The sequence below is a fragment of the Sorghum bicolor genome, chromosome 8 (genome assembly GCF_000003195.3).
Source record: "Sorghum bicolor cultivar BTx623 chromosome 8, Sorghum_bicolor_NCBIv3, whole genome shotgun sequence".
NCBI lineage: Eukaryota > Viridiplantae > Streptophyta > Magnoliopsida > Poales > Poaceae > Sorghum > Sorghum bicolor.
This window is the reverse complement of record NC_012877.2, coordinates 3,978,742-4,045,418: the sequence shown is the minus strand read 5'-3', so window position 1 is coordinate 4,045,418 and position 66,677 is coordinate 3,978,742. Positions and strand designations below refer to the sequence as shown.

Genomic DNA, 66,677 nt, shown 5'->3' with positions numbered 1-66,677 from the left:
CATCTCCCGGTCCAGAAGGCTGTGTTACGCCCGTCCCCGAGCACGGTGTACGTCGAGGCGCTGAAGAAAGCTCGCACTTCGCGGGAGGATGTGATGGGAAGGCTAGACCACGCCCTGGTTTGATCTACCTTCTGCAGCCAAAGCCATCTTGCTTGTAGGGCGATGGAGGTTAGCCGTAGGTCCGGGATGCCCAAACCCCCTAGGTCCGTTGGACGGCAGACTGTGTCCCACGCAACCATGCACTTCCCCCTTACGGATCCCTCCTTCCCCGTCCAAAGAAACCTTCGGCAGATGCTGCTGATTTCGTCTATCGCCCATGGTGGGAGGCCGTCAGCAATGATTGTGTAAATGGGGATGGCGGAGAGGACGGACTTGATCCAGATGAGCCTGCTGCTCCTTGCCATGAGCGGCCCGTGGCAGCTCGGCAGTCTTCTCTCGATGCCGTCAATGGTTGATTGAATCCGCGCCCTTGGAATCTTCTTTGTACTTAGCGGCAGCCCGAGGTAGGTGATGGGGAAGTCGGCCCTGCGACATCCCAACACCTCCTGAAGCTGTGGCAGATTGTCGTCCGGCAAGTGGATCGGTGTGATGGAGCATTTGGCAAGGTTGGTCTGCAACCCGGAGGCTTCCCCAAAAATTCTTAGGATTTCTTTGACTACCGTCGCCTCCGCGACGTCCGGTTGCATGAAGATGATGACATCGTCTGCGTACAGGCTGCAGTGGTGCCTGATTCCGGGCACTGTAATGGGCTTCAGCAACCTCTCTGCTGCAGCCGTGGCTACTAGCCTCGCGAACACCTCCATGGCGATTATGAACAGCATCGGCGAGAGCGAATCACCCTGGCGGACACCTCTCCTATGTTTGATGGCGTTGCCTGGCCGACCGTTGAGGATTATGCGAGAGGTGGCCGTGGATAGCAGCGTGGTTACCCACCGTCTCCAATGGGCGCCGAAGCCGAACGCCTGTAGGGCGTCTAGGAGGAATGACCATGCCACCGTGTCGAAGGCTTTGGAGATGTCGAGCTTCAGCAGCGTCATTGGTGTCTTGTTTTTCCTGAGGTAGACCGCCGCCCTTTGGACGAACTTGAAGTTGTCGTGGATTGTCCTTCCACGGATGAAGGCGTTCTGATTCGGCGAAATTAAGTTTTTTAGCAATGGGGCTAGCCGAGATGCAAGTAGTTTGGACACCAGCTTCACGAAACTGTGTATCATCGAAATCGGCCGGTAATCCCCAGGAACCGCGGCGTCTGGCATTTTTGGCAGCAAGACGATCAGAGCGTTGTTCAACCGGTTGAACGCCCGACTGTCACCGAAGATTACCGCGTTAATGGCAGCCAGGACGTCCACTTTAATATGCGACCACGAGGATTTGTAGAACAGTCCGGTAAACCCGTCCGGTCCTGGAGCCCTATCAGAAGGCATATCACGCACGGCCACTTCAACCTCCTCCTCAGAGAAGGGCAGGTCAAGTGCGGACAGGTCCAATGACGGTATCCCGATCGCCTGGAAGTCCATCGTAAAGCCTCCTGCACCATCTTGTCCGAACACGCTTCTGAAGTGGTCGAGGATAGCCGCCTCCATTTGTTCATGGGAGGAGCAAGCGTCGCCGCTGGCGTTTCTAAGCCGGCTGATCCCATTCCTGCGTTTTCTGCCCCGCGCCAGCATGTGGAAGTACTTTGTGTTAGTGTCCCCGTCTGCGAGGAAACGAACTCTTGCTCTCTGGCGTGCCATGGTCCGCTCGAGGGAGGCAAGGCCAAGGACCTTGAGCTTGAGGTCCTTGCGCAGCTGGTGCTCACTGTCTGAAAGCGCCCGGCGCTCTGCGGCTTGGTCCAGGCGAAGGATGATGGACCGTGCCATCAGTAGCTGGTCCCTAATGTTTCCGATTCTGGACGCCGCCCAGCTTTGCAGCTCTCTTTTTAAATTCCTGAACAGCTCATCGAGTCGGCGCAACGGATCGGTTGTGCTTGCCGCACACGTCCATCCCCGGACTACGGCCTCCTGATACCCTGGCATTTTGGGCCAGAAGGACTCGAAGTGGAAGCGCCTCATGTGATGGATGCATAGCTGCGTTTGCAGTAGCAGCGGACAATGGTCGGAGGCATCCGAGGAGAGAGCCTGAAGATGGCAGTCCGGGTGCATAGCCTCCCAGTCCAAGGAAACGAGCGCCCGGTCCAGCCTCACCAAGGTGGGCGACCGTCGTTCGTTACTCCAAGTATAGCGTCGTCCGTGCATGTGGATGTCCACCAACTCCAGCTCGGACACCGTCTGCCGGAACCGATTGAGGTTGCGTCTGTTGATTGTGCCATTGCTCTTGTCTTCCTCATTCAGGATAAGGTTGAAGTCCCCAATGACCGCCCATGGTCCGGTGCACGCATCTCTGATGGCTGACAGCTCCTCTAGGAATAGAAGCTTGTCACCGTCATCCTGAGGCCCGTAAACGACTGTGAGCCACCAAGGTGGACTCACAGCGTCCGTTCCTGTGTGCACCTTCACTGTGACAGAGAAGCATCCAACATGGACGTCGTCCAGGTGAACATCCGGCTGCTGCCCCGCGACCAAGATACCACCACAAGTCTCCACCACAGGCATATCGATCGACAAGAATTGAAGTGAAAGGGTTCTGAACTTCTGATGTTCCAACTAACCGATATGCCTGTCTGATTCCCAAAACCGACCGACCTAACAATCATTTGGGCAAGATGAAAGTGTGTACTTACGGCGACTGCATGCTGTGTTAAGCTAGCGTGTGTCGGTCCCCATCTGTGTCTGGACCATCGATCAGCTCATCACTGAAAAAAAGATGATCGATTGATCGGCTCCTGTTGCATGCGGCGCCGGACAGCTACTTAAGCCTTGTGGGCCGGGGTTTCCAGTCCAATCCTACCTAATAAATGGCCGATCGGTAGCACATCAGATTTTTAATTAATGTGATGTTTCAGCATCACGCAGAACAATTAAAAGAGTATATATATAGTGGAAAATCAATGGATGGTTGATATGTATCTGCAGCGCATTGGTTGGTCCTTTAGCTAGCTGATTCCCATGAGATAGATCTAGGTTGGAAGTCTGGAACCATACACTGTACTACTCATACTACTTTTCCTGTGAACAACGACATGCATGAACAGGATAAATACCTATGTTTAGGTTGTTAAAAATAGGCCAGATCTTGGAGAATATTTGTCTTCAGCTTTATTTATTTGCATTGTACCATGATAGCAAAGAATATATGCCATGCCTCTGCATATATAGCAAATAATCTAAACAAATCCTTCGCCTCTTGCGCACGTACTTTATTTGTTTGTTCAAGATATCCTAGCTAATCGATATTATCCTTAGCTTTTACCTAAATGTAAGTGATTCTCAATACCAGAAACCAGAATTCTTGACGCCGTTCGATTGAATTTTTCATCACTGTTTTTTAGCCGTAAAACAATGTTTTTCTTTAACAAATCAGCATCAGCAGCCAAAGCCAGATGAGCTAGGTTTATATATACTGTAGTACAAAACTGCAGAAATTTTCTTGTGAATGATATGAGCAATGCAAAACTGTGGGCGGTTGCAGTATAGTAGTATAATGTCGCTTTTGGAGAGTAGGCATCAACAATCTGGTCCTAAAATAATGACGATTAGGTGGAAGATCGGCTTCTGTGGTGGTCCATCACTTTATATGCCAAGCTGCTATATATAAACAAGATTTCGACGCATCATTTGATATGGATGGCACTAGTTTAGTTACACACTTTATTTCGTCTTCTCGACTTACTATAAAATAAAAAAATAAAATTTATAGGCATGAATCATTAGCATGGGGTTGCATAGCAGTAGTTACTATCTAGACAAAATCCTATTAATAGGTTGGTGACCTAAAATTTGTTAGCCTTTTCTTACCAAGAATAATTTAGCTAGCACAAACTAGAATGGTAGTAAAGTTTGTTGCTTTTGTAGTAAGTTAGAGACTATCCAACATATTTTCTTTCAGTGTCATTATGCTAAAGCACTGTGGCAAGCTGTGTGAATATGTATTAGGCATTGAACCTCCAACAAGTACAAATAATTTGTTTAATTCTTGGTGTAAACAAAGGGGGTCAGAGTCTTAGATCTTTGTTATTGACAGGAGCAGCAACAATTTGCTGGGCAATTTGGCTTAGTAGGAATGATTTTGTGTTTAACAATGGCCAAATAAAAACTTTTTTGCAGGTACTTTTTAGGGGGGCACACTAGCTTCGATCTTGGGCTTGTTAATTGCAGCACACTCATGACCATAAGGATTCGTTAATTTTGGCATGCTAGCTTCCAAGATCAGAGCAATGCATTTCTTTGCTACCTATGGATGGCGTTTAAGTCAATAATGTTAAAATCTATTTTATTTGCTTCTTGAATTGTATTTTGGTGGATTGATGCCTCTTCTTTGAAGAGGATTGAAATCAGAACTTTTCCATTATCTAAATAACCTAGACAACAATACTATTACTAGGTTGGTGACCCAAAAGTTTGAAATGCAAGGTTGATACAACTAAGGATTGGATAGCGCAAGAAAATGAATTTACCATTTAGATGAGATGCATAAAACAATCTCCTTATTACTAATTTGAGCCTCATTTTGGAGCCTCTTCGTACTAAACCTCAAGAAACACATAACCTGGACCAGATGGATCGAGTCAAAAACTCAGAAAAGTTATGAATCCTAAGAGTTCTTGTAAAGCGTAAAACATCATGTCATCACACTAGGTAGACTCTGTCATCACTGACAATAATAGCCCAATGATCTACTCCCTATGTCTCTGAATAAATCAATTCCTAGAATTCATATCAGTCAAATTTTTTAAGTCAGACTAACCCTAAAGAAAATAATAACAACATCTATGACTTAAAATGAGCACCTTATGAAAAATATATTCTATGATAAATCTAATGATACTAATTTGATACTATAAATCTTAACATTTTTTCCTAAAAATTATATCAAAGTTTAAAAATTTTGACTTAAGACAACTCAATGAATCTATTTATTCAGGGACATAGGTATCATTTAAAAAATACCCACATAGGTCACTATGAGATATGATCTAAAATAACTCCTCGTAAATTTATGTCTAAAATTATGCATATCTATATTATTTCAAATAAACTAACATAACTTCTATATACCCATTTCCACCAATATTAACATATAAAAAGAACTAACTCATCATAAACTTATATAAATGCTTATAGCGTGACCATGTGAACCAAGTATATATACAAGATTGGAAGAGCTATAAATATATATAGTTCCACAGTTAGCATTTACAAAAAAAAATATACACTTAATGAATGAGAAACCAATGACACAAGTGAGGGATTATTCAAAATTATATTAACACTCCATGATAATAAATTATGTAAGTTGATATAGATAATTTTGTGTATTTTGTCTGAAACATTATAAATTATCCACGTTTATAGTCTAACTATAAGTACTCTATTTTCAATTTAAAACTATACCACTCCACATATAATTTTGTCTATAGAGGAAACTCAACATCTCGAGAACTTAGCTGCAGACTAAAACAACTATTTGTATCATCATACAACTCCAACAGTTAGGTATTTGCGTTTGACATTCTTGTTTTTTACTAAAAATCTCGAAAACATGTATCCAACAGTTTTGCATCTTGGATTGACATTTTGGGCAAGTTGCCATTTGCCTGATCAACTGTGCGTATATGCAAACCCGCGGAGCACTTGGCAAACGCGATCGCCGCAAATCCCGTGCTACTCCCTCGCACAAAAAAATTTGCGGCAAGTCAAGTTGGGTCCACAATTTGGTAAATGCCAAGTCAATTTTGCAAAACTCTTGGAGATGGCTTGTTTTTCTCCTCCCCATTTCGTTTTGGAAGTTGGCAAACTACAACAGATTAAATGGCAAAGAAAAAATGTCAAACTGTTGGAGATGCTCAAGAATGCAACTTAGGACCTCAAATGGACATTTAATTTTATTAAAATAAAAGAGGGTATTGAATAAAGTGTGCAAGTACTAAAAATTCAAATTGCGACAATTAATAAAATCAAGATAGAAGCAACAATTTAGATTCATGAAGCCACGTCACATGAACTACAACAAGAGCTATAACACATATTGGCCCACGTGTCAGTGAGACAGTGACTACTCTTTTTTTCAACTCGCCTTGTCCTTTTTTTTTAGGAGATTCAATGTTAGGAACAAGGAGATCCAATGTTAGTCACAAGTATATGTAGGAGATAAGAGTAGTATGCAGTGAGATTAAAAAAGAGGTTAGGTACTGCATGCAGGGAGAAAGTGCATGTAGGAGTGGTAATACATGGCTGCTTTTAACTGCCGTACTGCCGCGTGTGTACCGATATGCATAAATGGTTGCTTTTAACTGCCGTACTGTACGTGACTACGTGAGCTGAGCACAGCACAGTGGTTTGGTCGAGAAAGGGGAGGTCATGAGAGCAACCACAATATATATAGACTAAGTAGTCTGTATGAGCAGCTTTTGTATCAGTAGACAATAGTTATTATTGTCTCCACAATGTGTCAGCCAACAATTAGTCCATAAGGTGGGTCCCATATAAGATAAATAATTATTTCTTTTTACAAACCTGTGCAAAGCCAAGAAAGAGAGAGGGATGAGTGAGAAAAATAACATTTTTTTATTTCCTATGGCTAGTCCATAAGCTTATGTGTACCTTTTGCTACTAAGTATATTATCCGTGCTAACGCCACGGTGCATCTATCAATACAAATTAAACAAGCAACAAATATCTTTTATTCCAAAGTTAATTAAGATTCATTAGAATTCACGTAGGATGGTTAGCAGAATTCATCTTTTTATGACTAGAGAAACTTGCATCAGAATTCTTGTGACAGCACACCAGCCATTGTACATCCATCACAAAAACTCAATAAAGATGAAGCATTTGCAGCACAGTCACGAGGGTCTGCCGTCGAGACATAGCATTCAGAACAAAGCTTTACATCAGTTTATCGTGCTTTGGCCGCAATCGGCTAGAATTAATTTGGCAACACCTACTCAATTTCCTCCCACGTAACTGACCGGAAGAATGAAGCTGGAGGTGTTGAATCTCTTCTGCAGACAAAACCATGCTTCAAGCTTATTATCTCTACCTGCAGCCATAAGAAGGCAACTCTCTTGCATAAAGCTCCAAGTTCAAATGAACTGGATGATGAAGATTTAAATCACCAAAAACAATTATCCCGTTCAGAAACGGGAGATGTCCTTGATGTCATATCTGCATAAAGCTTGCTGAAACTTTGGAATGGCACAAACATGTCTTTAGAAAGGGGAGATACCATTGATGCTATTTTTTTTTTTTTGCAAAATTCAGCATAAAGCTTGCTGAATGTTGCAAACAATGGGTATTTGATTAGGCATTTCCTTTGCACTTGAACATGCAAGGGGATGCGCACTCATGTATTCATTCATGATCAAGAAATTATTTGCATTCACTCCTCAAGTGCTCCTTTGCTCCACACTATGACAATTACAATCACCTCTGTATCAGTATTGCCATTAAAATGAGCACTAAAGATTTAGAAATAAATAATCTTCAACATTGCAAAAAGAGATGAAAAGTCATAGTTGATTATAAGCTGAAAAAAATATAACCTGTAATATGTGTACAGCTAGTTAAGTAAATGAATGGTACATATGTACTCATGAGATGGCCCTAAATAAAATGATTAATATCATATACCGGATAGTGGCTCCATGACAAAGCATGTATCATGTAATATACTGGAAAGATAGGCATGCATCATATACTGTAAATATAGAACATATATACTGTGCCTCTAAAAACATACAGTCATATATCCTTGAGATAATTTTTTATGTACATGCTATAAAAAAGAATGCATCTTTGTCAGATTACAAGATTAATTATGTGCCCACTCCAGCTTTCAAATCAATTGTTTCCTTAGCAACATGATTTAATTAGTCTCTACAACTATCAACGTGCAGAAAAAGCCAGTGATGAGGGCAGTTGTTTAGTAGATATACTAAATCTTTTGGTTCTGCCACAGCCATAAGATTATGAATATATGTCAGGAAAATATGAATATAAAAGTGCACAAAAAGAGAACAAAATATGAATATATGCCAGGAAACAAAAAGAGAACAAATCAAAGAGAAGAACGTACAACTTGCAGGAGATGTCGAATGGCCAAACAGAAGTCCTGTTAATCTGGAGGTGAGCGCCTCCTTGGCCTCCCGCATCCCGCTGGCCACCTCCTGAAGTGATGCCTCACGGATCAGCACGCCATGGAGGAGGTGCACCGCATGCTGGCAGTGAAGCCGACCTGGACCTCGGCGTCGTCGGGGAGCACCATGTCCAGCACGCAGCACTTGAACACCACCGTTGTGACAGCATCGAAGGTGGAGCAGATCTGCCCCGTCGCGTCCTTGATGCGTGTGATGCTCTCCGGCGGGATCTTGACCACTCGGGTCACAAACCTGAACGCTGTAAACGACACAGCACCGTTGCGAAACCGCCATCGCAGCCATGGCGGCGTCTTGGGTCCCGCTGGCTCCTACTGCCTGAGGAAAACCTGGATGAAATCCACCTACACGCAGACCACCGTGGTCTTGTCGATGGAGCTGAGGACAGTGGGAAATCTCGGTGTGGCTCGGTCCTCATTGGCTGAAAGGCGGCGACCAGCAAGAAATCCACGATGGCAGGGTCTTTGGCCAAGGAAGATGAAGAGACAGAAATTTTTGCTTTTTTTTAAAAAATAATCGAATGGATGACATGGGATCGAACCCAAGATCGCTCGCCAGGGCATAGCGCGTTGTGCGCTGCGGGGATGTTTTTGTGGGGAGACCTAGTATAATTTTGTGGGGATCGAACCCAAGAACCCTTGATTTTAATGAAGACGATTTGCCGTGTGCATTTTTCTGAGTACATATGGCTGAACGCTCTCAGCGGGGGATGTTTTTGTGGGGAGACCTAGTATAATTTTGATTGGTCCATTATAGTAGAAGATGGACTCCTCTATGGACTAGTCTCACAATGTTCCAGTTACCTGATAGCAAATATTTTAATCCTATGGACTACCTTATGATACACATTGTGGTTGCTCTCAGGTCAGCAAGGCAACAAGGATTACGCGTGGGGTTTCGTGAGTTTTTTTTGTCAGACCAGTCTCATTAGAGTTTCATTAAAATTTCATAAATATTAAATATACTGATATGATACCATATTAATAAAGAAAGAGATGCTATAAGTTTCATGGATGAGTAGAAAGAGTTTTATGGTTAGAAGCATTGAAAACTAAATCATAAAACTCCCATTGAGAATAACCTTGTAAAACTTTCTCTATTCTCATTAAATTTTTATCATCTTTTTTTTATTAATAATATCATGTCAACATATCTAATATCTATGAAACTACCATGAAACCTCTATTAAAATTAGGATTAGACCATTATATATAGAAGCGGCAAGCGCGTTGTACCCCATAACCCCTCCCATATTCTCATCATTTTTTTAATGTAAATTCCATAACCTCATCAGCTCATCGCCTGCCGAATCCAGTACGAGTGCCTAACTCGTCGTTTTCCGGCCACCGCATGCTGCACCAGCACCACCACCACTCCACCAGTCGACGAGCATCGTCACGGATCGTCCGGGCCATGGATCGGATCACAACCGACTGCATGCGCACGACCGTGTTGATCTTCTTTTCCCCTTCTTTTTGGCTGCATACACGCATATGTCAACCTTGTTGTTCTGCCGATCGACGACCATCGGATTGTATATAGGTCTTGTTTAGTTTCTAAAAAAATATAAAACAAACTGTGACAAAATATTGTGTAATTATAGATTAACTAGGCTCAAAAGATTCGTCTTGTAAATTACAAACAAACTATATAATTAGTTATTTTTATCTATATTTAATGTTTTATATATACGTCGTAAGATTCGATATGACAAGTAATCTGATTTGTTTTGGAAATTTTTTGAAAAACTAAAACAAGGCCACCACTCTATACTATAATATTATAGTATAGAGTGCAGTGCATTGCATTGTACTCCCTCCGTCCACGAAAGAGTCAATTTCTAGAGTTGTCCTAAGTCAAACTTTTTAAACTTTGACCAAATTTCTAGAAAAAAATGCTAGGATTTATAGTATCAAATTAGTATTATTAGATTCATCATAGAATATATTTTCATATAATGTGTATTTTATATTATAGATGTTGTTACTTTTTTCTATAAAGTTAGTCAAACTTTAAAAATTTTGACTGGCACGGATCCTAGAAATTGATTCTTTCAGGGACGGAGGGAGTATTGCATTGTTGAACAGAACAGACGCGTACGAATAGATGAACCAGACGTGCAAAGTAGCTCCAGGTCAACGACGACTGCAGGCAGAAAGTGAGTGTACTCCTCCATGGTAGCTTCTTGCCACGCATGCAAAGTCCATGCATCCACGGGTCGACGCTGCAACCGTACCGGCAAACTCAGGCCTCGTTGTTACATCTAAAAATAAACTTTTTCAAGATTTTTTTAACCTTATAACATATGCATAAATCATTAAATATAACTAACTGCATAATTTATATATAATTTATAAGATGAATTTTTTAAACATAGTTAGTCAATAATTGAACAACAATTATTAAATATAAACAAAAATACTATAATAACCAAATACAAAAAGATTTTAAATCTCAAGAAGGCCTCATGTGTCTTCCTACTTTTTTATCTAATGCCATTTCGGCCTTGTTTAGTTGATGAAAAATTTTAGATTTGGCTATTGTAGTACTTTCGTTTGTATTTGATAATTATTATTCAATTATAGACTAACTATGCTCAAAATATTCGTCTTACACACAAAATGTGTAATTAGTTATCTTTATATACATATATATTTAATATTTAATGCATACGTTTAAAAATTTGATGTGATAGAAAACAGAGGCGAAGCTACGTTGTTATTATAGAGTGCCAATGCATCCAAAAAAATATAAAAATAGTGATTAGATTCAAAATTTTATCATATATGTACTATATGAAAACATCTGTACACCTATAAATTAAGTGTAATTTTTAAATTTGTTGTAGCTTGGTCACGGATAGAGAATCTTAATTTTTTTTTTTTTAGAATTTGAGTGTGAACTCACGGGCCTTCGTTCACGGCGAGTGCATCCGCGACCACGAGTCCACCGTCGTCCAGGAGAGGAAGGCAGGCAGGCACAGCAGGCGGAGAGAGCGGTGGCTTCTCCTCGAGTGGCGTGCAAGCCGGCCGGGGTGGTCCCTCTGCGGTCGATCGCCGACCAGCTGCCCGGCCCACCCTCGCAGCCGCAGGCGGTAGTGAGCCGTCGTGTCAGAGAGCAGAGAGAGCCAATGGGGTCACGCTCACAGTCACAGCGGCACAAGGAGGGCGGTGCAGGACAAGCAAGCGAGCATTTATTAATGGCGCCGCCCCGCCGCACTGTGCCTGTCGGCCGTCGCGTCTCGTCGCACGCGCCGCTGCCGGCGACGCACGGGTAGTAGTACGGCTGTTGGGCCTTGTTTAGTTTCAAAAAATTTTGCAAAATTTTTTAGATTTCTCATCACATCGAATATTTAGACACATGCATGAAGTATTAAATATAGATAAAAATCAAAAATAATTACATAGTTTGGTCGAAATTGACGAGACGAATCTTTTAAGTCTAGTTAGTCCATGATTGGATAATATTTGTCAAATACAAACAAAAAAAACTACAGTATCGATTTTACAAAATATTTTAGAACTAAACAAACCCCAAGGTTTTCGCGCAAGATAGCAGGGCGTTTCCGGCATGCAATGCAAGCAACGGCGAATGGGCAATGGGGCTACCGGCACACCGCCCGAGCGCTCGCTACTCGCTACGGGAGTAGCTTGTCGCCGTTGGAGGTCCACTTGTCATCCATACTGGTCATTGTTTACTCTTTTTTTTCAAAATAGGAACAAAATATTATTCAATCATCTAGTACTAATTAAGCTCAAAAAATTTATCTTGCAAATTACAGATAAACTATACAATTAATTATTATTTTTATTACAAAATTGTCTGAGAACTAAACAAGGCCCTACTCCAGTTGGGATTAATGCAATCCCTAAGGCTAGTCTCAATGGAGGTTTCACCAGGATGTCATGCACATTTATTAGAGCGTCATGTCAGCAAAACTGCACTTTTTGCATGAAACGAAGAGGAAAGAGAAGGAAGTAGTTTCACCATGGTGAAACTCCGATGGCGTTGTTTCCCACGCGGTGAAACAAGATGAAATCCCCACTGAGGACTAAATCGTTTCACCATCTTGCATGTGATCCAATCATTTTGCAGTAATTAAATGCTTTGCCTAGCCTAGGAAACATCAAAGTGAAACTTATGCATTGTGGAGGTTGTTTCATTGTTTGTTTCATTGATGCTTTGTCAGCAGATTTGTTTTAGAAACAGTGTATTAAAATGGGCCATTGAGACTGGCCTAATGGTAATGGGCATGGGTGCCTCATTAATGGCACCGATGTTCGTCTGGATAAACGGATTGGATAGGGTGGATATTCATCCCATAAACGGATTGCCTTAGGACCTGTTTAGATTGGGAACAAAAATTTTTTGGGTGTCACATCGGATGTGTCGGAAGGATGTCGGGAGGGGTTTTTAGAAACTAATAAAAAAACAAATTATATAGCTCGTCAGGAAACTGCAAGACAAATTTATTAAGCATAATTAATCTGTCATTAGCACATGTGGGTTACTGTAGCACTTAAGGCTAATCATGGAGTAACTAGGCTTAAAAGATTCGTCTCGCGATTCTTAACTAAACTGTGTAATTAGTTTATTTTTTTATCTACATTTAATGTTTCATGTATGGATCCAAAGATTCGATGGGAGGCCTTAATTTCACGGGTATCTTCGATTATTTAAACATGCACCAAAGGGTGGATCCAGCCTCCTACCCCCACCGAAAGCACATACAAATTTGTGGATAAATTAAATTCACTCGAGTGATCCAACCCCATGGAAAGAGTGGTCGTCCCCAAAAAAAAATTGTTTCTATTTTCAGTGAATCTCCTTCTACCTCCCCCATTGTATCTTCAGAAAAACACTATGGCCCTGTTTAGTTCCCCTTCTAAAAATTTTTCATCCATCCCATCGAATCTTTAGACATATGCATGGAACATTAAATGTAAATAAAAAAATAAACTAATTACACAGTTTAGTTTAGAATCGCGAGACGAATCTTTTAAGCCTAGTTACTCTATGATTAGCCTTAAGTGCTACAGTAACCCGCATATGCTAATGACAGATTAATTATGCTTAATAAATTTGTCTTGCAGTTTCCTGACGAGCTATGTAATTTGTTTTTTTATTAGTTTCTAAAAACCCCTTCCGACATCCTTCCGACACATTCGATGTGACACCCAAAAAATTTTCATCCCCAATCTAAACAGTCCCTATATATATGATGAGCTTACAACCTATCGTTCAATCACAATCGTCGACGACGTCTGAGATGGTTCGGCCACCTCCTTCTTTTACGATCACTGGATGTGTAATAATCGAAGTTAACCTAAAAAAACTTATTCTAAATTATCATCTATGCTATTATAAAAAGATAATTTAAAGTTACTCTCTAGTGTTAATTATATTGGCAATTGCTCCCGTACTCCTTTTTCTAAAACTTGCACAGATCTTAAAGCGGCTCATTTAATAATTAATTAAATTATTTTGCTAATTTATTTTCAACTGCCCCCCGTGTGGCCCTAGACCATTCAAGCCCAGCTCATTCCTAGCCCACAAGCTAGCAAGGAGCAGACTCATCAGAGGAAGAGATGTGAACCTCTTCATGCGAGCTCTCCGTGGTGGCGCCGGCGGGCGGCAGCGCTGGCTTTCCAGCGGCGTACGGCGACGCCATGACGGCGAGTGCATTGCGCAGTCTCCCGTCTCTCCACAGCATTGATCCGTTCTATTCTTCATAAGTGTCATCGGACCTCACTAAAACAAAATGACCTGGTCTGCAGTCTGCTCCTTGCCGGACCTCACGAAAACGGAAACAGAACAAGGGGTTTTGGGGTTTGCCTTGGGTATGGGATAGGCATGGACCGGGCTTGAATGGGCTCAGGTGAAACCCGGTAAAAGATATATTTTTTAAAATAATTAGTTAATTAGATAGATACTTTGAGATCCGTGCCGTTTTTAGAAGAGGAGTACTGGAGCACTTCTCAATTATATTTACCATCATTCAAGAGAACTAAAGGAGCTCCATTGCATATATGCCACTATAAAAGGGTAATCTAAAGCAACTCCATCATTTTGCATTTGAACTACCCACTTCTAAGACAAATGTGAGTAGATGAAGCCGAGCCTATTCATTTAGCTGAAAAGTCATGTCTAAAATTGTTATTCATTGATTTATTATGAGAAAAAAATACCGTTCAATGTTGGGCACATTCGACAAATAAACTCAAGCGAATAGGACCAAAATAGCAAGTTGTGTTTTCTAAACACAGACTATAGTAACGTTGTGTCTAGAAATAAAGGAGGAACGACGTGCATCATCAAGTGTAGGTTTAAATATAGGAGTAGACCCCATAATATGGGTTTAGACTTTGGACTCCATTAGTATATTTTTTCCCTGTCGGCCATGCATTACGTGGATGCCTATATATACGTATGATCCATTTGTAGAGAGGATCGACAAGGACAGAAGTTGCAAGGCGGAAAAGAAGAAACCAGACGCCAGCGCTTCACAAGAACGCCATTGGAGACAGTTATGTACTACTGTACGTGCGTGAGCATGGATCTCCAACTTGGCGGCTTCTTTTTTTTGTGTCCAAAACGACAAAAGCAAAAGCTTCTAGTTGCGCGCCTTTCTGCATGTCACGGGTGTGTGTGTACACAGCATCAGTTATCAGCTGATTTGCGGCCGGCCCCCTCCCAATCAGACGTTAAATCAGTGGAAAACCTTCGGTATTTGCTTGCCTGCTGCTTGAAGATTTCATTTTTATTACCACCAATGCACCCGGCGGGTATATTGGCCAAGGCACTCAAGTTTCGGTTTTGTTGCCACAATTGTCCATTTGTCTAGCGATGACGACGCTTACATGTACTTTTCTGTAAAGAAAGTTATTTTACATAAAATTTGAGTCAAACATTGAGAACATAAGTCATGAATGATTTTTAAGTTGTTGAGTTTGAAAATGTGAAACCCAAATGAATAGCTTTGTCTTGAAAAGAAAACTTTTATAAAAATATACATATACCACTTTTTGATAAATATTTTTTATAAAAAACAAGGAGTTAAAGTTATACTTTGAAGACCGTATCGTTGTCCTAAACAACTTTCTTTATAGGTATGAAGGGAGTACTCTCTCTATCCCTTATTAAGTGTCACCATAGAATACCTACCAATCAAACTTTTTAAAAATTTTAATTAGATTTATAGAAAATATTAGTAATATTTGTATCTTCAAATAAATTTATTATAAAAATAGATTCATAAATCTGTTCAATGATTCTAATTATGTATTATTTTTTAATACATCTAGTTAAGTCGATTATGTTTGACTTACCGGAAGTGAATAGGGCCTGTATATAATATGTGACGCTTATACCGTTGCATGCCAAACCAATCGGAATCCTAACTAGTGCGCAGGTACCCGAGATGTTTCTATGCGTACACCACGTACACTCTTTAAAAGAAGTTGGTTGACGCACTGGCGTCATGCCAAAAACTTAGGTAGCTTTGTTAGCTTAAGCTTATCTGGTAAATTTATCAATTATTTAGTAAAATTTTTCACAAACGATATTTTCAATTAAACCAACATATAACTTTTTTTTTCTGTGTGTCAAAGAAAACCAGTTGGTTTCAGTCCGTTTCCTCGCCGTACGCGTGACGCCGGTTTATGCCGCTTAACTCTGCCGCCGCCGTAGGACGACGACGTGGCCGGCAACAAGCACCGGCGGGGATGATATGCACGTAGCGCCAGTACGAACGGCACCAAATAAGCTTTCGCTCCGATGCTAGGCAGTGTCACTCAAAAACTAAAAACTTTTTAAGATTCACTATCACATCGAATCTTACAACATATATATGAAGTATTAAATATAGACAAAAACAAAAACAAAAACTAATTACACAGTTTACCTATAAATCACGAGATAAATCTTTTGAGTCTAGTTAGTTCATAATTAAACAATGTTTGTCAAATAAAAACGAAACTGCTACAGTAACAAAATCTAAATTTTTTTCGAAACTAAACAAGGCCCTAGTTTGTATTTGACACCAAATAGGCCTCATTTACTTCCAAAATTTTTTTTGCAAAATAAAAATAGTAGTATTTTCGTTTATATTTGATAAATATTGTCAAATCATAAATTAACTAAACTTAAAAAATTTGTCTCGTAAATTACAAGTAAACTATATAATTAACTATTTTTTTATCTATATTTAGTGATCAATACATGTGCTACAAGATTCGATGTGGCGAAGAATATAAAAAATTTTACAAAATATTTTAAGAACTAACTAGGCTAGTACGAGTGTAGTACGTGTAGTTGGCCTCCCTGCACCTACTACTACTAGAGCCCTAAAATTTCACCATACTGTAGCATTTTCGTTTTTTTTGGTAATTATTGTTCAACCATAGATTAACTAGGCTCAAAAGATTCGTCTAAATTCTGACTAAACTGTGTAGTTAGATTTTATTTTCGTCTATATTTAATACTTCATATATGCGTTAAAAGATTCGATATGATGAGAAATTTTGAAAAGTTTTTGGTTTTAGAGTGGAAGTAAATAAGGCCCTAGTTCGATATGCATGCATGGATGCACTCGATCGATTTGGTCTTGACACTCCAATTCCACTATGGCCTTGTTTAGATTCAATTTTTTTTTTGAATTTTGATACTGTAGTATTTTCGTTTAGATCCAATCGTAAAGTAACTAGACTTAAAAAATTCGTCTCGCGATTTATGATAAATTACGTAATTAATTTTGTTTTATATATATTTAATGCTTCATGCATGGACCACAAGATTCGATATGATAGATCTTAAAAAGTTTTTAGTTTTTGAGGTGAACTAGATAAGGCCTATTTCGATAGTAAAGTATATACTCCTTTTGTAAAAAAAAAAAGAAATACAGTATATACTCCTCCTGCTAGGCTGCTACTACTGCGGCGGTAATTGCCAAAACCACCTCAGATAGGACGCCGTAATTTCCATCAGGGATGCAAACATTGCATGCCGCAGGACGGCGCGTAGGAGCAGCTCCATGAATCGAATCGAATCGAATCCCTGAGATTTCTGGCTCCGTCCATATCCAATTGACCGACCCCCCCTGGAAATTGTACCTGTGGCGTTGCCATGCTCTTCACCAATCACCAGCTCCCAGTGTTCAGCTAGTGGCAGTTGCCAGTTACCACCATGCACCCCTGCCCGCCCGCTCGGCCTCTTTATATACCCCGCACCCTCTCCCTCCCCACCTCGCCACCCGCTTCTCCGTCCCGCCGCCAAACCCCCCTCTGATCACTCCCGCCACCACCACACCAGTACACCACCGCTCCACCAGCAACCAACCCAGCCCAACCCCAAGGCGTGGGCGCGCTTTTTGCCGCGGCCATGGACAAGGCGGCTCTAGCGTCGTCCGACGACGTCCACCACCATCACCGCCCGGCGGAGGTCACCGCCGCCGCCACCGGCGGCACGGGTACCTCCTCCTCGTCGTTCGCGAGCTGGCGCGCGTACGGGCGCGCGCTAGCGCAGACGCCGCGCCGCCTGTCGCGCCGCGCGTTCGCCGCGACGGCGGCCGGGGAGGAGATGAGCCGGGTGCGCGCGCGGTCGGGCGCCGACATGGCGCGCGCGCTGCGGTGGTGGGACCTCGTCGGGCTGGGCCTGGGCGGCATGGTGGGCGCGGGCGTCTTCGTCACCACGGGCCGCGCCGCGCGGCTGCACGCGGGGCCCGGCGTCGTGGTCTCCTACGCCATTGCCGGGCTGTGCGCGCTGCTCTCCGCCTTCTGCTACACCGAGTTCGCCGTCGACTTGCCCGTCGCCGGCGGCGCCTTCAGCTACCTCCGCGTCACCTTCGGTGAGTTGAGTCCGTTTTGTCGTGCTGCGCGTGGACGCCGCCGTCGCTTGGTTTCGTTCCGTTTCTTCCGTTCCTGCGGTTCGCGCGGCACTGCAGGCGCTGCTAGCTGCCTGTGAGCTGTACGTGATGACTGATGACATGCACACACGCGTCGATGGATCCATCCATTAATTAAAAGAAACATTTTTTTTCCTTTTTTTTTCTTTTCACGAAACGCCCTTTTCTTGAAATAATAAACTCATAGCGTATAGTATGTATCTTGTTGCATGTGTATTTCCCCTTCCTTTTGGTTTATCCAATTAATTGCTACGAGGCGCGCGTCATGCATGCTACACTTCATGACCGCTGCGCTGCAGATCGTTGTTTCTCGAACGAACCGGCACGAGACAATGCCAATTTGACCCTTTTTTTTTCAAATAAAAAACATCACTTTATTTTGCGTTGGAGAGGGCCGGGAGGCATATTTGTCGTCATGGTGATGTTTTCTTTCCTTTCAAGGAATCCTTGACCCCTTAGTACAATTTTTTTTTCCTTAAAAAGTAAGATTTGTTTCTCCTCCGAAAAGATCTGCTTTTCATTTTGTCGGCAGTTAATTCAGTTTCTTCTTTTTCGCAGCACGAATCGTCATCGTAAATTCATCATCATCTTAATAATAATGCACTTCCAAATCAAACATATATAAAAGTACAGAGGAACATGACCAAATAAAAAAAACCGCATAAGAGGAGGCGATGTTTTGTCAATGGTTGCTGCTATTTACACCTGCCACGAACTGATTTTTAAAAAAGGACGGTACGACGACGGCGACGTCCAACAGAATTTATCACGGGCCCAATCCAAACCCAAACGGCTTGCGCTTTCGCCCACATCCGCAAGGAAATTGAATTCAAGGACAGAGGGGCACGGTCATTTTCGCAGACTCGCAGCCACCGTTTCCTCCGTCAGTAAACAACCCTGCATTTGCCGTGCAAATTCCATGGTTTTTTTTCTTCCAAAAAAACACACCGGCGAGCTGTGCTTTCTTTATTCCGGTGACCTCGCACTGACTGAACAGCGGCCGTTGCAGGTGAGCTGGCGGCGTTCCTGACGGGTGCGAACCTGATCATGGAGTACGTCTTCTCCAACGCCGCCGTGGCGCGGAGCTTCACGGCGTACCTCGGCACGGCGGTGGGCGTGGACGCGCCCAGCCAGTGGCGGATCACCGTGCACGCCCTGCCCGACGGCTTCAACCAGGTGGACCTCGTCGCCGTCGCCGTCATCCTCCTCATCACCGTCTGCATCTGCTACAGGTTCCCTCTCCTTCTCAATCTCATCGTCTCGTGATGTCAGCCTCTTGGTGTGTCACTCTCCATTGGCTGGCTGCTGCCTCTGCTGTCTGCGTTAGTAGTGGGCAGTGGCACGATGACAAGGAATGCACGACACTCTCCTCCTCGATCATTTTGCTGCCTTCTGGTTGCAGAGGGTCCTTCAAATGGAGATTTTGTTCCGTGGCAAGGAATCTTGTCGGTCTTTGTGTTCTCCAGTGTTGGAGTACCCTCCTTTTGGTTACGTGGTGGAATGTTTTTATTACGCCAAATGCTGTCGAAAGATGAGGATCAAATTTGGATTGGAGCAGCGTCTGAAGGATTGTTTTATTTTTCCCTCCCCCTCCATTTGAATAGCACAGCACCAAGGAGAGCTCGGTGGTGAACATGGTGCTGACGGCGGTGCACGTGGCGTTCATCCTGTTCATCATCGGCATGGGGTTCCGGCACGGCGACGCGCGCAACCTGACGCGCCCCGCGGACCCGTCGCGCAGCCCCGGCGGGTTCTTCCCGCACGGCGCCGTGGGCGTCTTCAACGGCGCCGCCATGGTGTACCTGAGCTACATCGGCTACGACGCCGTGTCCACCATGGCCGAGGAGGTGCAGCGGCCCGCGCGCGACATCCCCGTCGGCGTCTCCGGATCCGTCGTCGTCGTCACCGTGCTCTACTGCCTCATGGCCGCCTCCATGTCCATGCTCCTCCCCTACGACGCGGTACGTGTCCGGATCCAGTCTATGAAACTTTTTTTTGAAGATGCCAAAATTCTGCCTAGTTCAAGATTCCATCTAACAAAACAGCATTTGGATATGCTATGTAAAGGCCGATTGGCTGGCTATAGTTGCAGACGACACGATTGATGCTGCCAGTACTGATTTACAGTAGACGGACATTGGGGGCCTTCCATTTCCTTCTTGTTGTGGAAAATATATATATAGGCTATTTTAGAGCTCATCTTTGGCTGCGTAGGTTACCTCACCTCAGGCTCAGGGGAATATATGGTCAATTGGGCTAGTTCTAGTACTATAGCATCTGGCTTCTGTTTGTTCCATGTCTCACTCAGCTTTTTTCTGGGATGTTGGTGGTGTGTGTGATTTGGGATGATGAATCTGCTGTCCCAATCTCTCCTGGACCGACGGCCTCGAATCGAATCCACTTTCTGTAAATATTAACAGAAGCAAAAGCATCGAGATTTTTCACTACCTTTTTCGATCGTGTGGTTCCCTTCCTTCTACCTGCAACCACGAATAACAGTGACAACCAGTAGGAGTAATAATTCTCAGTCAATCTGCGGCACTTCTTTTTCATCACCTGGTCTGGTCTGGTCAAGTTGTCTGAATGTTTCTCTTTTCTCCGTTTGCTGATCATGTGCTGCAGATTGACCCGGAGGCGCCGTTCTCGGGGGCGTTCAAGGGGCGGGAGCGGTGCGCCTGGGTGTCCAACGTCATCGGCGCCGGCGCCAGCCTCGGCATCCTCACCTCGCTCATGGTGGCCATGCTGGGCCAGGCGCGGTACCTGTGCGTCATCGGCCGCTCCGGCGTCATGCCGGCGTGGCTCGCCCGGGTCAACCCGCGCACCGCCACCCCCGTCAACGCATCCGCCTTCCTCGGTGAGCGCGGTTCCGCCCGTTCCAGCTCTTCAATTTGGCATTCTGACGCCGGCGACGGCGGGCGGCGGCTGACTTGCATCGCATCGCACGCAGGCGTCTTCACGGCGGCGCTGGCGCTGTTCACGGAGCTGGACATCCTGCTCAACCTCGTCTGCATCGGCACGCTCTTCGTCTTCTACATGGTGGCCAACGCCGTCGTGTACCGCCGCTACGTCGGCGGCGGCGGCGGCGCGAGATGGCCGACGCTCGCGTTCCTCCTCGTCTTCTCCCTGTCCGCGCTCGCCTTCACGCTGGCGTGGAAGCTGGCGCCGCCCGAGCCGCGGGGCGTGCGCGCGGGCCTCCTGGCGGCGTGCGCGGCGCTAGCGGTGACCGCGGTCGCCGCGTTCCAGGCGCTGGTGCCGCAGGCGCGCGTCCCCGAGCTGTGGGGCGTCCCCGGGATGCCCTGGGTGCCCGCCGCGTCCGTCTTCCTCAACGTCTTCCTGCTCGGATCGCTCGACCGCCCCTCCTACGTCCGCTTCGCCATCTTCTCTGCCGCCGCGCTGCTCGTGTACGTGCTCTACAGCGTGCACGCCAGCTACGACGCCGAGGAGAGCGGCCGGCTCGACGTCGACGGAGGCGGCGGCAAGGTGCAGGACGAAGCGTGCACGGTGGTGTAGTTCGTTACATTGGGGGTGTCTGGCTGGCTGACGTCATAGAGAGGACTAATCCTAATCCAGTGTGGCTCACTTGTCACTTGCTATTTTTGACACGTACGTTGTAGTACGTTCGTATGCTGACGAGAGCACAGAAAAGGAATCTAATAACAAGGGTGGGTGGTATACATAACCATATATACAACCCTAAGGAAGTAGACAAAGAACAAATGCTGAGGTATGTATTCTGTAGTAATTTGAGAAGATGGAAAATGTATATGCTCTAGGAAGGATATAGGTGCATATAATCAGTGATAAAATCTACGACCACAGCTTTTTTACATTTTGCACGATAAAATCTATGACCACAGCTTTTTGTCATAATTTTTTCGATACGATTTTTATACAACTTTATAGCCAAACTCATCGCAACAAGTTCTCATGATGGTATTTTCTTTCTTTTTTTCTTATTTGATGAAAGAGAGCTTTATACATTGCTCATAATCAATCATGAGCAATATTACGCATAATGTTATAATGATGAAAAACAAGGTACTCCACACAAATTAGTGACCTCTTCAACTCAAATTTTATCATAAACATATATTTTATTACTGAATAGTAACAATTTCTAAAAATAATTGTCTAGCACTATTTTACATAACTAAGTTCTACAAATAACTTATACGTCATTCTAACTTTCTTGGAGTCAAAGTTTCTTAAATTTGACCATAAGACTCAAAGTTTCCTGGCGAGTCAAAGTTTCTCAAAACTAACTGTTTTCTGAATCACATTACACTTGTTCACATTACACTTGTTCAGTCTCTCCCATCTTCATTCCTTAGTCAAAGTACTATTTTGCTTCTTTATACAAAACCTGCGGGTGTCACTACTGGATCCGGCTTCTTTGCCGAGAGCCGAGAGCCCTCGGCAAACGCCTAAAAGCCCTCGGCAAAGGCTTTGCCGAGAGCCTGACACGTGGCTCTCGGCAAAGAGCTCTCGGCAAAGACTTTGCCGAGGGCCAGAAACGCCCTCGGCAAAGCCTACGGCGCCGTCAAGAAACGTCAATATTGAAGTCGTCTTTGCCAAGAGCCGTGCTGGCAGGCTCTCGGCAAAGATTCTTTATTTTTTTTTAAAAAAAACCTTTGCCGAGAGCCTGCCAGGCTGGCTCTCGGCAAAGGAGGTCTTTGCCGAGAGCCTTGCAGAAAGTCTCTCGGCAAAGACCGCCTTTGCCGAGAGCCAGACAGCCAGGCTCTCGGCAAAGAACCCCTTTGCCGAGAGCCACACAGCCAGGCTCTCGACAAAGCTGTAATTCTTCTGAACCCGGCTTTCTATCTTTGCCGAGTGCCAGCCATCCAGGCTCTCGGCAAAGCTGGGAATTTAGTTTTGTTTTTTCTCTGTTTTTTACATGCACAGCCACATATGTATATATATATATCACAAATCCCTTTATCTATATCACAATCCCCATGTATAACACATGAAACATATCGAAGTCCACAGATATCACAAATCCACATAGATATGACAAATCTAACATTACGTCCAACATAAACCATAAGTTCGTAACATAAACCACAAGTTCATAACATAAACCACAAGTCCACGTGAATATCACTCCTCGAAGTCGCCCAATGTCATCAGCTTGCGTGGCCTGTTGAGCCACAATATAGACATCTTCTCCTTTATAGATGGAATCTTTTCGAATTTCGACTTGCCCAATGTCATCAGCTCTTCTGATGACCTCAGGATCGAACCAATGGCATTTGAACACCACTGGTTTAAGAGCTTGGGGGCCCTCAAAGTCAAGCTCATATATTTCTTCGACTATGCCATAATAGTCACAGTCATCGTTGCCGGGTGTATGAACTCCTGTGCATGTGGTCTTTAGGTTGGGCCGACTCTCCTCGTGCCTTCTCGTGCGAAAGCGATAGCCATTCACATCATAAACGGTGAATGACTTTACCCTTGTAGCAAAGCCCCGTGCAACCTGTTTCAATTCACCATCCATTTCTGCATCCGTGCGGGCCTGCAAGGTGAGGCCAGGTAGATTGTTACATTACTCGCTCCTAGGAGCAAAGTGGAATCTCAAAGTTGGAACGAGGTAGGTTGGATGGTACCTTTGTACGGAACCAAGAAATAAAATCAGGCACGGCATTTTTGAGAAGATTGTCTTCTTCTTGGATGGTGGGAGCCCTTCTCCCTTTCCATTGTTCTTTCACAAACTTTCTGAAAAAACAAGAGACAAGCTCACTGTTCTTTTGATATGTAGAGGATATTGACGGCGTATGTAACAAGATCATTGAGAACTTACATTCGATAAGGCTCCACTTCGTCAAGGTTCATCAACACGTAGAGCATGATAGTGTGCCACACATGATCTCGCAACTGCTTGTGGGTACCTGCGCTTCCTCTTCCGAGTTGCCCTTTGAATAAACTCAGGGTCGATGAACTCTCATCGGCGTTGTAACGAGGGGGTGCGCCGGTGGGAAGGTTCTCAGTATAGTACGTCGTTGTGAAGTTTGACACCTCCTCCACTATGAATGCCTCTGCCACGGAAGCCTCAATTTTGGCTTTATTTCTACACTTTTTCCAAAGAATCTTTAGACACCTCTTGTCGACGAAAGCTGGTCGGCAGTCTACCTTGGGGTATACCCACGGTAGTAGTTTATCGGTAGACGGTGCGCAAACTACGAACTCGATGGTGACGCAAGACACGGACAAGCTTTTTATCCAGGTTCGGCCGCCGAGTTGGCGTAATACCTACGTCCTGCGTCTGGTTGTATTGATTTGTGTTGAGAGAATATGATATCCTAGGGGGGTCCCTTGCCCCTCCTTATATAGTCTGGAGGGCAGGGTTACAGATCTGGAAACTAATCCTAGTCGGTTACAATTGCCATGGATAATTTGATATCAATTCCTATTCTAACCGACTAGAATCCTGCTTGATCTCCCCATCTTGTTTCCTTGCGCGAAACTCCAGGTTGTCGGATCAAGCCTTGAACTCGTCTCGTAATGGGCCAAGCTTCCTGGCCGAAGTCTAGCCGTAAGGGTATAGGGGTTTATACCCCCACAGCTAGTCCCCGAGCACCATGTATTGTGATGTAGCACGCCGTCTTGAGCTTCTTCGATCAGTGAGGCTTGACGTCTTCAATAAGCAGAAAAGTCGTCCAAACAGTTGCAACAGTATTTTGACCAACTCAAAAAACAGTTGATCAACATTGACATCGAAGAAGCAGGTTGTTTGAAGAATGCATGGTGCTCTAAATTAAAAAAGATTTCTTTCTTGGTGAAGTGTGCCCACTTTACTTTTCTGAAAAGTATAGTCTTCAAAATAGCAAGCATATTCACCGCAAGGTGAAGTGTGCCCACTTAGTCCCCGAGCCTGGTAGTAGGTGACGTAGACACGTGGTGCCAGGATCAAAAGAAAAGTTCTTAAAGAAATTCTGAAATTGAGATGCATCGCCAGATGCATCGTACCGATGTAGTCCCCGAGCTTGCTGGAAGGCGAAGTATGAGCCTTGTAGCAAGGTCTAAAAAATTGAATTTACCAGTCCCCGAGCATATCATGCTCGTCTGCAATTGAATAGACTAATCGACCAGTCTCCGAGCATATAACGCTCGGTGGTCGGTACAGTCCCCGAATTCTCAAATTGGTGGGCTGGTCGACCAGTCCCCGAGCGTATAGTGCTCGGTGGTCGGTGCAGTCCCCAAGCACCAAGTGCGCTCCTTAGAATTCTGCGTTGCTATACTGTACGACCAGTCCCCGAGCATCGAGTGCTCGGTGGTCGGTGCAGTCTTTGAAGTTCCGAGCTGATAGACTGGGCGACCAGTCCCCGAGCGTCGAGTGCTCGCTGGTCGGTGCAGTCCTTGAAGTTCCGAGCTGATGGACTGGGCGACCAGTCCCCGAGCGTCGAGTGCTCGGTGGTCGGTGCAGTGCTTGAAGTTCCGAGCTGATGGACTGGGCGACCAGTCCCCGAGCATCAAGTGCTCGGTGGTCGGTGCAGTCCCCGGATTGTTGACTCTCTGGCATATTTGTCTTCTTTTTATTGAAACGATCTTTTCAGTTAAAGTTGACATGACGAGACCTCCTGATGGGTTGTCAGATGGACGCATGAAAAGTTGCGCCTGGCAACTGTACAGCCGCCCTTTGCGTGGTTTGAGAAAAAGGGAACCATCAATTGGTACGAAAACTCTGCCGCATTAATTGTCTATAATCATTATAAACCGAAACGCCGCATCCGCCGCATGGCCCGCCCACTTTCCGAGAATACGGGAAGTGGGAGAGGTGGAGTTGCGGGTTATAAAAACCTGACAGTTCCGCCTGTACTCCTTACCCTGCCATTGCCCTCAAGCCTTCCATTTTCGCCTCCTTCAATCACCTGCATCTTCGTAACCCAAATCCACTTCTCACCTCCAATGGCGAAGAGCAACGCCAAGAAGAGGGCTGAACTGATGGCCAAGGAGTGGAAGAAGTCCCGCAGCACCACCAAATCCCTCGGTGACCTCGTTGACATGGGACTCCTGCACAGCTCGGAGCTCGGCGGCTGGAGAGCACCGTAAGGAGAAAGCTTCCCCGACCCTCGTGCCGGTGAGATCGTCGTGTTCGAAGATTTCATTAAGAGGGGCTTTGGGGTTCCGGTTCATCCTTTTCTCCAAGGTCTTCTTCTGTATTATGAGATCGGGATTTGCAATCTGCACCCGAACTCAATTCTCCTTATTTCCACGTTTATTCATCTGTGCGAGGCCTATGTTGGCATAGAGCCGCACTTCGATCTTTTTCGTTACCTTTTCTGCTTGAGGAAGAAGGGAGCAGTTGGAGGCTCCAAGGTTGCAGGTGGAGTGTACCTCAACCTTCGTGATGGAATGAAGAATCACTACCTGCACTGTCCATGGAACACTTCCTTGACCGAATGGTATAGGAAGTGGTTCTACGTCAGGGAGGAACCGGGCAGCTCCACGTTCTGCGACGTGGGGTACATTCCCGAGAAGAGGGTAAGCTGGACCGACCGCCCGGAGTTCGACGGTCAAGTGGCGGATCTGATGAAGCTGATCGACTGGTCGCGCCTGGATGGGCTTGGCGTGGTCGGCAACTTCATTTGTCGTCGGGTGATGCCCTGCCAGAAGAGGGTGCACTCGGCGTACGAGTATTCCGGAAGCGTGGACCCGACCAGGATGCGACCGGAGATCTTGGAGAAGGCGGAGGTACAACGGCTGTTGAACGAGCTGTTCAACTTTGCGGACGGAGGCTTCATCCGCGGCAGTGATCGGGTGCAAGCCTTCAAGTTAGGCCGACCAGCACCAAAGGTATGTTGCAGAGTATTTTGTTTTAGCATTCGTATATCGTCTGTAGCTGACTCATCTTTGTTGCTTTTGCAGATCGGCGATGTCGACCGGTGCACAGTGTATGTATCACTGGCACCGGGGATGGAGAATCCTGCGGGAGAAGACCTGCCAGAAGACGATGCTGCTAGGTGTACTCGTTACACCAGCAGTGAGGAGGAACAAGCCCGCCCCGTCCCGACCACCGAGGAGAGGGTAGCGGGGAAAAGGCCATTGCCGGCAGATCCCTTGCCGACACCGATGTTGCCGGCAGATCTACCGGCGGAGAGCAGCCAAGCGCCGAAACGTCGTCGGCTCGTGCGGATCGTCGACGACGACGACGACGAGGAGGAGGCTGCACCGTCGTTAGTCCGACGGCCTCGGAGCCGCCCAGATAATACGCCGGCCGCTACTGATCGAGTGGCCAGCGACCCCCCTGCACCGCAAGTTGTCGAGATGGGGGCGCAGGTGCCGACCGGCCGGGCGAGGAGGAGGTTCACCGCGACCCACCGTCGATCAGACCTGTAAGTGTTCGACTTACGTATTTTGGACTCCTCTTTGCTTTTTTTTAAATTACACTTTTGTTCCTGTAGTGCGGCGTCGGATGTCGACCCCGGCCAGGCTGCCAGCCAGGGGACGGGCGAGCCTGTCCGCGCTGCTGAAGATACGGCCCCTCAGACCACAGAGCAGCCTACAGCTGCAGCCGCGCTTGGGAGCACCGAGGGGCTCCCGACCGCGGCACCGACTACGATAGGCAGCCCGACCAGGGCTGAAGAGGCTCCCCCAGCTGGCTCCACAGAAGAGGAGGGAAGAGCCCCGACCCCTCCTCCTGCCGGGGGGAGTGGAGTCCCCACGCCGCCCCGAGCAGGAACCTCTTCGGCTGCAGGCTCCCCGGCTCTGGTCCGGGGGCCAGTAATGCCTGGGACCACCACCGGGAGTGACGCAGCGCAGGAGGAGGAAACCCGGGCGGCCTCCGATGACGAGGTGGAAGAGATTGAGGGTCGTCCCCGTGATGGCCGCCAACATGTGTATGTGTGGCGCCAACGCGGGGATCACTTTATCGGGCATGAGGAGCTCGCCGAGACCGAGGAGGCCGCCAGGGTGGAGCGCGCGGCCAAGCGCCTCGTCGACGAAGTCAAGGTAAGCGACTTTTTGTACTGCTGCACATTCTATGCCTTGTCTTGCATGGTCGTTATATGTTCGCTTTGTAGGGCGCAATGAAAACGGCAAAGTACCGGAAACGGTGCTTTGACCAGATAGAAGGCGTCGTGGCCGAGAACAAGGCCCTGGCCGCGGAGGTAGACCGGCTGCGGTCGGAAGTCGGGGAGAAGGTGGCCGAGACGAGCGCCCAAGAGGAGCGTCGTCTCGACCTCACTCGTCGCTTGGCCGACCAGTACCGGCAGCGAGAAGGATAGTCACACGCTCCGAGCAGCTTTGCGTACTTGTGTAGTTTGCTTTACTGACCAGTTTATGATTCACGCAGACTTGGAGGAGGAGGTGGCGCGCCTCCGACAAGAGAAGGAGCAGCTCAGCCAACAGCTCGCCGGTGCGCTGGAGTCCGGGCGGCGAGCAGGAGAGGAATTGGGTCGAAAGGACCGGGAATTATCTGGTAATGGGTGCCGCCTTGTTAGCTGCTGCTTGTCGCCCCTTTGTTTGTTTGGTATGCCGAAAATAACGCTTTGTTTCGTTTGCAGTGCTCAAGGTGAACGCCAAGAAGCACCTGGATGATCTGATCAAGGACCGGGACTCCTGGAAGGTCAACTGTTGCAGGATCTGGAAAGGAGTGTCCCCGGTCCTAGACCTGATCAGTCCCGAGCTCCCGGAGAGCCAGCCCCGCGCGCCACAGTTGACCCCGGTCGAGAAGGCGCAACGGGCGTGGGACTGGCTCCAGCAGTTCGTGAAGGACGCCGGGGAGTTTGCCGGCGCGCACGTCCTCAGCATGGTGCGCGCCCACTACCCCCTGATCGACTTGAGCAGGCTGGAGAAGGGGTACCCGAAGGAGGTCGGCCCACAGGAAGCGGACGAGCTTCGGGGTAGTCTGCTGGACTTGTCGTCGACAGTGATCGGCGACATCAATCTGTGCGGAACGGCCACTCCCCCAGACCAGCCGAGTTCAGATAGGTCGGCCAGGGAGTTGTCGGGCGCGTCCGTTGCGGGAGATGGGCGGTCGACGCCTGCGGTCTCGACCAGCCAGGCGCCGGTGGCCCCGACCCCTTCGTCCGGGCAGCAGGGCCAGGCGGGTGATCAGCCCGAGCAGCTAGGCCAATAGAGTAGTCTGTAGGAATAGACTAGTGTCTGGCCGTCAGGGTATTTATTGTAAACTTTGTATGTAAAGTTTGTAATAAAGTTTGCTTTTTGTCATGACTGTTGTTTTGAGCGCTGTAAGATTATCTGAGTGACGTGTCACCGTATTCGTCTTGGTAGTCGTTAAGAGCATCCATTGCAGGAGTTTTGCCGAGTGCTGTGTGCGACAAGGTATAGGCAAAAAATAGAGAATTTCATTATCAACAATTATAAGATACTTACAAAGGAAAGTTATTAAAACTTTATGGATAGAAACGTCGCAGTTTGTCTATGTGCCAAGAGTTAGGCACTCGTGTTCCGTCTGGGTATGCCAATCTGTAGGACGTAGGTCGTGTGACCTCGGTCACCACGAAGGGTCCTTCCCAGGGAGTGGATAGCTTGTGCATTCCCTCCTGGCTTGTTTTCCATCGAAGTACCAGATCGCCGACCACGAAGGAACGGTCCTTGACGTTCCTGTTGTAGTATCGCCTGACTGCCGCGAGATATTTTGCTGTTCGGAGACACGAATCTAAACGCTTTTCCTCCATGCAATTGATTTCGAGTTCTCTGGCGTTGTCAGCGGTCGCCTGGTCGAAGTGTTCGATTCTAGGAGATCCGAAGTGTATGTCAGACGGCAGGACCGCCTCTGCACCGTACACCATGAACTAGGGAGACACCCCTGTGTTTCGACTGGTCTGAGTTCGGAGGCCCCAGACCACTGCCGGCAATTCTTTCATCCATCGACCGGGTGCTCTGTCGTTTTCGGTGTACAACCTTTTCTTTAGGGCGTCAACGATCATTCCGTTAGCACGTTCAACTTGACCGTTGGCACGTGGATGGGCCACTGACACGTATTTTATGACTATGCCTCTGTCATCGCAGAAGTCCCAAAAAGTGGTGCCAGTAAACTGAGTGCCCAGGACGGTGATTATGCTGTTCGGGATGCCGAATCTGTGTATGATTTGATTGAGGAACTCCACAGCCTTCTCGGAGGTTGCCTTGACCAGAGGCATGTATTCAATCCACTAGGAGAACTTGTCGATTAACACGAAAACAAACTTGAAATTGCCCGGGGCTGGTTTAAATGGCCCGATCATGTCAAGCCCCCAGCAAGCAAAGGGCCAAGACGACAGGATGGTTTGAATTTCGTGGGCAGGTACGTGGGTCCTCTTAGCGAAAAACTGACATCCTTCGCAATGTCGAACCAGTTTTTCTGCGTCGCCGACCGCGGTTGGCCAATAAAAACCTGCTCGGAAAGCCTTTCCGACCAGCGTTCTGGATGCGGCGTGATTGCCGCAGGATCCAGCATGTATGTCCTCTAAGAGCTTGATACCATCATCTTGGGGTATGCACTTGAGCAGTACTTCGGAGCTTGCGTTTTTCCGCATGAGTTTGCCGTCGACCAGGATGTAGTTCTTTGATCGTCGAATGAGGCGCTCGTTCTCTGTTTTGTCCTGAAGGCCTGTCCCGTCCGATATGTATTTGATGAACGGGGTACGCCAGTCGCGCCCACCGGTTGTCGGAGTGGCGTCGTCTATGAGCATTGCCTCGGTGGGTTGCTTGTCGACCAGGGAGGAGCCTACGCTCGGCTCGTGGATGTCCTGGACGAAAATACCCCGCTTGGGTGATACGAACAGTATCCCAGCGCCGGCACCGTTGATGTTCAAGGACCCGTCAAAGAACATTGACCAGTGGTCTGAGACATCGGGAACGGAAGGCTCGTTGAGATCCGTCCATTCAGCAATGAAATCGACCAGGGCCTGAGACTTGACAGTGGTGCGACTCTGGAACTCCAGGGAAAATGGACATAATTCCATTGCCCATTTCACGATTCTGCCATTGGCGTCTTTATTGCGCAGGATGTCCCCGAGAGGGAAACTGGTTGTCACCAGGACTCGATGGCCGTCGAAGTAGTGCTTCAGCTTTCTTGACGTTATTAGAATGGCGTATATGAGCTTCTGTATTTGTGGATACCTGGCCTTGGACTCGTTTAAGACTTCACTTATGAAGTAAACTGGTCTCTGGACCTTGTAGGCGTGACCTGGTTCACCTCGCTCGACCACTATTGCCGTGGAAACAACCCTGTCGGTTGCAGCAATGTAAAGGAGTAGGTCTTCATTGGGCTGAGGCGCTGTAAGGACAGGTGGTGAAGTGAGGAAGGTCTTAAGCTGGTTGAATGCGGTGTCGGCTTCTTCTGTCCAAGAAAATTTTTCCGACGCTTTTAATAGTTTGAAGAAAGGGAGGCCTTTTTCTCCTAGCCTTGAGATGAAGCGACTGAGGGCGGCCATACATCCGGTTAGCTTTTGGATATCCTTTACGTTCTTCGGTGGTCGCATGTCGAGTACGGCTTTGACTTTTGAAGGGTTTGGTCGTATGCCGTCGCGACTGACGACGTTGCCGAGCAGTAGACCGGAAGGAACGCCGAAAATGCACTTCTTGGGGTTGAGCTTCCACTTGTACCTATTGAGCGCCTTGAAAGTTCGGTCTAAGTTGCCGATTAGGGTGCTCGCGTCCCTTGTTTTTACGACCACGTCGTCTACATAGGCCTCGACGAGGTCATCGCAAATCTCGTCGTGGAGGCATTGCTGGATGGCCCGTTGATAAGTGGCTCCGGCGTTTTTGAGTCCGAAAGACATGGTCGTGTAGCAGTATGCGCCGTAAGGTGTAATAAAAGACGTTTTGATCTGATCTTCTTCCTTTAGCGGGATCTGGTGATAACCAGAGTAGCAGTCTAGAAAAGAGAGGAGTTCGCATCCGGCCGTTGAGTCGACCACCTCGTCGATGCGAGGGAGACCAAAAGGATCTTTAGGACAGTGTTTATTGAGATCAGTGTAATCAACGCACATTCTCCATTCATTATTCTTTTTGCGTACAAGAACCGGATTGGCGAGCCAATCGGGGTGATACACTTCTTTTATGAATCCGGCTGCTAGAAGCCGTGTTATTTCTGTCCTAATAGCCTCCTTTTTGTCACGAGCGAACCGTCGCAGTTTTTGCTTGATTGGTCTTGCGGTCTTCGAGACATTTAAGGAGTGCTCGATCAGGTTTCGTGGGACACCGGGCATGTCTGCGGGTTTCCATGCGAAAACGCTCACGTTGTCCCTTAGAAACCTGACGAGCGCGTCTTCCTATTTTGGATCCAGGTTGGCCCCGATGAGGGCTGTCTTCTCGGGGCTGCCTTCGACCAGCTGCACTTCTTTGTACTCCTTGGATTTTGAGTTCTTCCTGGCTGTCTCCTGTTCGGGTAGTCGGAGCTGGTCGGGAGGCAGCTGTGCGGCTTGGTTTGCTGTTTCTGCCATGCGGATTGAGAGGTCGATTGCCTCGGTGATCTTGAAGCTTTCTTCTTCGCAGGTGTACGCAGTGTAGACGTTGCCTCTGACGGTTAGGACACCCTTCTCCGTGGGCATCTTAAGGACTAGGTATGAGTAGTGCGGGACTGCCATGAACTTTGTCAGCGATGGTCGGCCCAGTATGGCGTGATAGGTCCCGTCGAAATCCGCGACTACGAAGTTGATGAACTCCGTCCGGAAGTGGTCAGGTGTGCCGAATTGGACAGGCAATGTTATCTGTCCGAGAGGCACTGAACTTTGACCTGGCAAAACCCCCCAGAATTGGGCGTCGTAAGGTTTTAGTTGTGCAGGGGATATCTTGAGGGCGGGCAGGCTGTTGCGGAAGAGGATGTCGATGGAGCTTCCCCCGTCCACGAGCACGCGCTCGAATCTGATGCTGTTGATGCAGGGGTCAAGAATCAGGGGGAAACGACCCGGCTCTGGGATAGCGGCCCACTGGTCCTTCCTGCTGAATGAGATTTCCCTGTGGGACCACGTGAGAAATTTCGGGTCTGCGATCAGCCCGTCCGTGCTGTCTATGTTGAGGCAGGCTCTCTTTAACAGCTTTCTTTCTCGCTTGGACTCAGTGGAGACCTTACCCCCGAAGATGGAGTGGACCACGTCAGTGGTGCTGACGTATTGGTGTCGGGGGTCCCTATCTTGGTCCTCATCCTCATCTTCGTGGTCGTGCCCGTCGCGCTTGTTATTTTTCTTGGCGGAGTCGTCTTGGGCGGCCCGCCGTGTATAGATACTTTTGAGGACGCGGCACTCTTCCATGGTATGATTGGACTTTGGATGTAGTTGGCATGGTCCCTTCAACGTTTTGTTGTAGTCTTCTTGGTAGTCCCGTCGTCCATTGGGACGTTTGACCGTATTTACTTCGTGGTCGTAGTCGCGAGGGCGCTTTCCTCTGAAGTCGTCGCGGCTGTCGCGCCGCCGATCCCAACCGTCTTTGTGGTCACGGTTGTCGGGGCGACGGTGGTTCCTGTTGTCGTAACGACCGCGACCGTCATCTTGCTGGGAAGGCTGGTCGGGACCTCTAGCGTCGTCTCGGATTAGTTTTTCTGCGTCGTCGGCGTCGGCGTAATTTTTGGCCGTGGCGAGGAGTTCCGCCACCGTTGCTGGTCATTTACGTAACAGCTTGTTCCTCAGCGCTTCGTGGAAGCGCAAGCCCTTGATGAAGGCAGAGATGGCCTCGTCGTGGGAAATCTTCGGGATTTTGAGGCGCATATCCGAGAATCGTCGGATGTAATCGCGCAGAGGTTCGTTCTTCCTGTCCCTTATCCTTTCAAGGTCATATTTGTTTCCAGGCTGCTCGCATGTGGCGATGAAGTTGTCGATGAAAGCCTGGCGCAGCTCTTCCCAAGAGTCGAAGGAGTCCTCGGGCAAGCCAAGAAGCCACTGATGACCAGCCTGGTCGAGGACTACGGGGAAGTAGTTAGCCATGACGTGCTCATCTCCTGCGGCTGATCGGACGGCGATTTCGTAGAGGGTGATCCAGTTCTCTGGATTTTCCTTGCCGTCGTATTTTTTAAGTTTTTCGAGCTTGAAATTGCGGGGCCACACGACCTGGCGGAGGTGTGAGGAGAACTGTCTTAGGCCCGGGGGACCGTGCGTTGCATCGTACTCGATGCGGCGCAGGTTTTCGTGGACTGCTCTTTCTGCGGCGCGCCTGTTGATGCGGTCCCGGGCATCTTTGGGAGGGATGTTGTGGCGGAGATCCCTGTGCTGGTTTACTTCTTGGCCGCGTACGCAGTTCTGCTTGCGGCGACCGTCGGCGTCCCGACCACCATCGTCGCGCCGTGAGTCCCCTCGACGGTTGTCGGGGGAGCGGCTGCGGTGACGCCTTGTGGGAGACGGTGAGGCCCGGCTACGATTAGTCTGGTCAGAGGCGGCTTCCGTATAAGAGACGTGCTGGACTCTCTTGAGCAGAGTGGCTGTCTGTCCCATTGCAGCGATCAGTTGTGCTCGGATGCTGGTCCGGACTCCCTGGCATTCGGGGGTATCAGGAAGCCGATCTAGGTTAGCCATGGCGACAGCCACGTTGGCGCTTGGCGTTTTGTAGACTGGCTGGTCCCCGACCATGTCAAAGGCATCGTTGAGATTATTTGGTGGCATTTGTTGTTGCTCGTCTGCGCGTCGTCGGGCGCGATCGGCGTTGCGCTGTTCGCGGAGTTGCCTCTGGTCATCTGTTTCTCCATCAACGACCGGTTCGTCGGCGCTGACATTGAACACAATATCCCCTCGCCGGGGGGGAAATATCGGGAATCGGTTGAAACCCGGAGGGTGTGAAGGAAAATCCAGGTCGTAGTCCTCGTCTTCGGTGTCTATAACCTCGGTGGGGACGGAACCGGTGCTTGAGTTGGTGCTGGAAACCTGGCCGTCCCGTAGTTCTCGGATTGTCACCATGTTGACGTAGTGACGATCGTTCCTTGTCGGCGACCAACCCGCCTTGCTGAAAACGGATTGGGTGTGCTGTGAGTAGACAGAGGCCGAGTTGTTCAGGCCGCAAGGATAATCTTCCTTCTTGAGCTCGACGGATCGTCCTGAGGGGGTTGAGGTTATCGTCAGAGACGTTCCCAGCCGTTCGTGTGTGGCGACACGAGTTGGCCGGCGGGATTTGAAAAAACCCGCTGGAGCAGCTTGGTCGGGCCGACGCAGAACTCCATCTACTAGTTGGGAAACTTCGAGTAGCTTGGAGTCAGCGCGATCAAGCGCTTGGAGAAGGTCCGAGCAGTCGATCTTCTTTCCCTTGTAGAGCGGGAACGGTGGTCGGGCGCTTGGTGCCGTCACGCGTGTGGTCGGAGACGGCGTGATCTCAGATTGGATCTGGATCTCTTTCGAAACCGTGGTCGTGAGGCTGCCGCTGCACGTCGTCCACGTGATCTGGCCGACGGTGAACGTGAGGCCTTCAGGCACGGTCGTGGAAGCTGGGATCGTGACCATCTTGTTCGCCGGAAAAGTTGCACGCACACCCCCTACCTAGCGCGCCACTGTCGACGAAAGCTGGTCGGCAGTCTACCTTGGGGTATACCCACGGTAGTAGTTTATCGGTAGACGGTGCGCAAACTACGAACTCGATGGTGACGCAAGACACGGACAAGCTTTTTATCCAGGTTCGGCCGCCGAGTTGGCGTAATACCTACGTCCTGCGTCTGGTTGTATTGATTTGTGTTGAGAGAATATGATATCGTAGGGGGGTCCCTTGCCCCTCCTTATATAGTCTGGAGGGCAGGGTTACAGATCTGGAAACTAATCCTAGTCGGTTATAATTGCCATGGATAATTCGATATCAATTCCTATTCTAACCGACTAGAATCCTGCTTGATCTCCCCATCTTGTTTCCTTGCGCGAAACTCCAGGTTGTCGGATCAAGCCTTGAACTCGTCTCGTAATGGGCCAAGCTTCCTGGCCGAAGTCTAGCCGTAAGGGTATAGGGGTTTATACCCCCACACCTCTCGATTGGATAGCACCAACGGGCCTGCACGGGACCCCCCAGCCGTGCCTCACGCGGTAGGTGCAAAATCAGATGTTGCATCGGCAGAAAAAAGCCAGGTGGAAAGATCATCTCCAACTTGCAGAGCAACAGAGGTGCAACACGCTCCAGGTCAAGAATCACTGCCCGAGATAACTCTCTAGCACAAAGCTGTCGAAAGAAATAGCTCAACTCTGCTAGGACACGCCACACTGGATCGGGGAGGTATCCACGAGTCATCGCAGGAAGTAGCTGCTCAATCCACATGTGGAAGTCATGACTCTTCATCCCTAAGACTTTCAAAGTCTTCAAGTTCACTCCCCTACTCAGATTCGCTGCGTACCCATCGGGGAACCTTAACGCCTTGATCCACTCCAGTACTTCCTTCCTATCAGTCCTTTTTAGGATGTAATCGGCAGGGCCTCTTCTCCAATTCTTGCCGGGAGCAGGGGTCTTCATCACTAGCTTTGGTCTATCGCACATCTGTTCCATGTCTAGTCTAGCCTTTACGTTGTCCTTTGACTTTTCCTTTATGTCCATGAGTGTTGCCCAGAGTGCCTCAGCGACATTCTTTTCTGTGTGCATTACATCGATGTTGTGTGGAAGAAGAAGGTCCTTGAAGTAGGGAAGCCTAGTCAAGCCCGATATATGAGTCCACATGTGCTCTACATCATACTTCTTAAAACCAATTTTGTCATCAATTTCGAGGGCCTCTAACTCGGCAAGGACCTGAGCACCGCTCATAATCTGAGGAATGTTGTCGGTGACTTCAACACCTTTCGTGAAGTGCTTGATGTCTCGTCTGAACTCATGGTCGTTATCTAGAAATTGACGATGCTTGTCAAACGAAGAATACTTGCCACCCTTGGTCAGCCAGGTGAACATCACAGAGGCCTTGCATACTGGGCAAGGGAACTTCCCATGAACACACCACCCGCTGAATATGCCATATGCTAGGAAGTCATGCATTGAATACTGGTACCACACGTGCATTGTGAAGTTCTGCTTTGTAGCTCGGTCGTAAGTTCGTACCCCCTTTTCCCAAGCATGTTGCAATTCGTCCCACAGTGGCTGCATGAAAACACCCATATTGCTGCCCGGGTGTCCAGGTATTATCAGCGACAATAACACGTTCTTGGGATCGAACATGACGCCGGGGGGGGGGGGGAGATTGAGGGGGATCACGAACACAAGCCAACATGTGTACGGGGCCGCCATCATTCCATACAGGTTGAACCCATCTGTTGCAAAGGCTACACGTACATTCCGAGCCTCCGACGCTTTGCTAGGATGCTGCTCATCGAAGTACTTCCATGCTTCACCATCCGATGGATGTACCATCTTGTCACTATATCTCTTGCCTTTCTTGTGCCATGTCATCTGTTTCGCGAACTCCTCTGTCATGTACATCTGTTGGAGCCTCGGTAGGACAGGAAGATACCGTAGGACCTTCTCGGGGATCTTAGACTGTTTCTTGTTGCCATCACTACCCTCTACCTCCACATACCTAGAGGCTCTGCACTTTGGACAGTGTGTTGCTTCCTTAAGGTCGTCTCCCCTAAATAGGACGCACCCTTTAGGACAAGAATGGATAGACTCATACGGCATCTTAAGTGCACCAAGGAGTTTCTGTGACTCATAAGTGTTCTTCGGCAGCGTGTGACCCTCTGGAAGCATTGTGCCCAAAACTTTCAACACGAGATCGAAGCCATCTCGGCTCAAGCTCAACTATGACTTCAACGCTAAAAGGCGTCCAATGCCATCGAGTTGCGACATTGTTGTATTCTCGTGAAGGGGCTTTTGTGCCGAATCCATCATCAAGTAGAACGCCTTTGCAGTTTCCTCTGGATCCTCCTCCACCGATCCTTCATTGTCACATGCCACGTTGATGTCTACCATCATGTCGGCCACCCCGGCATCTTCATCAAAATACTCGAGGCGTGCTCTCACATCCTTCGCTGTCATACGATCACGCTCACCATGCAAGGTCCAGCGGGTATAGTTTGGCATGAATCCATTCTTGTGAATATCTTTCCACATCTCTCTGGGCAGTTTTCTTTTTGAGTTCTTACAGTCACTGCAGGGACACAACATCCGTTTTGACCCTTTAGCAACAGCCGGGTCAAATGCTTCATTCACGAAATGTTCCACCCCCTAATCCATTCATCACTCTTACTTGCAAAGCCCGTGTACATCCAGTCACGGTTAGCCATCCTTTGTCATATACATGTGTAAGCGAGTAATAAAACCAACAATTGCATCTACATGACGTTCCTACCTTCTAATAGGTGAAGGATATGTCCTAATCCCACCCGTGGATGCGTAGACGGGTTAGCTTCCATGTTCTACTCCCGTCCGAGTCAGAATTTCGGCAGCACCTCCCAGCTGTTCTCCCGATACACGTCCTAGCAAGGAGACTGTGTATCTGGAGAACAACGGGGAGGTGCTGCCGAAACTCTGACTCGGACGGGAGCAAAACATGGAAGCTAACCATCTACGCATCCACAGGCTGTCCAAAAAATATGGACAATCCAAAACAGATACGGCCGACGAATATGCACAGACACGCATACCAACGGCCGTATCTCTTTCGGACGGGAGACACCTAACTGGGTTACGCGACCTACGTATGACAATGATAAGGGAGGGAGGTCAATTATACCTAAGGTGGCGGTGAAGAAAGGCTACTGGCGCAGTGGCGAGACGGTGCAGTGGCGAGGTGGTGCTGTGCCAAGGTGCTCCGAGTCCCCTCCGACAGGTCCTGCTCTGCAAAATAAGAAAAACAACACTATAAGTACAAAATTTCGGCAGAACCTCCCCTGCACGGGGAGGTTTCCAAAACCTGCAAAAAAGCCGACTCGATGGCCGACAGCACATATATGGCACAAAGGCCACACATCCAAGCAAATTTAAGATCGATTGTGCCAAACACCGGACACAATGATTAAAAAAACAGAATATATGCATTGGACTAACAGTTTTTGTGCATTTCTTTTGGAGTTCGAGGGGCATGATATATATTTAGAAGATCATTTTCCATCATAATTGCTAGTTCTTACAAATTGATTACAACTGAAACCACTGAAACCACACTACAATTCATGATCATGCATTTAGCAGAATGTGCAGTCTATATATCATTCTCACTGAAACCACTGAAACCACACTACAATTCAGAGTAAACCGGAGTTACGTGTATACCTTCCAGATCTAGAGCCGAGGAGCAAACCGGAGCCAGCGGATCCGGGAGGAGGAGGCAGCGGCTCGTCGATCCACGGGGCCCAAAGCCGGATCCCTGCACGAGTGCTCGTCGATCCACGCAGCTCGTCGAAGCAGGAGGAGGCTCGCGCGGCGAGCGGGTGCCGTGTGCGCGGCGGGCGCGCGTGCAGGTGAGAGGCGGGTGGCGTGTGCGCGGCGGGCGCGCGTGCGGCGGGCGCGTGTGCAGGGGAGGGGCGGGCCAGGGGCGGTGTCGGCCGGCGGCGGCAGACGGCGTCCAGCGGCGGGGGTGGGAGCGGGCCGCGGCGCACGGGGTCCAGGGGCGGGGGTGGGGCGCGGGCGGCGGCGGACGGCGTCCAGGGGCGGGGGTGGGCGCGGGCGGCGGCAGACGGCGTCCAGGGGCGGGGGTGGGCGCGGGCGCGGGCGGCGGCGCACGGGGTCCTAGCGCGGGGGTGGGGCACGGGCGGCGGCGGGTTTGGGGGTTTGGGGGCGGGCCAGCGCGGGGGTGGGGATATATAATAAGGAGGATTTTGTTTTTTTAGAAAACACTCTTTGTCGAGAGCTCAGAGACTGGCTCTCGGCAGAGAACCTTTGCCGAGGGCCGGCTAGTGCGGCTATCGGCAAAGACTCTTTGCCGAGGGCCGGTCGGTTGGCTATCGGCAAAGAATTGTTGCCTTTTTTATTCTTTTTAATTTTAGAGCTGAGTTTTTTTTTTGTCCTTATGACCAAATTTCTAAATACATCTCAAAATTTGGCATTAGTTTCACTTTTTTGCTATATTTAACTAATTAGTTTTGTTTCTTTAAATTTTTTCGCATAATTCAAATTTTAACTGCAGGTACATGGAATATTAGAACTCAGTGATTCGAAAAATGATAGTCATGATATTTGATGTACGTTGAGGCCATATCCACAACCACACATGAAAACTCAACTCTCTCGCTGAGGTAACATGTGGAGGAATGTGAGGAAAAAGTGATTTTTATTTATATAAATTTCAAATGAAGTCAAAAAATCACGAAATTTGGTGACGTATCGTGTTATCGCATGTGGAGGCTGTGGTAAAAAAATCATAAGGTTTCGAGCAAGCTGCGACATTAGATGTCTAAAACACAAGCATCTCCGCATGTGATCAAATGTTATCACATGTGGAGATGTCTAGGATTTAGACATCCGGTGTCGTAACTTTCTTTAAACCTTATGAATTTTTTATCACACCCTACACATGCGATAACACAACATGTCGCCAAGTTTCATGATTTTTGGGCTTCATTTGGAAATTATATAATTAAAAATCACTTTTACGACACATGGATGATCATGTTTTGTATACAAAAAATTCAAAGTTTTGGGTGAGTTTATGGATACAACCTCAAAATGCACTCTCAAACATGAATATCATTTTTTGAATGGCTATATTTTATTACTTCATGCTCCTACAGTTCAAATTTACTTTTTCGAGAAAAATACAAAGAAAATAATTTAATTGATAAAATATAGCAAAATGTTAGAAAAAGCTCTCAAATTTGAACATATGCTTGTATACAATATGCAAGGGTTAAAGAAAAAGATTGGGTCCAAAACACAAAAAAATATCATTCTTCTTTGCCGAGGGTCAGTGCTGGCTCTCGGCAAAGGGGCTATTTGCCGAGAGCCAGCATGACAGCGCTCGGCAAAGGTTACTCTTTGCCGAGAGCCTAACAGCGTCGCTATCGGCAAAGATGACGACAACGGAAGTAGTCCCTTGTGCGGCTCCTTTGCCGAGAGCTTGTCTTTGCCGAGAGTCAGACTCTCGGCAAAGCTTTCCTTTGCCGAAAGCCTGACTTTGCTGAGAGCTGAGCTATCGGCAAAGAATCTTTGCCGAGGGTCCCTATTGGCTGTAGGCAAAGGCTGTCTTTGCCGAGGGCCGGCTCTCGGCAAAGCTGGGCCCTCGGCAAAGCTCCCGTTTCCTGTAGTGTGTAAGACCTATATGCTGGAGTATGGGCTCTGCCGGAGTTGCTCATATGATACTATTTCATAAGTTGTGGGCACAACACAACCACATGAAAACCACAGCCATGCCCTTAATAGTTGATGATGTTGACACAAGGTTAACAAGTTGGAGATAAAGCTTGAATATGGTCTTTGCTTGGTCAAAGGCAACAAAAGTCAACATCTAAAAGAAGGTCCATACTCTAAAGCAACTTAACCTGCACCTGCCGTTCTCTTTCTTTTCAAATCTAAAAAAAAAGAGGTAGGTAATTTACTTATACTTCAACAGTATCAAATTTCAAATGTCAACACACGTGACACACATATCGTAGGCTCATGTGTTCTCAAAGTCAAAATGCTACTATCTCAACACATGTGTATAGCCGACCGACGCATGTGTACTAGCGTTCTCCACTCCACTCCAGATCCACAACCGGAGAAGGAAGCACACGAGTATGTACCTCCTTCCGCGCACTTGCATTGCATTGCATCTCCACTTGAGCAGTGCAATGGTGTCCCCTCCCGAGATGGGCACAAATCCAGAACCCCTCTATTGCGCCGCCGCGAACACTGCACATTCGCCACCAGCAGATGGCGACCTGCACGATTATATTGCATGCGCCGCCGCCAATACTTTCAGAACATGCATGCAGCTAATGCTCCATTGGTCGCACGCCGGCGGCGGCCACTCCGATCCGGCTCCGGCCATGTGAACCCTACTACACCCTACTGGCAGTAGCCAGCGTATGATGATGATGATTACCCGGATCATCATCGTTTCCGCATGCCGATCTTGTGTCGCGACGTACCTACGGTTGAGCCCTGCGGCCGACGTGATGATCCTGAATTCCTAATCCTGATCTTGATCCACCGCACGCGTGCATGGAGATCGATGGATCGGATCAGCCACCTGCTTCTTTTCTCTCGATCTTCTCCGATCCTTTTCTTTTCAGTTGGATTCTGCTGCCTAAAAGGACTCGTGGAAAATCTGCTCCGAGATATCAGAACCTGACAAATTTGCTCGTGGAAATGGAAAAGGAAAAGGGTGGATTGCCGTTCTCGCATCACTGTCTTACTACACTGCGCATTATATAGATCGATTCCACAGTGTGTGTCTAGAAATGTCTGTCTGTTTGGAAGAATGCGTGTGTAGTATATATAAATGTGCAAGATATTTCATCTCGTATAGGTAGGAAAAAATAGAATCAAGAAGTGACTGGAGAATTGCCACTACTTCAATTCGGATGTGATGCCACTGAGTGCCTAATGCTCGCTGCACTGTTATGCAGTCACATATATATGGTGATCCTGCTCTCTGAATATCTTTTTCGTCCATAGAAAGAACTCAAGATAGCAGGCTTTGGGTTGGGTGATGACTGATGAGGATTTTTTTTTTTTTTTTGAAAGGAGATGACTGATGAGGATTGATCCAAGAACATAATTGAAGTTATCTTTTGGTGGGATGGAAATAAAGTTGCTTCAGATGGTGGCAATAATTCGCCTCCAAGACATATGCATCTTTATTTTCGTTTGTGCTACCCACTGTAGTACATGTTTCGATAAAAAAGTCTGAACATTTTTTTAGTTTTTCCAACCTTGCATTGCATTGTGGACTTCCTTTTGCATCCATTTCTCGTTCACATCAAATGGCTTTATCACCTCGATCAGTCGCAATTAATAAATGGAAACGAGTCTGGCATCTGCCATGTATATATCGAAACAAAATATAATGAGGCACCTGTCATTTTCCTTGGACGCACGTCGTGCCTGTTTGATGCTGACAGACATTATATTTTTCTGCACATCGATACTGTCACGTTTTAGAATTGCTTTTGCTAATATGTACGTAAGAGTAGCATTAGTAGGTTGCATTACAAACCTGTAAATTTCCTTTATGCTTTGTGCTTTCAGAAAAAGCGAAATCTCCAGATGTCAAGATAACTCATTCTCTATGTCTCCGAAACGATCTATCAGTGCGAGAATCAAATCCTTTATCCACTCAGGAGCAGAGGGCGGCTGCTGCATGGAGGGATTAAAGTTTTCTTTCACCGCCATCGATTCACCACCCAACTGAAAACACTGAGAGTGGAATGCAGCCTGAGTGCCTGAGAGCAACGGCACACAGGTTCTATCTATTTGGTAGATTCACAGAATTTCAGTCCCATAGTAGAGGCACCATTTGCCGACACTTCTTTTCAGAGGTTTATTTATAATATCCGATCCGGGCATTGCATTTGACAAAGGAGAATGGTGAGCGTCGTATGGTTCCATTTCAGGCAAGTGTTCATCGCCTTTTCATATTTTATATATGGGCAATGAATGCATTTGTTTTTTTATTTATTTAGACCAAATCATGTGGCCTGCTTGCTTAGGAAATGCAATAGTGGTGCTAGCTGATGGCAGTTAGTGAGTGCAGGCATATATGTGTTCCACTTCCACTGCACTACGCTTTGCAGTTAGTTGCACCTTCAGAGATACCCTACTAGATACTCTTGAACAACTGTGCACAATCAAATGCAGCTGATGATTCTTTTTCTTTCTTTTTTTTTGGTGCCTTTTGGACTTTGAAGCAGTTTACACATAGCTTTAGAGATTCTATCATGCCCCGTGCAATGAATGTTATAGTACATACATGAGAGAAATACAAAGATAAGTACTTGAACTATAGGTGGTTTGCTGAAACAGACATATTATGTGGCAATTTTACTTGAACACTAGGTGGTTTCTACTTCTGCAGTATCTTTCTGCATTAAGAAAACAATCTCATTGTGTGCTCGTTGTAATCTTCGGTAGGAAGAAAACTGAAGCTACTTTGCCTGCTTCGAATCTTTTCATATATTTGACCTGTAGGGAACAAAAGATTTGGCCATGATAGCTAAGGTTTCACTTCATGGATGGAACGATAAACGAACCAGATAGGATAGTGCAACTCCTCAGGTGTTTGCGTCGCCATCACATGAAAATGACGACTTACGCGTGGGCGTATCGTACAGGGTTTCAGTGTTAAAAAGGTTGATTATTATAAAAGAGTTTCAGCACGCACTCAGCGACATGGATCGGTGGGTGTAAATGACCATCTCTTTCCGAAAAGTGCAGCGTGGAAAAACTGATCACCTTGTTGCATTGGTGAAGTCCAGATCAATGAGACGATGAGCATGAAAACTGATCACCTTATTTGAAAGGCGCCGCAGCTGGAGAAGGTGAAATTTGAAGAGGAATGCACCCAGGCCGGAATGATTCCTGGTTATCCTCATGCACTGTAGTTGTGGAGGGCAAAAATGACTCGAGCGACGTGAACTGATCAACTGAGTAGTGATCATCTGATGTGATCCATACCTTCTTACACTAGCTATTGCATTGCACCGCCACCACCACCACCACAAGATAACACTCAGATACTTTATAATCTCTTTTCAGTTCTGATAGTCTTTACCAACTACTATAGAGTCCGTTTGGATCTAGATATTGGTGTTAGATTGATGTCTCACCAGACTGACCCAATGGACAAGCTGGCTTGATCCACGCCCTGATCAGGGGTGTCTAGCCCAATTCATGGCTGGTGGAGCCTCGTTGTGCAACGCTATATAAAGAAGATGAGGGAGTCGGGGCTCCAGTCACGAGGTTTCTCTGAGCCACCACTCCCACCTACAACCCTAAATCGATCACGAGGATCTCGCTGTGAGCGACCGGAAGCACCACTGGTGTTCACCGTTGTCATTGGATCGCGCCCCACTCCTGAAACGATCTAAAAATCCACATATTTAAATTATAATATGATAATCCTGAAATCGAGCCATCATATTATCATATATCAGCTGTTAACAAAGTCATACATCATAGAAAAGCATGTTTACAAGCCATTTACTTTACAACACTTGGTCAATAAACCTATTTACAATGTTTTTCTAGCGGAAACACATGCAGATCTTCAGCAGAGTCGATGTAGGACGTCAATGGTGAAGGCTCCTCCTTCACGGGCAATCATCAGAGTTGACGTAGATTGTCAGCGGCGTAGACTTCATCCTTTCAACCAAACTTAACGAGACCACCTAATCCTTCTCAACTCCTTTGAAGTCATGCTTGAATTCCTAACCTGTTATTTAAAGTATCAGTACGATTTGTACTAGCCACTGACTCCTACCCTATGCTTTTGTGTATGTTTTGTGGTAGGTGCAAATACAAGGATAGATCAAATGACCTATATATGGTTGTAGGTTTCCTATGCAATTTCAATAATATTTTATAATAATAATTTATCAAGTTTTAATCCATCACATCCACATATTCTCCCATTCCATCACATACATCTCACCACACTCTCACTCTCTAGGCGGCAAAGACGAGTCCCGCTCATGTCTTACCTCAACGGCCTACGCCAGAAACCAACACCAATCCAAAGGGAGGTAGAAAGGACTCCTATCACTAGTTAAGTGAAGCAGAAACATAGAAAAGGTTCGTAGCTGAAAAGACGGCTTATACTCGATCGATCAACCAGGCCCTCGTCTAGGCTGATTCTGGTTTGCCTTCCAACTAACACGATGTCACTCTACCACTCAGAACTAGGGCCACGCCGGAGTACCACCAGCATTGCTAAGACTGTGAGACGTAGTATTAGGCGCCCAAAGGTCACTATGTTGTTTTAGGAGGGTGTGGGTTCTTATGCCCGTACCTCCCTACACTATCTACCAACAACCTAATAGTAGTGGCACCACCCTAGCTGGTAAGGGCTTCCTACGAGCCGGCTCTCAAAGCATATCAATCCTTAGGGTGATTGAACAGGACATCTTCACGAGGGCTTAGCTGATGCCCCGCTCAACGGAACATCCGGCTACCCGTGCTAAACAACACATCCCATCCTAGGGCTTCATTCCAGAGACACTCCACCATAGGATCTCCCCCTTTCGCGTGTACCCGCCACATGTACCTCTCGTGGATAATGCCTAGGTAGCATTCCCGGGCAAGATTTGTGCCAAGACTCATCATAGATCTTGCTCGGTCGATTCGACCCTCACCACACATTCAAAACACATGCCAAGATCTCCCCAAGTTCATTACCATCATACCAAGTTATCGGCACCACATGCCTGAGCCACTCACAACCAATCCTTCACAATGCATCACATCACATATATAATGCGTAGTAGAAGTAGTAACAAGTAGTATGCAAGCATCTAATAACCTAACAGCGGGTGTGCAGGAGTATAAGTTGCAATAAGGTAATGGCTTGCAAGCAATTCTATCATGCAACCTATCACAGTTCATTTGCATAAAAGTGGAGCGCTAGCATTTATATTATAGCATATCTAATAGGATTCTACGAGGTTGGGTGGAATGTGGCACCTGTTGAATGTCATCTCTGAGATCCTCGATGCACTATAGTTGTTCTCGTCCGAGGTCCTCCCTCCATCCGCATGTCCTTCCTTCAATGGGTCCTGATCCGATCAACGCTAATCTCGAAGTATCTACCTCGCAGAGCGACAAGCAAAAGAGCAATCAAAACTCCAAAAAGGCAACCAGACACGGAAGAACGATAACACCAAAAGAACACAGACAGGAAAATAACTTAGCCCTCCTGGCGGATGTCGGATCCCTAAGATAAAAGAAAACAGAAGTGATGTTGCAACAGTGGAACCAGAACCCACCGTGCCTCCATGGTTTTTAGCTTGATGCTAGGCGGACGGCAGCGCGCCAGGTGAGATCGGTGATTGAGCCATGCGTCCTGGGCAGTGCCTGACCGCCTGAGCAAGAACTATGCCAGATTAGAACCTTGTGTAGCTTAGGTGCTTAGCATCGTTGTTGGTGTTTGCTTGCCCTCGAGCCTGAAGTGCGTGGAAGGTGTAGAAGAACCCGTCGTATCTCACTGGCGGGCGTGGCAATTGGTCCTGTAAGGTGCGTTTGCATCTCTTGACTCCATCTCTATGAATGTGAATAGATGAATCAATGATCCAAATAATCGAATCAAATATTAAATAATATATAAAAATTAAAGTTAAAATGTATAGAATTAAATATTTCTTTATTTTATAACCAGATAATATTTTATCAACGTTGTATTTTATTTCGAAACAACTAAGTAGGACATTATCATATAATTTTCTAAGATATCATGATCACTATAAATAAGTTATATCTTTTAAATTTTATTATAAAAAATGAAACATAAATAGATATATAGTATTTGGAAAAAGTCTATATAACCCTCCAAACTATCTATGGTGGAATACATTACCCCCCAAAGTATAAAACCAGATATTTTACCCCCTGAACTTTCAAAACCGGTCAAATAACCCCCTCGAGTGGTTTTAGAGGGTGGTTTTGTCTTTTTCTTTTTATTTATTTCCACTGAATCTTTGAAAAATCATAATAAATCACAGAAAAATCATAAAATGAAAAGTTTAATTTTGTTGGACTTCTAATGAGTAGATCTACACAATGAATATATAATATGGTATACTTTAGTACAAAGTTTTGGTTGTAGATTTAAATCTATGTTTTTCTATAATTAAAAAGAATAATTCATATATGTAGTTCCAATGGTTCAATTGTGGTAAATTTTTTATGGTGGACTCACCATTGTATGCTTGAACTATGGTAAAAGTTTCGTATCCATTGGATCAAGTAAAATTTAGTTATAGATTTATTTAGCTTTATTCTTGTTAAATCTATGCTTTATCTACAACTAAGTTAGATGTGATCCAATGAGTATGAAATTTTTACCATAGTTCAAGCATACAATAATGAGCCTACCATAAAAATTTTACCACAATTGGACTATAGGAACTACATATATGAATTATTCTAATTAATTACAGAAAAACATAGATTTAAAGCTACAGAAAAAACTTTGTACTAAAGTATATCATATTATATATTCATTATGTAGAGCTACTCATCAGGAGTTCAACAAAATTGAATTTTTTATTTTATGATTTTTCTGTGATTTATTATGATTTTTCAAAGATTCAGCGGAAATAAATAAAAAAGAAAAAGACAAAACCACCCTCTAAAACCACTCGAGGGGGTTATTTGACCGGTTTTGAAAGTTTAGGGGATAGAATATCCGGTTTTATAGTTTGGGGGGTAAAGTATTCCATCTTAGATAGTTTGTGGGGTTATGTAGACTTTTTCCTATAGTATTTTATTGTCGTTTTCTATAAATGTTTAAATTTTTCTCCCGTTGTAATGCACGGATCTATTTGTTAGTCTTAGTGGATTAGAGACATAGAGATTTAGAAATTATTGCAGTTATTTTAGTAGCTAAAGTTTAAACATACTGACTAAAAAGGAACTAAAATAGTATATTCCCAGCATCTTCAAGAGACGAGGTAAAATTATATTCTAAACTACAAGATTTAGCTATTTTGTAAAATAAAAAACTCAACCAAAGCATAGAGTTCCACAACAGCCTTGTATAGAATAGCCCGTGAGGACGGCGTGCTATCTATGACAAGCGAAAGTTAATTTAGGGATAACAAACTTACTATTTAGCAAATAAGATAGCACACCTGTTGAACTTTAATTTTTGTTTAAAAAATCTAAAAATAGCCTAGATAAGATGGAAACCATTTTTGTTGGAGTTCTCTTAGTCACCCAAGAATTTTAGCTAACTAAAATTTAACAAGGAACCAAATAGGTTCTAAAGTTTGGCACGACCAAAATAATTATTTTTAGAATTCTTTTTAAAAAATATGGATTAATAAAAAATCCCAGGCGTCTGACATGGAGCCATCTGTCCATGAGTTTTCGTAGATTTTCTTTTAGAAAAATGAGTTTTCTAGATTTGTTTTAGCAACATGAGTTTTCGTAGATAAAAATGGGACTCCAAGTAGTTGACGATTCAAAAGTAAAATAAAAAATGGGACTCTCGTGGGCCGAGTTGCAAAGGGGCACCCATGAGAGGCCTTACATTCCCTCGGCCCAGTTTGCTCCTCGGAACCCTTCCTCCGATAGTAGTAATTATCCGTCGCCTCCGATGCCACCGGCAGCCGCAGCGGCCGCGCCACCCTATTCCAATTCCACAATTCCGCAATTCCGCAATTGGCAGCAAAGTGAAGGCAGCGGCTATGATCGCGGCGTCCGGCGGCGATGCGCAAGTGACGGCGCATCGTGTGTCTACGTTCGCAGATCTGGGCGTTTGCTCGGAGCTGGTGAACGCGTGCGGCACCTTAGGATGGAAGCAGCCAACAAAGATCCAGAGCGAGGCCATACCCTACGCTCTCAAAGGTCTTGCTATTATACTCTGCAATACGATCCGCCACGCATGCAACTTGTAATCGACGTTGGGAGCTCTCTTAATTTGGATTTGACATGTGAAGGGATGGACTTGATCGCGCTGGCGCAGACGGGGTCGGGGAAGACGGCCGCTTTTGCGCTGCCGATTCTGCAGGCGCTGCTTGAGCACCGCAGGCCTTTCTTCGCTTGCGTGCTTTCGCCAACGAGGTCGGTTCATTATTTTTTTCTCAATTGGCAGTTTATATTTTTGACAGTTTATAATTGCAGTTTATTAAATGTTGGATTGTGTTGCTCCAGGGAGTTGGCAATTCAAATCGCTGAGCAGTTTGAGGCTCTGGGATCGGCTATTGGCTTAGTCTGCTCAGTGGTGAGTGGCAGAGGCACCAATATTTTCGATTTCGTTATTTGCTTCATGGTCCACTACTCTTCTCGTCTCCTCCCTTCGGTGATTCAACTTTGACGAGTTAGGGTAGGATTGAGGTGCGGGGTGGAAAGGCCAGAGAAGAGGTCATAGGGTGGGCAGGGTCTCGTGGGTAGATTCTGCAGTGAGCAGAGCACTGGTACGATGCCACCACTGAGATGGGGGAGGATTGTGGTTGGGAAGTTTTGTCAAAAAGAAAATGTGTGTGGTTTGGTTATTTTTGGATGGTGGAACCTTCCTTTGTTCCCCCTTGTTTTTCTTCTTTTGGTTATTGTTGTGGAGCTTCAAATATGCATCAACTTAGCTATGTGAACCAGGGTTGACATATGAAAACAAAATGTTCTATGTGAACCATCGTTGGTTGGCTCCTTTGGAAGGAGAGAAATGCCAGGACCTTCAATGGAGTTTCCACGTCCCCGGCACTCTTGGAAAGCTTGATCCAGGAAGAGGTTAACCTGTGGTGTTTGGCCGGGTTCAGTCGTCTGCAGGCGTTTTTGGCCTTCGCCGTTTAGTGCTGCTCTGTCGCTTTAACTGGGTTTTCTTCTGCTTTTCCTTGCTGCTGTAATTCTTTTGGTTGCTTGGTTTCGGTAACTGTGGTGTTTGTAACAAAATCCTCCTTTCTACTTAATGAAAACGCGCTAAGCACGATCTCGGAAAAAAAGTTCCCTCTATAAGTAGGGTTGTCTAATTGCACTAGAGGTACAACTTGTGCAGACAGGTGCAAGTAAGTCATAGCTCTTTAATCTGTAAAAAAAATCATATGTTTATTTGCTGGTGCACTTTTCTGTATCTAAGGGAGCGTGTTTGTCATGCGGCTATAGTATACATCCAGGTAAGCGTTCTATTCATCAGACTCATGTCGTGTCACATGCTGCACCTGTAAATCAATTTTCTTGACATTCAAGTATGTGCAAAAAACTTTGACCTACTTGCACCCATGTTGCACGTTATTGTACCTCCATTCCATTTTATGCTTTTAAGACCTTAGATCAGGTATACGTCAATGTGTCATAAGTTCAGTACATTTCAACTGTTTGCTCTTTGAGCCAATGTTGTCCCATTTCACACTCTTTGTTAGTTTTGCTTCCATCACTAAAAGCATTTTATTATTCTCTCTAATCATCATTACTCTATCAATATAATCTGCGCATGCAAGATTTCCCAGTGCTATTCCCTTCTGATATTCTAGACTTGTAGAGTGTTATTAGTCTATATGCAATTATTCATTGTGACTTCTAGTTCTATGTATATTCCCAGTCAAATAATTTGACATAAATTCTGTCACCAGCTTGTTGGAGGTGTCGACCGGATGCAGCAAGTGATATCCCTTGCGAGACATCCCCATATCATAGTGAGTATTCCACATTCAATCAAATTCTGTTACCCGATCGTAGACAAAAACTCGTTAATCTGTTGGGTTGGACAGCTGCATGATTGTAAGAGTTGTATTTCTAATATTTATACATGTATATGCACATTTTTACTTTGGCAAACATCTATTCTCACATTTTTTTTAATGAGCCTTATGTGAAACGCTGTGGCATTCATTGATTCTTTATTTATTATGATCCTTTGTCTGATATATATACGTTACATTTCTTTTTGAGCTTACTCACCAAAGCTGGTTTAGTTTTGTCCAAAAGGACAGCTTACCTGGTTTGCAACACCAGTCCCGTATGCATGTGCTGTTTAACATGTGACATTATGCTTTGGGTTTAATTTTTGTCGATACTCTTTTACCTGATTCTTATAACCTTGTTCTTGTCTTAAGGTTAAAGTCAAATATAAGGTTTAACATTCTTTCATGTCTCTTGAAATGTTACTTATGTTGTACTCCCTCCATCTCAAATTGTAAGTCATTCCAAGAATTTTGGAGAGTCAAACTTTTCTAAGTTTGACCAAACTTATATGATAAAATAATAATTATTATGAGACCAACTAAGTATCCTTAGATTCTTCCTTAATTATATTTTCATAGTATACTCACTTTACATTACAAATCTTAGTATTTCTCTCTATAATTTTTGTCAAACTTGAAAATGCTTTGACTCTCCAAGATTGTTAGAATGACTTATAATTTGGAATGGAGGGAGTATTTCATATCAGTTCAGTTACAGTAACTCGATGTCATTTCTTTATCTGGTCTTTTCTGGTCTAATATTTTCCTTCCATACTTAGGTTGCAACTCCTGGGCGTCTTTTGGACCACTTGACAGATACAAAAGGTTTTAGCCTCAATAAAATTAAGTACTTGGTATGCATCCTCACAATTTGTTATTCTTTTTGTTGGTAGGTATCCAATTTTTGTTTGGCCTTGATATGGCCTATAAACTGTTTTCTCCCTCTTTCCAATGGCATTGTTATGTGAAATACTGGCTTCATGATGTTATGTTCCTTTTTAATTCATTAATTTCCTTGCAGAAATTTTTATATATGGTTTATTGTCTATTTTGGTAGGTATTGGATGAAGCTGACGTGTTACTTGATATGGAGTTTGAGAAATCTCTCAATGACATTCTAAAAGTTATACCTAAGGAGCGAAGGACATTCCTTTTTTCGGCAACAATGACTGACAAGGTTGGTGAGCAGGGAGTGCTTGTTTGAATTATGATTCCTCTGATTTGGTGATCCAAAAGTGCTGGCTAACAAGTAACAACAGTGTTAAGTACACTGAAACTGCCATCATGCAACTGATTTTCATCTATCCTGTATGAAACTAGATTGTTTTGACTACTGTAATATTTTTGTCCACAATTGGTTAGCATGATCATAACCTAGTTTTAATATTAATAATCATGTTTTTAATCATAACCTAGTTTTTATATTAGTATAATCATGTTTTTAATATTCATTTCTAAATAGACTGAGCATATTTCTCTTGGCAAAATCAACTAGGTTAAGAAACTACAACGGGCTTGTCTCAGGAATCCTGTTAAGGTGGCATTCCTTAATCCTTCTATCTTTTCTCTTCAAGTTGTTTTTGTAGGCAAGACAAAAGTGGAATATAACCATTTGATGTTCCTTTTTATTGTTTATTACTAACAATCACTTTTTTTTTGAACTAGCTCAAAGTATCTTGCAAATACTCTACAGTGGATACTCTTAGAGAAGAGTTTTATTTAGTTCCTGCTAATGACAAGGTTATTCTGCATCTGCTTTTGTCTGTCTAACCTCGATTCCTCGTTCATGTTGTTGTTATCCATTTTCATGTAGTTCATTGCCTTTGGTTTCTATTCTATTATATAGATCAAACTGTACTTATTTATTCATATTGCAATATATTACTCTGATCTTTGTGTTGTCCATCTGCTCTTGCTATCTGTCATTTTGTATATCTTTTCCTATACTATTAGAGCATCTCCAAGAGACTTTATATCCTTCCTAAATGCTAGGAATAGAGATTTTGGTGAAAAACTACCCTCCAACAGCTTATCTAAACGGTCATCCAAATATAGCCATTTTCTATTCCAGATTTTTCGCTAGCCAAATATAGAAGACGAGGATGACTCTCTAGAGTGTGGATGATGTATAGAAAAACTGTTGGAGAGTAAAAAGATATAGAAAGCGATTTTTATGCAAATTGCTCTCCAAATGATGATTTAGATAGTGAAATTTAGAAAGGCTCTTGGAGATGCTCTTACAGCTTAAGTGCATGTTCAAGAATGCTTTTGAGCATAATTTTTCGTAGAACTAGAACTGCATAGCTACATACATACTATTATTTTCAAAGAAATTGCTCAACATTTAGCTTGTCTGCAATGTGATCATGTTCTTTATCTGAAAACTGCTATTGGTTGAACTGTTGTGCCTTCCTTTATTAACAAAAAATCAATTCAATATTAACTCTTGGAAACATGTGATCACCTTCATTCCATGCTGTGATATATACACAGAAATTAAAATATGTTTTGACGATCACAGCAGATCACCATCTCCCATAGTTTCGCTCTGAACTATCTTATGTGATTTCAGGATTGCTGTCTTGTTTACGTTCTGAACAAGATACCAGGGAGTATGATAATGATTTTTACAGAGACCTGTTACTCATCACGTCTCCTTGCTCTCATGCTAAGGAACCTTGGTTTTGAAGCTATCTTTATCAATGGCAAAATGAGTCAGGTTTACTTGATTTGATTTTCTGACAAACTTGTGAATTTGTTCTATTTGCTCATTCAGTTACATAAATGTTTCTGTTTTATGGTGTGGAGTAATCTTATTTTTTTTATTTGCTTGAAATATTTCTTTTAAATAATATGATGATTGTTTATTTTTGTTCCAGGATAAGAGATTAGGAGCTTTGAATAGATTCAAATCAAAAGGTTGCAATATCATTACTTGCACAGACGTCGCAAGCCGCGGTCTTGACATTCAAGGTGTTGATGTGGTCATTAATTATGATATTCCTAGTCTCAAGGTATAATTTTTGTTTTCTTAATATGTAATACTCCCTCCGTATAGGATTTAGAAGTCGTTTAGGACAGTGACACAGTCTCCAAAACACAACTTTGACCTCTTATTTTTATAAAAAATATTTAGAAAAAAATGATATATGTATACTTTTACGAAAGTATTTTTCAAGACAAATCTATTCACATAATTTTCACATTTGCAAACTCAATAATTTAAAAATTATTGATGATTTATATTTCCAATGTTTAACCTAAACCTTGTCCAAAACGACTTCTAAATCCTATATGGAGGGAATACTTGTTGATAACCAATTTGAGTGATTTTCTTCTTATTACTTTACAGTATGATGGTATGAAGTTCAACACTTTAGATTTCCGGTGGTTTCATATCTTACCAAACATCATTGATGCAGTCTTATGTTCATCGGGTGGGTAGGACTGCACGCGCAGGGCAATCTGGATACGCCCTATCCTTGGTGAATCAATATGAAGTCTTGCGGTTCAAGTACATTGAGAAGCTCCTTGGTAGTTGTAGTTCTAGCTCTCCTTTCCTTTTTGGTAGTTTGCATTATTTCCAAATTATTGTTCATATTTACTGGTTTTGCAGGCAAAGAGATTAGCAAATCTGAGGTAGATGAGTGTGAACTCAAAATTCTAAAAGAGTGTGTGTGCGACTCAAAGAGAATTGCATTAAAGGTATTAGCTCTTTCTTTGACATAGTAAATTCTCTTCAAGTTTTCCACTTTCCCTGTACAAAGTGCCTACAGAGTAAGGTTGCTGCACCCTTGCCCATGCCCCTTGTACTTGACCTGGATTTCTTATTATTCTATCATCTGTGTGCACTTTAAGGTGAAGGGTGATGGTTGCAAGAGGCCAAGAAGCATGCAAGATGATGAAGATGGGATGGAAGGTCATGATCCCTTTTGTTCCAGGAGATCATCAGGCATGTCCATAAACAGATCCCGGAGACGGTGATATTTCTCTACTTCTGGGTGACTGACTCCTAGAACAGATTGGAAGGACGACCTTTTTCACCTGTTGCACCGTAGTAGGCAGTGACATGTATTGCTGTAGGCAGTAGGCTTGAGTTCACGCGTTGAATGCTCGGACCTGGATTTGTATGTACTTGGGAATTGGGATGAGCTTCCTGGGATGCAACTGAATCAGATACGTCGGGTGTTGATATCTATAATATTTATCCCATATGCGTATCATGTAGAGTCCAATAAGATTAGAATTTTTATTTTATGATTTTTCTATGATTTTTAAAGATTTAACTAAAATAAATAAAAATACAAAAATACAAAACCGCTACCAATGTAGCAAAACATTACTGTAGCAAACCACCGTCAAAAACTACTTGAGAGGTTATTTAAACGGTTTTGAAAAGTTCAGAGGGTAAATGTCTGGTTTCAAAGTTGAGGAGATTAAATAGCCTACTCATAGGGGTGGAGTAGACTTTTTTCCTTAAATTATATGCTATTTAGTATATGCTAGTATGTTTGACTAAAGTAGAACGGCATTTGGTTATCTGAAAATATCGGCACTAATAAACTATTTACAGTTCCTGAGGAACTTGTTTCCAAGCAAGCCATGCCACATCATCTCCTCATTACATAGCTTGAAGAGCCAATTATTTATTTACATTTACATAGTACGATTGTTTTTGTACGTCTAAGTTTTGAAATCCCAGACCTCCTTATTTATTTACATTCGATTGTTTTGTACATCTAAGTTTTGAAATCCCAAACCTCCTTGATCTTTTGGTCGAACATAGTGGAAATAACCTCCCCAAAACCTCATAGGAAACTATGAGGAATAATTTGTTTGATATCTTTTCGAAACGATTCTTTGGGGAAAATAAAAGGTAATCAATCCATTGTAAATTACAAGACATTTGATTTTTAACATCAAGTTTGACCACTCATCTTATTAAAAAAAGTTTATGTAAAATATTACTTCTTTATCGTGGCTTGGTTTATTAATAAAAGTTCTTGAAGAATAACATACATTTGACTATATTTACACAAATTTTTTAAATAGGATAAAAAGTCAAATTTACGGTGTCTAATAGTTTAGGATAGAGAGAGTAGGACATACTGTATATAATATGCCGCTATATATGCTTCCCTGAAGGTCCGGTGAGCCCCGCCTTGCAGTTTCATGAGAACGGTCCGATCTCTGATGGGCGACCTAGATCAGCATGTTGACCTCCATCCAATCAGTGGCCGCCACATCATCAATCAATGTCCACCATAGCAAGGTGAAGCCCGGTTGATGCCTTTTTGTAATCTAGCTCTCTAGGTTCTCACGAAATCAGTCCACTGTTTTGTGCCTTGTATAACTTTTGATCTAGCCCCTATGATCCATGTTTAATTATGGTTTAGCCAAAATAGAAAGGATTTTTCATGAAAAAGATGTTGGTATGTTTTGTTTAATTCCAAAAAGTGTTAATTATGTTGTTTTTTGTTTAATGATGTCATTGATCTGTTTATGTTTAATAAGAATGTTTACAAAATTTATTTATTTATTTATTTTGTTTTTTATAAAATTAATTAGTGATGGCATAATTCCATTAATGATGTCACTAATGTGTTTTTAACTAATAAAATAATTCTAAAAATGGCATTTTTGCACAAGGACCCTTAAACTTTATTTAAATTGTTATGTGGTCCAAATAATTTAATTTTTGGTCCCTAGGCTTGAAAAAAATACAAACAAATCCTTTTATTTACAAACTTGCCACTCAAACTTCAAAAGAGCGTACATTTTTAACTGTAGCTCCGTTTTTAACGGTTGCGCTCACGCAATAGTAGAAGCAAGACCTACATGTTAGCAACTACTTATAATATGTTTTCTTATGATTGATGTACTATTTTTAGGTTCTTTTGTTATGCTTGCACCTACGGTTATAGGTTGCTATCCATCGAAGGTAGATCCAAGAGTAAAGGTCATACGTCTGAATATTTTTTAAGGCAAGTGTCCTTGACCATACTTTCACCAACTTTGTTTTATTTTGAGTTAGAGTAGTTAGATCATTAGTTGCATGCTGAGTCATAATCTTGAATCCTATTTAGGGTTTACTAGACTTTGTTATATCATCCTTGAAACCTAGGTTGGTTGGGTAGATGTTGCGCTTAGCTTTGCTATCTTGGGTTGGGAAGGTTATAATTTAATTAATATTAAATAATGATCTATGCAAAGTGGGATGGTAAACTTTTTAACAACATGGTTATTAGGGAATCCAACAAGATGGTTGGTCTTGGTGGTGGTATGTTGTTGGATTTTGGTAAAATTTTTTTGGTGAACTGTTAGAACCGGTGGAATTTGTGCTTGTTTTTGCTTGGATTCTAAGGATCGGTTCTCAGAGTATGTAACCTAATTTAACAACGCAACCATGAGACCTACATGGGTTATATATGGGCCTGGCTAATTAATTAATTAGTTTCCTACACAAGAACTCCACAGGTGACTCAACTCTGTGCATAGGTTGTTGTGGTGGATGATCCGTGCACCCCAGACGATCCTTTAGAGCACAAATGGTTCTGACAAATTGTAAGTCTGTGTAAGGTTCTTATAAATGTCAGTATATTTGTTCTACAAATTTGGAGCTAAAATTAGAGAAGTTTAATTTAAGATCAAACTAAACACCTTTTTTTTTCTGAACCTTCTTCTTCTCTTGGACCATGCAAGCACCTCATGTAACCAAAGGAAAGCTATGAATTTTGTCATGGCGGTCCACCGACCAGGACCACAAAGTGTGGAGAGAAGAAACGTGTTATCAGGTAACATGAAGGCTCCTTTTGCTAACCATATCCAAGATGCACATCGAACCAAGACACTGGCCATCATCTATCTACACGCACCTTTTTAATTTGGTGCCCACATGCTGCGTGCAGCCCATACTGCATGTACAAAAAGCTTTCGTTTTATTTCCAGGACCAACACGGCCACGTTATCATATAGCATGTTTTCAGCCAAGCCAGAGCCAATGCGGACGTACAATCGTATGGCCGCCTGATGTCTTGAGCCTATCTGACCCCCAACGACATTGAATCACTAACGTAACATGCATGCATATGCAGCAATCTCGAGCAATCAGGACCCGGCAGAAATTTAACTCCAGAAAGAAATTGCAAGGTTTCGTTCTATCTTTGTTGCCGTCCTATATATATATATGCATAATCCGGTACCATTCAAAGTTTGACACTCTTCCTTGGAAAACCTTGCCGTGTTGGTCGATTTCTGACGTGAAGTACTTGTCTTTGAGAAATATTTTCTATGAAATTTTAATCATATGCAACAAAGGGTAAAAAGCAGAGCACGTATTGCATACAAAATACATTCTCCCTCGGTCTAAAAGAACTGTGCAACGCCTCATTTCTCGATGGATCAAGATTTTTTAGGCCTGACTACGTATATAAAAATATAATAAGTATCCATTCGCAAAAAAAGTATCAATATTATTTTGTTGGGTGGGTCAATAAATTTATTATGAAAGTATATCACATGTGAAATATTAACAAATTATGGATCAAACTAAAAAGTTTTGACTTCTCGAGATACAAAGACACAACTTATTTGAGATGGTGGGAATAGAACTTTATCAGAGGAAGCATGCACATGTGTTAACCTATTGGAGTGTGTGTGTTAGATCCAAGTTCAAAGAATCAACATATCTCTCTTTTTCTTATCATTCCACACCTTGCATTTCTCTTCAACATCTTCTACACCACACCACATGTACACTTCCCCACTGTCATCGGGTTACCAACCTCAGATGGCTCCCATAGATCATCCTCGATCACTTATGTCGCTAATTCCAGCATTTTTTCTGACTTTGAGGTTAAGCGCCCCAGCCTCCACCACTTCTTGTTGGTTTCAGCAATGCTCCGCTGCTAACACTAATCTGAATCATCATCTTCCTCTCCACCCGACACCTCTATAAACAAGCGTCGCACAATTAGCCTTTCTTACCATCCAACCCCGGAGCATCCTAAACTGCGGGTGCAACCATCCTCTGTTTTACCATTACATACATATTCTATTCCTACGTTTTTTCCTATTCCTGTGTTTTCAATTCCTACGTTCCAAACAGGCCCTTAGAAGATCGATCACTATAGCTATGAAATCCACCACCACTGCCCCCATGTGGGAAACCCTTAACCCTAAGCTTAAAGCCCCCGAACCCTAACTCTGGCAAGATCTTCAACTTTGGCTACATCATGAGTTTTTTCATGTCATCTAGTGTGTGCAGTCCACTTGCCATCTGCAGCGCCCAATCAACCTTTCCCACCATCCCCACATTGCCTTCTGAACCACACGACACCCTCCCCCCTCCCAAACCCCCTTGTAAGTCCGGCCACCGTGAAAACACACCACCCACATCCCCCCGCATGGGAGATCCAGAAACAAAACCTCAAACCATAACTCCAGCAAACTCTTTGCCTATGGCTACTTCCTGAGGTGGTGTTCCATGAGAGTGGTAGCTTTTTTTACTGCTCCGTTACATTGTCGATGGGTAGAAAACCTACCACTGAAAGATAGATTACACCACAAAAAATCTAACTAGCCGGAGCTACACATTCAATTCGGACGACAATGATATAGCTTGAGACTTAGATGGAATTACACAAGTGCCAACACGAAGGCTTACTAGTTCGGAGAAGATGCATAGATAAGGCCTTGTCTAGATCCAAAAAGTTTTTGAATTTTGACACTGTAGTATTTTTGTTTTTATTTGACAAACATTACCCAATCATAGACTAACTAGGCTTAAAAGATCCGTCTCGCGATTTACATGCAAACTATGCAATTAGGTTTTTGTTTCCGTCTATATTTATGTAAAGTGGAATCATCAAAAGTTTTTGACAGATTGCAACAAGTTGATGTGTGATAGGTAGGTGATATGATGCATACATGATATGCTGTGCTGGTCCCCCTAACGATCTCGCACCCATATATTCCACATTCAGATACTGGTCCCCAGCTTATCTCCTACACGGTCGTTGCGTTGCATGCTCACGTACGTAAAATCAAGTGGCCCCGAGAAGGCAACGACAGCCACCGAGCGTCGCTGCGTGGGCCTGACAGTGTACGTATACGCGGCAGATGCACCACTCCACCAGAGGCCCGCGCGGGCGAGCGCTAGCTCGAGGAGCTTGGGAGGCCCACGCCGGCAGCTCGGCACCCTCTGGCCGACCGATCGACGACGACGACGTCGATCGTCGTCCTCGGCCTCGGCCTCGGCATGCCTGCCATGGCAAGCGATATGAGTTCGGCCGGCCCCGGCACCCCAAGTGGCACGAATTATTAGCGCGCCTCCTTTATTTCTTTTTTTTTAAAAAAAAATTGGATCTAGTTACTGCATGCGTCATGTATCCTGTTGTATCGTCGCTCACCCACACATGAGGACTGGACAAAGCAGAGCATGTAGTACCCGAGCAGTGAGCAGTGGCACAACAGCGTCATGCATGCATCACGCATGCAAGCAGCTACGGAGTAGCTCTGAGCGCGCGCACGCCGGGCCGGCCGTCGCGCGCGTACGTGGCCACGCACGCGCTACAGGACGGCGAAACGGATCGGCACTGTGTGCTGCGCTAGCTGCATGCAGTGGCCACTCATGTCCCCCCCGGCCGCGGCCGGGGCTTGCAGAACAAACATACAGTACATCACCTCAGATCATACAAGAATGACGTTACGCGTTCGTCGTCGTCGTACGTCCTTGCAGCAGCAGCAGCTTGGCATGGCATGGCGTGCCGTTCCACCCGAGCACTGTGTCTCCGTGTGCGCCGGCCGCCGGGAACTCCGGAGAGGTAGCTAGGTAGCCATATGTGACGCGACTACATGGTACATGCAGTACTACATGTATGCGTTGTTGTGTAGTATATATGTAGAAGCAGCGCGTACGCACGTACAGTGCCAAAAGCAGCGAAGCAAAGACGATCGAGAAAGATACAGACGACGACACAGGCACTCTGAAGCAAGGTACAGTCGTAGCTAGCAATACATACAATACAGTATGTACATCACGGGCTCTCAGGCGGCCGGCAGTAGAGAGAGACGTCGCCCATTATTTCCAGATTCCGTACCCACGATGGACGACGACGTACCTGTCTGTCGATTGCAGGATGATCAATCGTTTAGCCGCCTCCTGTTAGGTCTTGCACTGTGTGGATGCATGACGCGCGTGTACTGCACTCCTGTAGCAAGCAACTAGCAGGCAGCACGCGCCCACCCGCGAGGCCGCCAACCTTTTATTCTTGCCGTCGTGCCCCATCACGGACACGGCCGGCGCCGCGCGCGGCGGCTGGGCTATCGAACACGGCGACGTACGGGCGGGCCTGCCCTAGCCCTCCTCTAGAGTCTGGACGGCCGCCGGCGGAGGGACCGATCGTGCCGGTGTTCATGGCGCTGTTCATTCTTCGCTTTCCGGTCGTGCAGGTGCAATGCACTGTGCGTGTCCCCTGCAGTCCCTGCAACTATACCATATACCAGACTGTTGAGTTCATGTTCATCATCAGCGCCTGTAAACTGTACTAGTAAAAGCCTGTAAAACACTGTCACCTTTGGATTGGATCGTGGTAAATAACCAGCAGTTTGCTTCCACTTTGGCCCTGTTTAGATTAGGGCCTGTTTAGATTGGGAACAAAAATTTTTTGGGTGTCACATCGGATGTGTCGGAAGGATGTCGGGAGGGGTTTTTAGAAACTAATAAAAAAACAAATTACATAGCTCGTCAGAAAACTGCAAGACAAATTTATTAAGCATAATTAATCTGTCATTAGCATATGTGGGTTACTGTAGCACTTAAGGCTAATCATGGAGTAACTAGGCTTAAAAGATTCGTCTCGCGATTCTTAACTAAACTGTGTAATTAGTTTATTTTTTTATCTACATTTAATGTTCCATGCATGTGTCCAAAGATTCGATGGGATGGATAAAAAAATTTTGGATAGGGAACTAAACAGGGCCTTAGAGATGAAAATTTTTTGGATGTCACATCGGATGTGTCGGAAGGATGTCGGGAGGGGTTTTTAGAAACTAATAAAAAAACAAATTACATAGCTCGTCAGGAAACTGCAAGACAAATCTATTAAGTATAATTAATCTATCATTATCACATGTGGGTTACTGTAGCACTTAAGGCTAATCATGGAGTAACTAGGCTTAAAAGATTCGTCTCGCGATTTTCAACCAAACTATGTAATTAGTTTATTTTTTATGTACATTTAATGTTCTATGCATGTGTCCAAAGATTCGATGTGATGGATGAAAAAATTTTGGGTGGGAAACTAAACAGGGCCATTTGTCTCCCCCCCCCCCCCCAAAGCGGCCTTTCACGCTGACACAAAAGCGGCCGAGCGTTGCCAATAGTCCAATGCTACACCACACCATGCATGCTTGCTTGTCCCCGCCTGGCCCGAGCCCTCCGAGGGCTGGCCTTGTTCAGTTCGAAAAAAACGATACTGTAGCACTTTCGTTTTTATTTGACAAATATTGTTCAATTATAGAGTAACTAGGCTCAAAAGATTCATCTCGCGGTTTACAGATGAACTGTGCAAATAGTTTTTATTTTTATATAGCCTCAAAATTCGATGTGACGGAGAATCTTGAAAATTTTTTGCAAGCCTAAAAAAAATTCAAGGTACGTACGAGTAGGACTCCACAGAACACGCCAGTTCCTTTCCCTCTTCATCATCGCCAGCAGTCGACATCAATCCTGGCCTTCTCTATCACGTCACGCCGCTGTCCGTGTCCGTGTCCGGCCGGTGGCAACAGGCGGCGACGACGACGACGACATCATCGTCTGCTCGCGCACTGCAGCAGCTTCTGGAGGCAATGCGGGGGTGCCGTGGTTCACCACGCAACGCATGCACGCATTCCGGGGGGCCGGCCGCAGAGGAGGATTCGGATCTGCCCAAAAGATCACGAGTTTTGGGTCTGTTTAGGTTGGGAACGAAAATTTTTGGATGTCACATCGGATGTGTCGGAAGGATGTCGGGAGAGGTTTTTAGAAACTAATAAAAAAACAAATTACATAGCTCGTCAGGAAACTGCAAGACAAATTTATTAAGCATAATTAATCTGTCATTAGCATATGTGGGTTACTGTAGCACTTAAGGCTAATCATGGAGTAACTAGGCTTAAAAGATTCGTCTCGCGATTCTTAACTAAACTGTGTAATTAGTTTATTTTTTATCTACATTTAATGTTCCATACATGTGTCCAAAGATTCGATGGGATGGATGAAAAAATTTTGGGCGGGGAACTAAACAGGGCCATTTATTTGCGGCCCGCGGTGCAGAAATTTAGGCAGCTGCGCACAAGACGACACCCACCATGCGAAATCATGCGATGCATGGAGCATGGAGCATGGAGTGGAAGGTGGGACTTGCAGCGGCTACACATGGCGCTATGGCGCCAGCTCCCCCCAGCCCCAGCCCACCCCCCCCCCCCCCCCCCCCCCTTGTGGCCTCCTCTCCTGAGCCTCCAGCATCCACAGAAAATTCCATGATACACTCAATTGCTACAGTATGCATGATACTGCAGTACCAGTGGTTTCCATGACAAGGTCTTGCGAAAGATTTTTGTTTGTATTTTACAATTATTATTCAATTATAGACGAATTATGTTCAAAAGATTTGTCTAAAAAATTACAGATAAACTGTGTAATTAGTTATTTTTAAATTTATATTTAATATTTTATGCATGCGTTGAAAGATTCGATGTGATAGAGAATTTTATAAACTTCTAAAATTTTGAAGGTATCTAAACAAGGCCTATATTAATTAGGATGTACTACTGCTTGTTAACAACATCTTAACAGTGAACACCCACTAAGCCAGTGCTTTTATAGACTACTAATACAATAAGAGCGAGAGAAAGACTATCACCAACTAATATAGTTGGTTACTTAGCCACATGCCGATGGAGTGATGAGTCCTGTCCAGCATCACCGAATTCCGGTGCAGGCGCAAGACAGACGTGGCCACTCATGTAAAACAGCGGAGCCGCAGCCGCAGGAATAACATATACAGTAGGCAGGGGGCCTTGTTTAGGCCTTGTTTAGTTAGCAAAATAAAAAGTTTTTGGACATTGTAACACTTTTGTTTGTTTGTGGTAAATATTGTCTAATTATGAACTAACTAAGCTTAAAAGATTCATCTTGCGATTTACAGGTTGTATAGTTTTTTTTTTGTGACTTTTACAGGCTATGTAGTTAGTTTTTTTATTTTTGACTATATTTAATGCTACATCTATGTGCCGCAAGATTCGATTTGACAGGGAATTTTGAAAAGTTTTTGGTTTTTTGGGTGAACTAAACAAAGCCTAATAGTACTAAATTTTTTTGACAAAATGGACACTGTAGCACTTTCTTTTTGTATTTGATAAATATTGTCTAATCATGGACTAACTAGGATCAAAAGATTCATCTTGCAAATTACAGACAAACTGTGTAATTAGTTATTTTTTTAATCTATATTTAATGCTCCGTGCATGTACCGTAAGGTTCGATGTGACAGACAATTAAAAAATTTGTAATTTTTTTTGGAACTGGTCTAGGTAGCATGTGTGTCCTGTCCCCTTATCTCCCGCTCTCGCCACGGAACCACAAGGCTATTCAATTCAATTCAGTTCAACAAGGAAGGAGTTGTATATATATTTGCATTCCCCTGCCTGCCCTGCGTAAGATACCAATTAGCCTTCGGGCTTGTTTAGTTCCGAAAAGTAAAAAGTTTTCGGTACTGTAGCACTTTCGTTTGTTTATGACAAATATTATCTAATTATGGACTAACTAGGATCAAAAGATTCGTCTTATGATTTACAGCTAAACTGTGTAATTAGTTTTTGTTTTCGTCTATATTTAATGTTTCATGCATATGCCATAAGATTCGATGTGACGGGAAATCTTGAAAACTTTTTGGTTTTCAGGGTGAACTAAACAAGGCCTTCATGCATGTGCACGGAGAAAAGATTGTTGGGCAGGTGAGCTGCATGATTGAGCCACAAGGAGGATCGGAGGAGCAGCCACCATGCAGGCATGAAAAAAAAACAAGAAGCTTGGCTGCCTCCTCGTGGTCACGCCTGAATATGATACGATCCGATGGGAGATATATGATATGAATTCACGTACAGTCTCTCGATGTGTGCTGATGTACGTGCTGTGTGGGTGAACAGAAAATGAGCTCCAATCCAATGATACGGCTGCATGCATTGCAGCCCAGTGCACGTTGCCGGCCGATGCCTTGGTTCGTTCTGGGCCTTGTTTAGTTTCCAAAAAATTTTGCAAAATTTTTGAGATTATCCGTCATATCGAATCTTTAGACATATGCATGAAGTATTAAATATAGATAAAAATAAAAACTAATTGCAGAGTTTGGTCGAAATTGACGTAACGAATCTTTTGAGTCTAGTTAGTCTATGATTGGATAATATTTGTCAAATACAAACGAAAAAGCTACAGTGTCAATTTTGCAAAATATTTTAAAACTAAACAAGGCCCTAGTTCATCAAGTTCAACGAGCACTCGATGAATTTCAGGTAAAAGCATATGCATGGCTGCTGGGTCTGGATCTTGTATCTTGTGCCTTGTTTAGTTCCGAAAAGTGAAAACTTTTCGGAACTGTAGCACTTTCGTTTGTTTGTGACAAATATTATCCAATCATGGACTAATTAGGATCAAAAGATTCGTCTCGTGATTTCCAGCTAAACTGTGTAATTAGTTTTTGTTTTCGTCTATATTTGATGTTTCATGCATGTGCCACAAGATTCGATGTGACGGGGAATCTTGAAAACTTTTTGGTTTTCAGGGTGAACTAAACAAGGCCTTGGTCAAAGTCTAGGCCTGATGCAACCGCTACTCAACTGTCGCCATTGATAAAACAAAGTGTCCGGCCAAGTCCACCCTACTGCTGTTGTCCCCCTTGTGATTTTTTCTATTGAAAAATTCCTTCGTACTACGATGCAATACTAGATGACTAATGTATCGCAAAATACTAGTATGAATCACTGATGCAATACTGGAACGGAGTCCAAGTTACACCGGAGGCTCCTTTTTATCTGAGAGAGCGCCTAAACTAGCACATGCACGCGTCGCTTTGGAAAGGAAACCCTACGTACCCTTAGGTTAAAAACTGAAGTGTTTAAGGTTTTCCAAATCTGGACCCTCATCATTTCGGGGTGGAGCTGCCATCGAGTAAGGCCTTGTTTAGATGCACCAAAAACCCAAAACTTTACAAGATTCCCATCACATCGAATCTTACGGCACATGCATGGAGTATTAAATATAGATACAAATAAAAACTAATTACACAGTTTGTCTGTAAATTGCGAAGACGAATCTTTTAAGCCTAGTTACTCCATGATTGGATAATATTTGTTA

General features: G+C 44.8%; 4 protein-coding genes across 5 annotated transcripts; 2 read left to right on the top strand and 2 right to left on the bottom strand.

Moving 5' to 3' along the window:
• Window positions 6,888-8,820, bottom strand: LOC8155337. Its single transcript, XM_021446470.1, has 2 exons — window positions 8,173-8,820; window positions 6,888-7,523 (listed from the first exon to the last, which is right to left on the bottom strand). Exons 1-2 carry the CDS (start codon window positions 8,531-8,533, stop codon window positions 7,474-7,476), a joined length of 411 nt encoding a protein of 136 aa, XP_021302145.1. The 5' UTR covers window positions 8,534-8,820; the 3' UTR covers window positions 6,888-7,473.
• On the top strand, window positions 17,500-21,978 carry LOC8073452 (cationic amino acid transporter 6, chloroplastic). The gene is made up of 5 exons (XM_002442787.2): window positions 17,500-18,092; window positions 19,159-19,381; window positions 19,759-20,110; window positions 20,772-21,003; window positions 21,097-21,978. The coding sequence occupies exons 1-5, from the start codon at window positions 17,627-17,629 to the stop codon at window positions 21,657-21,659; spliced, it is 1,836 nt and encodes a 611-aa protein (XP_002442832.2). The 5' UTR covers window positions 17,500-17,626; the 3' UTR covers window positions 21,660-21,978.
• LOC110429752 (basic proline-rich protein-like) lies at window positions 37,773-41,717 on the bottom strand. Its single transcript, XM_021446226.1, has 4 exons — window positions 41,693-41,717; window positions 39,246-39,810; window positions 38,733-38,810; window positions 37,773-38,121 (listed from the first exon to the last, which is right to left on the bottom strand). Exons 1-4 carry the CDS (start codon window positions 41,715-41,717, stop codon window positions 37,773-37,775), a joined length of 1,017 nt encoding a protein of 338 aa, XP_021301901.1.
• LOC8073451 (DEAD-box ATP-dependent RNA helicase 10) lies at window positions 49,181-55,506 on the top strand. 2 transcript variants are annotated; one of them, XM_021445814.1, is made up of 13 exons: window positions 49,186-49,454; window positions 49,547-49,670; window positions 49,761-49,830; window positions 51,173-51,235; window positions 52,063-52,137; window positions 52,341-52,460; window positions 52,779-52,820; window positions 52,949-53,023; window positions 53,856-54,002; window positions 54,163-54,297; window positions 54,706-54,817; window positions 54,900-54,988; window positions 55,142-55,506. In XM_021445814.1, exons 1-13 carry the CDS (start codon window positions 49,295-49,297, stop codon window positions 55,265-55,267), a joined length of 1,338 nt encoding a protein of 445 aa, XP_021301489.1. In that variant the 5' UTR covers window positions 49,186-49,294; the 3' UTR covers window positions 55,268-55,506. The 2 variants fall into 2 exon arrangements, 1 of the variants encoding a protein (XP_021301489.1); XR_002446709.1 differs by lacking the exon at window positions 55,142-55,506 and having other exon boundaries at window positions 49,181-49,454; window positions 54,636-54,817.

Coding starts and splice junctions, on each gene's coding strand:
- LOC8155337 (XM_021446470.1), bottom strand. CDS start 8,533: ATGGCTGCGATGGCGGTTTCGCAACGGTGCTGTGTCGTTTACAGCGTT. Junction 7,524..8,172: donor CCATTCGACATCTCCTGCAA/GTTGTACGTTCT, acceptor ATACTGATACAG/AGGTGATTGTAATTGTCATA.
- LOC8073452 (XM_002442787.2), top strand. CDS start 17,627: ATGGACAAGGCGGCTCTAGCGTCGTCCGACGACGTCCACCACCATCAC. Junction 18,093..19,158: donor CTACCTCCGCGTCACCTTCG/GTGAGTTGAGTC, acceptor CGGCCGTTGCAG/GTGAGCTGGCGGCGTTCCTG. Junction 20,111..20,771: donor TGCTCCTCCCCTACGACGCG/GTACGTGTCCGG, acceptor CATGTGCTGCAG/ATTGACCCGGAGGCGCCGTT.
- LOC110429752 (XM_021446226.1), bottom strand. CDS start 41,717: ATGCAATGCAAGTGCGCGGAAGGAG. Junction 39,811..41,692: donor ATGCAAGTGCGCGGAAGGAG/GTACATACTCGT, acceptor CTCTCGACAAAG/AGTGTTTTCTAAAAAAACAA. Junction 38,811..39,245: donor CTCGGCTCTAGATCTGGAAG/GTATACACGTAA, acceptor CTTATTTTGCAG/AGCAGGACCTGTCGGAGGGG.
- LOC8073451 (XM_021445814.1), top strand. CDS start 49,295: ATGATCGCGGCGTCCGGCGGCGATGCGCAAGTGACGGCGCATCGTGTG. Junction 54,003..54,162: donor TCAATGGCAAAATGAGTCAG/GTTTACTTGATT, acceptor TTTTTGTTCCAG/GATAAGAGATTAGGAGCTTT. Junction 54,989..55,141: donor CAAAGAGAATTGCATTAAAG/GTATTAGCTCTT, acceptor GTGCACTTTAAG/GTGAAGGGTGATGGTTGCAA.